Genomic DNA, 72089 nt, shown 5'->3' with positions numbered 1-72089 from the left:
TTACAGCTTCTTGGTGTAAATGCATCCCATCTGAGAACTAAGACTATCTTTCTTTAACTCAAGTCTCTTTTTGTGTTTTAGGAGCATTTAAAAGTTTTCCTCAAATTTTTCACAATTCTGGTTAAGTTTTTCCTGGCATCTTGGGGTTTTTTTTGTTGCTACTAACAGATTTTCTTTCCAGTTATGTCTTCAAACTGATGGTTTTTGTATATGGGAAAGCTATGGATTTCCTCCTAATTTTAAAGCAATCTCAAGCTTACACAGAAGCTGCAAGTACAATACAAAGAACTTTTGTTTTCTTGAGCCATTTGAAGGTAAAGTTACTGACATGGTGCTGTGTCACTTCCCAAATACTTTAGTGTGTAATTCCTACAAACAAGGACACTCTTCTATAACCACAATCCAGCCATCAAACCCAGGAAACTAACACTGATACCAGCAAGATCATCCACTCTTTAGACATCTAATCATTAGCCTTACTATGTTTACTTATTTGATTAATCCCCACAGAGATTTACATAACAAATCTTCCACATTCCCATTGTCCCCTAAGTGGGCCCCCTCCTTCCTCCATGCAGGCTCTGGCATTCCACATCAGCAGCCCCTTTATGCCAAAGCCCACCTCACCCTAATCAGCCTGCTCTGACAAATTGCACCAGCCTGCCCCCCTGTAGAGGCCCCTGTCTCCCCACTTGAGCTGTGATAACACCTACTAGGCCAGCCCCTAGTGTGAACACCCTGCTCACCCAACTTGGGCATCCACTCCCTGCACTGGGCTGCCATCCTCACCTCATATGCATCCTGACACCCCAAACCACACAGCCCAGTGCAGGGTGTCCGAGTTAATGTGGGGTGACGAAGGTGTCCACACAGAGGGAGGCCTGGCATGAGCACCTTCCCCATCCCACACAGGCAAGGCTTTGATGCCTCGCTGTGGTTCACTGTGGCTCCCCTGCTGGAGTCAACGCTGACATTGTGCCTTGTTTCTCTAACTAAGGTTCTATTGCTTTCTAAGAGAATTGGGATCAACATGTTTAGAACCAACAATATTTTCAATTCCATGCCTCTCTCCTCTTTTCCCACAATGGAGGGATAATGAGGATGACTCTTTTAGGAAATGGTGATATCAGAAATGTAGTTTTCTGGGCAGTGGTGTGAGAATACTGCTTTGGCTCCCTGGCATCCGTTCCCAATTCACGTGGTATCAGTAATTCACCGAGGAGAATAACTTAGGGGAGAACCAACCATCTTCCATTCCCAGAACACGGGATTTGGACAGAGCAGACTCCAGCCAATCAAAGGCTGGGACCTGGGCTTACACAGATCAGAGCCTCTGACCAACTCTACAGATGCCTAAAGCAGCATGACAGATTGTGCTCTGCTGGGACAGCCTCTGTATATCTCCCATCCCACAGGCTCTTCTTACAGGACTGCAACAGTCCTCCCACTCACAGGTGGAGTTTGAGACCTTTCCTTTTTAATTTGGGCTGGGCTGGGTTTTGATTGCCCAAAGCAGTGAAATATGGTAAAATGTATGCATTATGACTTCAAAGTCTAGGAAATAAAAGGAACACAGCTTCTGCCTGGCTTGCTTTTTAGGAGGTGCTCACTCTGGGGAAGCCAATCATCACGTTGCGAGAAAGACCCGGCAATCCCATGCACAGAGACTACTTGAGAGGCCCTCATGGAGAGCAAGGGATGTGCCGAGAGGACAGCCAGCACCACCACTGTGCATGTGTGAGAGAGCCGTCAGGTGATTCTGGCCTCCAGGCTTCAAGCCTCCCCTGACACCAAGGGAAGCAGAGGGTACCTATCCACTACATCCTGACCAAACCACTCAGCTCTTTAGTAACTGGAACAAGCCCTCTTCAGCAAGGCTACACCTTCTGTCCATCCCTATAACCATGGTCCTTACCACCCTTGTCTGATCACTGATGGTTTTGTCTCCCCCACCACAAGCAAGGAATCTCATGTCAACACCCACTAGTCACACAGAAAAGGACCTCCATAAATGATCATCCTCAATAATTATGTCCCAAGAGAGCCAAGGAAATGAAGATATTGTTGGATCTACCATCACAAGACTCACGTTGCTGGGGCTCAGGGACTGGCTACTGGCTGATCAACATCCCCAACCATCCCACGTGTAGCCGGCAGTTCCTGCTTTCTGTGAGTACGGTCAGCACTGAGACAAGAGCTACAAGTGCTGGTGTGGTGAATGATAAGCTCTAGCTCCACTCAGGCCCGAGGACTTGATCAGACAGCAGTGTGAGGCGTTCAGAGGGAGCCTTATATGACAAGGCCACAACACTGAGGAGACACTTGGAGTTAGATGACAAGGAGGAAGTTCCAGCACTATGACCTGGGAACCTTCCTGGGGAGATGTAGCTGCTGTTGCTCCTGGTGGCCTTTCTTCTATTCCCCAAGGGAGAGGCAGGTCATGACTATCCCCACCAATAGAGGTCCAGCATCATCCCACACTGGCTCAGCCCTGTTCAGATGCTGCACTCAAACACATCCTGGTGCTGGTCCATCCCAGGAACTTTCTGAACTCCAGGTCCAACCTCCCTCAAAGACCAGCAAATCTGCTGCATAATGAAAACTCAGCAGGAATGGCAGGGCGGAATGCTGTTCTCCATGAGGGCCAGTGGGTGCTGTTCCTCCCCAGGCCCTACCCTTGTCATCTAGAAAGTGAGTTCTTTTACAAAGGCATCTGGAAGGAAGCTGGAAGCTGAGAATGAGAAATAATTAATTCCCCAGGAAAGGGCAGCTTGGAGAAAGGGGCTGACTTCTGAAATCAAAGTAGGGCCCACAAGCTTTCTAACTCAATGTCCTAAAACACGTTCTCTATTTCCACTCCCTTCTCCCAGCTTTGTCATTCCCATAATGCCCAGCAAAGAAACTGAGGGTCCGGTGATCCCAGCATTGGTGGCATCCCAGTTCACTCTCAAGTACTCTCTGGTAATTTTTCAGTCAATGGGCCCATAGCTTTGGCAGGCTCCATCTTACCTGCTGCTCAGAAGCCTTCCAGCACCCCCACAACCTCCCCTGATCCAGAGGTTAACTGAGAGCCATTCCTTTAGGCAGCCAAGACATTTACTGGGCACCTGCGATGTGTCAGGCTCAAGCAGATACCGAAAAAACACAACCCGGCATCTTGAGCTCATGTTCCAAACATTACAGACCAGCAGCCCAGTGAGGTCTGGAAAAAAAGAGGGGGTAGAGGACCCAGAGAACATCAAGGAATGGATTTTCCAGGATCCATCAAGCCTTCATCGCTTGTTCCAAACACCATTCCTGTCTGCCAACATGTGTGTCTGGAGTAGGAATTAAGGAACGTGGACTGATCCTCTCTTTGTCAAAGAGAGAATCTGAGTTTGGAAGGTGACTAGGCAAGCCAGAGTTGCAGCCCCAGAAACCAGCAGGACCGCTTCTTTTTTTTTCAGGAAGATTAGCCCTGAGCTAACATCTACCACAAATCTTCCTCTTTGCTGAGAAAGACTGGCCCTGAGCTAATGTCTGTGCCCATCCTCCTCTATTTCATGTGGGACATCTACCACAGCATGACTTGACAAGCAGTGCCATGTCTGCACCCAGGATCCGAACCTGTGAACCTCAGGCCACAGAAGTGGAACATGCACACTTAACCGCTGCGCCACCACACTGGCCCCAGGACCGCTTCTTGGTTGCTGCTGGATACTACAGACCCCACTAGCTGCCACCCCAACTCTTTCCCACCCTGGTCTCCTATGTCCCCATTTCCCTGTTCCACCGTGTTACTCCATAGGCACAGCAAGCAGGGTAGAATTGTTCTTTCAGGGAAAACCATCGGGGGCCATGAGGCCAAGCCTTGTTCTTGTTCCTGTGTGGCATTTCTTCTGATCCAGACTCCAGAGAAAAGAAAAAGCTGTGGGGGTTTCCTTGTGTGTGAGGACTTTCTGCTGACAGCAGCTCCCTACTGGGGAAGGTGAGGAGCAGCGTGTGGCCCCACCATTTTGGCGACACCTCACAGAGAAGACTCTTCTCAGGGGCTGCAGAGCTGGGCCACCTAGTAACACAGAAGAGCCCTTCAGAGGACAGGGAAGCTTTGGGGAGAGAGGGACAGGTCAGTGCAAGGGGTCTGTGGAAGGAGGCTGATCAAAGGTGGCATCAGGAAGAAGCTGCGGCTGTGCTCCGAAGCCCAGAGTGCACAGGGGAGAAATTCACAGTTTTGCTTACAGACAGGCAAGCTCTGCACGTGGCCAAGCGCCCAGAGTCTGCTCCAGGAACCACCACCCAGCTCGGAATGCCAAGAAGCAGAAGACCTGTAGATGCTTATCCCCAGGCCCCCACCCCTGTAATTCCTCCTCTCTAGTCTCTTGTATATAAGAATGGATTCAGTAAAGCAACCTCATTTTTAAAACATCCACCTTAGAGAAGGCTGGACTGGAAAGAAGTGGTCTGCTGAATGTTTGCCATTGATGCAGGTGCTTCGACTATGGGAAAATGTATTTTGGACAGAAAAGTAATACATATTCATCATAGAAAGACAGTTAAAGGTAGAACATATCAATGGGAACATTAAAATTCCTGAGAATTCCACCACTCAGAGATCAGCATCATTAATGCTTAAGCAGGCTGCCTTCCACTCTCTTTATGTGTCTTCATAAGATGCTGTTGCTAATTATTAGGATGATCGGCATCCATTTTCCCTTCATCTGGCCACAGTGACGAGAATTTGTCAAGGGAGACCCCCTCCCCAGAAACAGACACTATGATTTGGGTGGAACAGTCCCAACCTCAGGTCCAGGAGTGCTAAATGACTCAAGAATAGACTAATCGGGCCATTCAGTTCTGATAGACTCAATGATGGCTTGTTGTGGTTCAATAACTATCAAGTCCAGGACTTTTGTTCAAAATTGGGGGATAAGAGAAGCCTTCTTGGTCACAGAATCTTTAAAGAGGGGATTCTAAATATTCCAAAAGACAAGGCTGGACTGGTGGTCAGAGAGGAAATGGGGTTACCACTTGGGGTGTATGGGTGTGTCCAGCTCTACATGCCCCTAAGGCAGTTCCAGCCTCTATCTCCCACCACCAAGCAGACCCCACCACAGCCCTTACCAGCTTGTACTTTAACCACAGATTCTCAGTCTACTCCAGCCGATGCCATCTTCTCAAGGGCAAGGAGCCATCTCACTCATCTCCCAGGAACTACTTTGCTAAATAATTATTCATGACTTCATCAGGATGGAAAAAGAGCCATGAGCTGAGAAATGGAGAAACATTCTAGATTCAGTCACCGAGGGGCTTCTGGGGTCAGGCTCCTCTGTTGGCTGTAGCACAGGCTTCACTTTTTCTTCTTTCTTCTTGCTTTCACCTTGTGACTCAGCACTAGGATGGCAAGTGGTTGGTGACAGTGCCTCTCTCACATACCTCATGCCAAAAACCTTCAAAATCCACCTTGCAGATGACACAAAACAACCAGAAGAGCACAGGTCTAGGAGGTCTGTGAGGTCCTGAGCCACCACGCCTGCCTTCCAGTCAGGGACCTTGTGTCTGGAAAGAAGAAACACCAGCAGCTCAGACTCCGGCAGAACTTCAGTGAAGCTGCAGCCACTCCTGCTCTTGTTGGCCTTTCTTCCGCCTCCTGAGGCTGGGACCAGTGAGTGACCATCCCCATTCCAGAGGCACCAGCCCATCACAAAAACGGTCTGTATTCCTGACACTTTTGCCTAGAAAAGTTAGGGATTTTCCTCAGTTTGAACCCAAGAACTTTCTAGACCCCAGATCCCATCCCAAATCTAGACGAATAAGTAAGATTCTGCACAGACACTCAACAATGATGGCAAGAAGGAAGGGTCTTCACTAAAAGATTTAATGTGTGAGCCTCTCTCTTATCACCTGGCAAGTGAGTTGTTCCCAGAAAGGCATTTGGCAGAGGACTTGAACCTACAAGGACAATGAATTAAAATCAATCACTCCCACCGAAGAAAGGGCTGCTCAGAAAAACCGGCGGCACTAGTAGGACCTGTCCCTGGATCCAGCTTAACAACCAGTCTCATTTCTCAGTGACCTCATACCCTCAACCCTGCCCAGGAGAGGAGCCCAGGGTGCAGTGAATCTCAGAAGGGGATGGATGACTGCACCCAGAGCTCCCCTGTGGCCTTGACTCTGCCAGAGGCCTGGGGACGCCACCTTCTGCCCTACCTCCCCGTGTCTTCCCAGGTCTTTGGCTACTCCACACAGTGCCCTCCCCACATGATGATGGCCTTCAATCCCACCAACATGATCCCCAACAAACCTCAACCTAAAGCTAAGTGAAGGTCATTCATTCACACAGGCTAAAATTGTTTAAGGCGATCCTAGGAGAGGTTAGATGCTAGGATATGAGGATTTTAGAAAATCCAACTCCAAAAGCTCACAGACAGATTATTAGATAAAGGGCAGGACATGATTGGGACATTAGCAGAGGCACAGATGGGTCAGGAGACTCCCTGAGACAGAAGATCAGGGGAGCCCTGTCCACGATCCCCTGGGGCTCCAGCATCATGAAGACAGATCTTATCTCCTCCATGCATGGTCTGTAGCAGGTTGAGGACAACAAGCACTGTCTTCCCTTTTCTCACAGGGAGTTCTGAGGCTTGACATTCAGAAAAGGTTATTCTGCTGCTAGGATAACCTGAGAGGACCCTCCCCTGGTGTGTGCAGGGCATTGTAGACCCCACCCTCAATCACAACCTTTCTGAGCTTTCCATCCTGACCCCAACCACTCCCAGAAAGCCCATTTTCCAGTCTTCTTTAGAAGACATCCTCAGAAGACATGAGGGCAGGCCCCACTCCCACCCCACGTGGTGTTGGTTCAGTTTCGCTTAAGGATAAAATGAACAGGTGCGGCAGTAACCTCATGCGAAAGGATGTTATTCTGATGACTGGTCACTGCTGGGGAAGGTGAGGGGCCGCAGACAACTGACACCTCCTGAGACCCCTACAGGGATCCCTTTCCTCTTCCCACGGTCCGCAGCCCATGGGAGCTCCCCTGGCTCCTGGTAACTCAAAGCCAAGACAGCAAATAAGAGGAGCCATCTGAGAGCAGGATTGGCCATGGAAAGTCAGAAAGAGGACAGTCAAGCTTTGGGGTCAGAGGGTCAGAGGTGAGAGCAAGTGGTCCAGTTGAGAAGAAAGACCACACTGGCCAAAGAAAGCAGCTGGGGAGGATGAAAGCACGCATTAGGGTCAAAAGGCAAACTCAACATATTTACACAATATTGCCTAAGGGCAAGAGAAAGCTTCTAGGTGACACACCTTAATGTCATTGAGAACCATAGAACCACACAGGACAGTCACTCAGTGCCTAGTCTTCCTGTTGTTTAGATTTCCCCTAGCTGCATGCCTGCCCTGCCCCATGTTACCTGCCATCATGGCTATGGGATGGATCTCCTGTGACTCCACGCCTCCCACATCTCTACTCTACTTTCTTTGCAGCTCAATCAGTGTCACCCTTGGGGCCTACATCATTCTGGAGCAGGAGAACACCCAGCAGGTCATCACTGTGAGTGAAGCCATCTGCCACCTAGTCTTTAATCCTAAGAACATCTCCAATGACATCATGTTACTAAAGGTAAGGAAACCTCCCAGCTGCTCTTGCTGTCCTGGGTCAAGATTGTTTCCCCTCCCAGTGTGACCTGTCACTTTCCTCCTCCCTGTCCTGGCCACCTGACTAAGACCAAGTGGCTCAGGGGAGAGGGAGGTCAGTGTGGCCCCATCCTGGTGTCCAGACCAAGGAGGCTAGTGGCTGAGCTGGACTTTCTTGCCTCTTCCCATCAGCTGGAGAGAAAGGCCAAGCAGACTGCAGCTGTGAGGACCCTCAGCCTGCCCTGGGCTCAAGGCCCAATTGAGGCCTGGACAGCTGTGCAGGGTGGCCAGCTGGAGTAAAAAGTCCAATGGGCACTTTAGTAACCAATCTTCAGGAGGTGGAGCTGACCATGCAGAAGGGCAGGAGTGTGAATCCTTCTTCCGCAGCTATAGCAGTAGGGTCACCCAGATTTGTGTGGGGGACCCAAAGAAGATGGAGAATAGCTTCAAGGTGAGGTTTCCAGCACGTACTTAGACAGGCTCTGGCAGAGAGGAAATGGGGAGCTCTGAGGGGTGGGAGTGGCCATATCTTCATGCCTCAGCTGGGGAGCTTGGGCAGCCTGCATCCCCAAATCCAGTCTTTAGTTTTCAACCCTAGCATATCAGGCATGCAGCCTGAGGAAGGATCAGTCCTCCCACAGCAGGGTTCTCATCAAAGTTTCCCTGAGGATTAGAGAGAAAGCCTTGGCCTGGATGGAGCTTCAAGAAACAGTCAGAGCCAGGCTGGAGTCCTGGGATGAGGGAGGTGACAAGGCTTGCCCTGGCTCTGATCTCCCACAAGGAGGAAATTGGTGGTCACTGAGCCCATTCCATCTTCCTTCACCTCTAGGTTTGAAAAGCCTGGAAGGAGAAGGCACACACCACTTCAGACCTCGTCAGCCTTTCAGAGAAGATGCTGCTGCTTCTCTTCTTCTTGGCCAATCTTCAACCCTCCAGGGCTGCAAGAGCCAAGTGCCCCTGCGGATCCTCAGAAGCCTGGCGTTCCAACAGGGATACTTCCACAGTGTCCCAGTGAGGCTGTCATTATGATCCTCCCTGGCCTCAGCTCAGTCCTAGATATTTGCTGATCCCCAGATCTGTCCCTGGATATATAGTGCAGAGAAATCACAGAAAAGAAAACTACTCCCAAGGAGAGGGCATGTGTCCTCTGCCTTCTTTCTTGTCACTTGGAAAGTGACTAATATTATGGTGGCACATGATTCTAGTGGAGGGGAAAGCTAAAAATAGGAGATATAACATTCCATTCTACAAAGCTATGAGTGGTTACGTATCTCAGGAACCATCGTCTAGACCAAGATGAAACAGGTATCTTACATTCAGTCTCCCAGACATCACCTTCTCCCTGTCCCCACTCTTGAGCATCTCAGCTTTACCAGAAGAGATACTCAGAACCTAAGTGAGCCATCAGAGTGTTACCTCACCACTGCTCACACGGTCCTCTTGGAGACTGGCTCCCACCGACGCCTCTCCTGCCTATCTCTCCCTCTCACTCTGATTTCCCAGCCTTTGTACTTTGTCCTCTATGTCCTCACACTCAATGCCTTAGAAAGGTAACTCTGTGCTGGGATTCAGATTTCATTGGAACCGATCCTCACCAGCTTCTGACTAAAGCAGATTTGAGGACTGTTCCTGTACCCAGCAAGCATTTGTGAGGTGTGTACTATGTGCCTGACCCAGGATGGGGGCGAAAGAAGCCAGAATATTCAGCTACATGAGCTCAAAATGTTCAAGTCTCAGACTAGATCTATTCTGGAAGTAAGCAGGACACAGGGGTCTGAGACTCTCAAGACAAAGAAGCAACCAGGCAGGTCAGAGAGAGTAATTTCCAGGTCTTCTAGGACAGTCGTCTTAACATGTATAAGAAGTGTGTTTGCTCCAGAACAAGGGCTGAGCTCCTCATCTCTGGAGGAGGAAACTGAGAACTAAGCCAGGAAACAAGTCATGCTGCAAGTCAGCCAGCTTCCCTGTGAAGCCTGCAGCCCTATTTCATTGTGTTGGTGCCTGAGAACACTTCAACCACCCCAGCCTCTGAACCATGCGTTTAGGCCACCAGGCAGCGCCTTCACCCTGTTTTCCATGAACACAGAGATCCAGGGCTATTTTCTCTTTCAGGGGACATGAGATGGGGCAGAGAGGCCAGAACACAGTCCCAGCCCCACATAGCATCTATGCTTTCCTAGAATGACAGAGAAGGGTGTAGTAGACGCCAGGGTTCTTAGTATGAGACAACCAGGTTCTGACAACAGCTCACTGTAATGGAAAGTGAGGAGCACAAATGATTCCTAGTCTTCCTGGGAACCCCAGGTACTGTCTGAGAGTCTGTAATTGAGGAAGGTCCCTGAGAGCATAAAGCCAATGAGTAAACAGAGAAGCAATCATATCTGCTCAGAACAGGACAAAGAGAGTGGGGGACACAGGGATGGAACATGTGGACAGAGCCTGGGGTGACAGACTGGCTGCTGAAGAACCAGGCTGGGTCACTGCCACAGAGGACAGAAGGACGACACTGTCTTCTTTTACCTCCTCCCTATCTGACTCAGCTGCAGGTGTGCCTTAGGCTGGAACCTCAACCTGCCTTTCAGAGAGTGACCTGTAGCCCCTGTGGCTGACCCAATCCACCTTTTCTTCACAGAAAAATAAGTGTTACCCTGGGGGCTCACAATATCAGAAAAATGGAAAACAACCAAGAGGTCATTCCTGTCCTCAAAGTCTTCCCTCACAAAGATTATAATGATAATCCAAAGGTCAATGACATCGTGCTACTGAAGGTACCATCTTGCTGAATTTCAGGTGAAATTGCACAGGTCACAAGGGAGAAGACAGTGCATTCAGGGTCCCAGTTCCCTCCTCTCTACCAACTTGTCTGCTCTACTGGGCCACTGTAATAGAAGGGGTCTTAGGAGACTCCAGGCAGGGGTACAGGCAACTTCACCCCTGGGTCTGAGCCCATCTGGAGGGCGGGACATGACCTGCCATGTCTCACCTTTCTGAGCAGCTGCAAAACAAGGCTGAGCTCAACTCGGCTGCGAAGACCATCGCTCTGCTGCAGAGCAAGGACTGGGTGAGGCTGAGGCAGGTGTGCAGTGTGGCAGGCTGGGGATGACTGGCAAGTGTTAAAAAGGTAAACACACTCTAGAAGGTGGATATAGAAGTACAGAATCAACAGACGTGCAAGGACTTCTTCAAAAACTACAACTCCACCCAGCTGTGGATTAGAACCCTCAGGACAAGAAAGTAGCTACAAGCATATAGAGACAAGAATCTTCCCACCTTTGCCCCCGGCACACAGTGATGCTGGGCTAGCATCGCCAGGCCTTCTCACAAGCAATGGCCAATGGTGGACCTAGGTCAACTCATGGGTATTTGTATGCTGTTCTCAGCCTGTGGAGCCCAGGCATCTTTCTCCTGCCAATCTCTCGGCCTTTATCCATGGACAACAAGTGGAGGTTCTTGGACTGGGTTGACCTGGAGAGAGGACACAGCCAGGACACAGGCTCACGGTGCAAGCAGATCACAGAGGATCCAACAATCTGCCTGACACTCAGAACCAAGGTAAATGGTAATCAATCAGCTACTACACATCTGAACAGCTGGGCCCTGGGAGGGGAGCAGGAGAACACCAGGGAGAAAATGATGCTGAGAAAGGGGAGCCAGAGGGCTCTGACTGAGACTTTTCCCTTCTCTGTACACAGGGGGACTCCAGGGGCGCTCTCATATGTAACAATGTGGCCCAGGGCGTTATCTCCTTTGGAAAAGAGAATGGAAAACCTCCCTGTGTCTTCTCCTGGATCCCAAGCATTCTCCTGTTGATAAAAACCACAAGACTTCAGGCAGAAGGGCCCAGACTCAGGTGTCCCAAGGATTGATCCATCCATCTTGTCTGGGGCAGAGGCCAGAACTGCCCTGGTCAGAGCAGCCTGGAGGGGACAAAGCTAGGGACTTAATAAACTTCCATCTCTAGAGTGGAAAACATTGATGCCTCTTTTATTCAAAAAATGTCCTATAGCCTATAGCTTATTGAGTAAATTTTTTTTGCCTTCCTTTCCATTACTTCTTCATCTGTCGGCACACTGGTGAGAGTCTTGGCATAATCTGTTTGCAAATGCTTATAATTTTTCAGCCCAGGGACATCAGAGCCACGGTTCACTGGACCCTGGACATAGAATACTTAGTGGATAGTAATTATTAGAACAATAGGTACCCATTTCCCAATTACCTGGCAACAGTGACCAGCAATTCTTGAGGGGAACCCCCTACCAAGAAAACGCACTATGATTTGGGTAACAGTCCCCACCTCAGGTTCCAGGAGTGCTAAAAGACCCAAGCATAACACAATCAGACCACTCAATTCCAACCGACCCTCTGATGGTTTGTTTTGGTCCAATGAATATCAAGTCCAGGACTATTGTGCAAAATTGTGGGATAAGTGAAGCTCTCTTAGTCACAGAATATTTACATTTAAAGAGGGCATTCTAAATATTCCAAAATACAAGGCTGGTTGGTGGTCAGGGAGGCAGTGCGGTTATCATTAGGGGTATTTTGGTGTGTCCAGTTCTATATGCCCCTGAGGCATGTCCAGCCTCTATCACGTACCACCAAGTAGACCCCACCACAGCCCTTACCAACCTGTATTCTAACCACAAATTCTCAGTCTACTCTAGGAGACCACCATATTCTCATGGGCAAGATCCATCTTGCTCATCTCCCTGGACTTAGCTTGCTAAATAATTATTCATGACTTCATCAGGATGGAAAAAAGAGCCAAGAGCTGAGAAATGGAGACATTGTAAATTCACTCACGGAGGGGCTTCTGGGGTCCAGCTCCTCTGCTCACTGCAGCACAGGCTTCCCTTCATTCTTCTTTCTTCTTACTTTCACCTTGTAACTCATCACTGGGAGTGAAAGTGTGGAGACAATGCTACTGTCAACTACCCCAAGCCAGAGACCTTTGACAAGCTACTTTGCAGATGACTCAGGAAAACCAGAAGCACAGATCTAGGAGGTCTGTGATGTCCTTAGCCACACCCCTGCCTTTCCCTCAGGGGCTGTGTGTTCTGGAAGGAAAAAACACTAGCAGTTCTGACATGGGCAGACCTTCCGGGAAGACGTATCCACTTTCACTCTGATTGACCTTTCTTCTGCTCCCCGAGCCTGGGACAGGTAAATGAATATCCCCATTGCTGACGCTCCAGCCCACCTCACAAAACTCTCTGTGCTCCTGACCCTTCTGCCTAACACAGTCAGGGATTTTCCTCAGTTAAAGCCCAAGAAATTTCCAGAGCCCAACTCCCATCCCAAACGTAGACTAACAAGTCCGATGCTACATAAACACTCCACAAGGATAGCAGGAAGGAGGGTGTTCACCACAATATTTAGTGTGTGTACCTCTCTCTTATCACCTCGAAAGTGTGTTGCTCATAGAAGGCATTTGGCACAGGACATCAAACTGCAAAAGACAAGTAATTAAAATCCCTCACTCCAACTCAGGAAAGGGCAGACCAGACAAACCTGCTGCATTAGTGGGACTGTCCTTGGACATAGCTCAAGGATCAGTTTCATTTCTTGGTGCCCTCACCCACTACCCCTGCTCAAGAGAGGACGCCAGGGAGCAGCTGATCTCAGAAGGAGCTAGAACACTGCACGAAGGGCTCCCTGTTGTCTTGGCTCTGGCAGAGGCCCAGGGACGCCATTTTCAGCCCCATCTACCCCTGCTTCCCCAATCCCTAGACTGCTCCACACAGTGCCATCCCCTAGGACGATGGCCTTCAATCCCACCACCACAATCCCCACCAAACCACAGGCTAAAGCTAAGTGAAGGCCATTCATTCACGTTGCTAAAAATGATCACTGAGATCCTAAGATGGGGTAGATTGTAGGACAGGAGGATTTTAAAAAATCCAATGTCATAAGCTCACAGACAGATTGTTGGATATGAGCATCAGTCAGGATGTTAGCCAAGGCCCAGAGGGGTCAAGAGACTCACTGAGACAGAAGGTGTTAGGGGACCCCTGTCCACGATCCCCTGGGCTCCACCATCATGAACACAGCTCTTATCTCCTCCATGCATGGTCTGATGTAGGACAGGGACAACAAGCACTGTCCTCCCTTTTCTCACAGGGGGTTCTGAGGCTTGACATTCAGAAACAGATTATTCTGCTGCAAGGAGAACCTGGGAGGACAATCCCCCAATGTCTGCAGGGCACTGTAGACCCCACCCTCAATCACCACCTTCAGAAGCCTTCCCTCCTGACCATAGCCGCTCCCAAAAAGCCCATCTTCCAGTCTTTTCTTTCAGGAATCATCACAGGACATGAGGCCAGGCCCTATTCACACCCAAACATGGCGTTGGTTCAATTTCTAGATGAGGGGACTCCCAACAGGTGTGGCTGTGTCCTCATGGGAAAGGAAATTGTTTAGACAGTTGCTCACTGCTGGGGAAAGTGAGGTGCTACAGACAACTGACACCTCTTGAGACCCCTACAGGGACCCCTGTCCTCTACCCACGGGCTGCTACCCAGGGGAGCTCCCCTGGCTCTTGGTAACTCAAGGCCATGAGAGCTCATGAGAGGAACCATCTGAGAGCATGACTAGGCCATGGAAAGTGAGAAATAGGACAGGGAAGATTTGGGGTCAGAGGGTCAGAGGTGAGAGCAAGAGGTCTAGTTGAGAAGAGAGACAACACTGCCCATATAAAGCAGCTGGAGAGGATGAAAGCATGCATTAGGGTCGAAAGGCAAACAGAGTACTTTCACAATATTGCCTGAGGGCAAGAGAAAGCTTCCATAAGCCATACGTTCACAGTCATCGAGAAGCACAGGGCACAGAGCCACTCAGCACCCCTCCCTCATCTTGTCTTGATTTCCCCTAGCTGCAGTCTTGCCCTGCCCCCGGCTGTCATCCCCCCCCCCCCCAGCATGGCTCCAGGGCTGGATCTCCTGTGACTCCATGCCTCCCACATCCCCACTCTAATTTCTGCGCAGTTCAATCAAGGTGACCCTGGGGGCCCACAACATGGAGAAGCAGGAGACAATCCAGCAGGATATCCCTGTAAAAGAAGTCATCAGTGACCCAGACTATAATCCTAAGAACTTCCCCAATGATATCATGTTGCTAAAAGTAAGGGAACCTCCCTGCTGCTCTTGCTGTCCTGGGTCCAGAAAGTTTCCCTTCCCAGGGCAACATGTATCTTCTCTCCTTCCCATCCTTGCCGCCTGACTAGTCCTAGTGGCTCAGGGGAGTGGGAAGTCAGTGCGGACCCACGTGGTGTCTGACCCAGAAGGCAGGTAGCTGAGCTGGACATTCTTACCTCTTCCCAACAGCTGGAGAGAAAGGCCAAGCAGACTGCAATTGTGCGGCCCCTCAGCCTGCCCACGGTGCCCAGGTGAGAACTGGAGAGGTGTGCAGTGTGGCCCATTGGGGAAAAAATCAATGGGCACTTTAACCACCACCCTGCATGAGGTGGATCTGACCGTGAAGAAGGATCAGGAGTGTGAATCCCTCTTCCCCAGCTATTATGGCGGAGCCACCCAGATTTGTGTAGGGGACCCACAGAAGATGAAGAACAGCGTCAAGGTAAGCTCCAGCATCCACCTAGACAGATCCAGGGAGAGAGGAAATGGGGAGCTCTGGGGGATGGGTGTGGCCATATCTTCATGCCTTAGCCTGAGAGCTTGGGTTGCCTGTGTCCTCCAATCCAGTCTTTAGATTTTTCCCCCTGGAAGATCAGTCATAAGAAAGGATCAGTCATTCCATAACAGGGTTCTCAACAAAATTTCTTTGAGGACTGGAGAGATCGTCTTGGCCTGGGTGCAGCTCCAAAGAACAGTCAGAGCCAGGCTGGAGCCCTGGGATGAGGGAGGAGACAAGGTTGCCCTGGCCCTGATCTCCCAGGCAGCCCGAGAATAGAGACTATCAACTCCTGGGGCTGTGAGAAGGGCAGGACCGTGAGGAGGCCAGCTCAGTCCTTCCTGTCTCTGCCCAAAGGGGCACTCAGGGGGTCCCTTCATCTGTGAAAACATGGCCCAGGGCATTTGCTCCTATGGACAACAGAGCGAGACCCCTCCAGCAGTCTTCATGAAGGTCTCAGACTACCTGCCCTGGATAAAGAGAACAGTGAAACACTTCTAAGCAGCAGGTGTGAAGTTGACCTTCCTCTGTGTCTGACCATCTTTTCTGGGGCAGAGGCAGGACTCCCATGGGGCAGGCAGTGGGATTGCAGGGCCGTAATAAATGGATCTGTAGTGTGAGCATGACTGAAGTCTTACTGACAACTAAACCATTTTCAATATGCAACAACATGCTCCAGGTAGCCCTCTGCTGTGAGTTGTGAGCTGCCCTTCCTCTTTCCTCCTCCAGTCCTCCTTCCCCATAAACCCCATTCTGTGTATTTCCTCCGTCACAACTCTGTAATGCTTAGACCTGTGTAAGGGCTGACTCTGAAGCCTGCCTATTATAATAGGACATCTTCTTCTACATAATATGTTCCTCCCTGGGCCTCAAAAAATTTTTACCTTCTCTAAGCCAACCACCATCACGAACCCACCAATAGTTAGGCAGAGAGAAGAGCAGGGCAGTGGAAGAGGACTAACTCCAGGGACCCAGGAAACCAGGGGGCCAGGCCGTGGGCACTGAGTTTCCTGTTTACAAGGCCTGTCTCACCAGTGGGGACATCTTCTCCCACTGCCAGGACCATCTGCAGCTTCAGAGGCTCAATGCCCCTACCATGGCCCCAGCCCTCATGCACATCCCATTTCTTGCCCTGCCCTTGGTCCAGCACTGAGCTCAGTCAGCCTTCCTCCCTGGCTGACCATCCCACTCCAGGCCCTGTTTTCCATGTGACTGCCCTCGACACCAGCTCCTTTCCCTTCCAGCCCACCCTGTTTTGAGCCAGCCTCTCTCCTCTCTCTAACAGAGTTCCCATGGTCCCATGTGAATTCTCCTCTATGGCTTCTCTCCATGATACCTGAGCTGCCAGCCCACCTGATGCCTATCAGAGAAGCCAGTACCCACTTTCCACCTGAGAAGACAGAGTTCAGGTCCTCTTTCCAGCCCAGCATCCCAGGGCCTCAGCCACCATGTCCTGTAGAGTCACTTGGCAGCCCCAGCTCCTTTCAATCTGGCCTGACGCCCCTTGCTGGCAACCTGGGTTATGGCACCTTTGCGAGCCTAAGGGCTCCAGGGCTGCTGGGCTAGAAACTACCCACTTGGACATCCATCAGTAGATCATATGGTGATCTCTCACTTTGTGCCAGTCCCATAAGAGGCTCTGTTCTTGACATTTGAAACTTACAATGAGGGGAAATTTCCTGTAAACTCTCCTGCTTCCTCTCTTTCCCCCAGACAAGTCAGTTTGGCAGATGGATCAGAATTTGGGATACACAGGAAATCTTGTCTTGAAAATATTCAATTCTCTGTACTTTATTGTATTGCACATTACAGTTTCACATGGCTGATCTTGTTTGTTTCCATATGGGCTATATGAAATTGGGAGAGAATTGGGACACACAGGTCCTGAGTTTCCAATCAGTGCTCAGTGGAGTCCATGAGCAGAGGGGAGGAAGTGAGGGAGGAGGCAACTGGGACAGGCTTATTTTTACTTACATGTAGAAGGCATAAGTCCCATGCCACAAACCCAAAAAATGCCACATTTCAAGTGCGAGCCCTTTCATTGTGATAAAAATAATAAGAATAACAAGAAGCTGTCACATCTTGAGGTGTATGGGGAAGCCATTCAGGTTCAACCGTGATTCAGCCTAAACCTTGTTTTTCATAGAGCAGCCTGACTTCTGACCCACCAAACACGCATTGTACATCTGCTTCAAACATTTTCCCAAAGCAAAGAATGAACTCTTTAAAGACAGGGATGAATGTCTCCCTTTCTCTGACATCAATACCAACACTTCCTTCAAGATAAGCTCTTCTTCCCAGAGGACCAAGGTCAAGTTGACTGGCTATGTATGTGCTAAACTGCAGCACAACATATGCTTGTGGCTTTGGGAAAAAAAATTGTATTCTCGTCATGCTTCCTGTATGTTCTCGGTTGTGAAATGGTCTTAGCGATGCTGTAAACCACACTTCTCAGGAGAGCTTTGTTCCCTGGTGGAGACAGCACTTCTGGGCTAGTCCTCAGGATTGGCTCAATAAATATCACTCTATTTTTCCTATCTATGAATGGGTTATTGATTATTTCCATTGACTATTGTGACCCAGATGACCTTATTTTAGGATGGTTGATCCTTCAAACAGCACGACTTGTGAATTGGATGTGACAGAACACGACCAATTCGTAGATGTGAAAAGCAAAATCCAGCACATTGAAAAATAAGATGAAAAGCAAATGAAAGCTTATTTTTCATTCAAGACTGTCTCAACGTCCATCTGCCAAGCCTCCCCTGGGGCTCAGAGCACCCACAGAAGGACAGGGGAGGGAAGAGCTGAACGCACGTGCGGAGACAAGCAAGTGAATAGTAGAAGGTGCACGAGCCAGGGGACAACTTCAGGTCACAGCAGTAAGAAGGGACAGTCTTAGGAGAAGCCGTCACACAAAAGAAATAGAGGCCCCAGAAAGTCAGCCATGAGGAGTTCCACAGAGCCCCAGGGTATAAGCCAGAGCCATCGAGAGAGTAGCCAGGGATATCTGCCACCAGGGGTGTGTGACCTCAAAGGACAGTGCCTGGTGAGTCAGTTCCCCCTCACACCTGACAGGAGCACTTCCTGTAGAATGACATACGCTTTGAAGGAAAACAATGACCTTATACTGACTGTAGCATCAGGAAGACTGGGCTGCTCTTGATGGTACCTGTTTCCTTAAAATGGTTTCAAAGTCAGTTTACATCTATTTCTGTCTCTTGAGCTAGTGACTTTTATTGCTAGGACTTATTCCTAAACAAGGTCTAAAGTGTGTGTCTGTGTATTATTCATAAAGGTGTTCACACACAATTATTTAATAATTTACCCCAAACTGGAATCAGTATTAATGTCAAAAAGAAGGAAATGCTAAAAAATGGCACATGCACGTTATGGATTCTGCAGCCCTTAACATCTACGTTAACCACTGCTTTAGAAAACTAGGCTAAGAACATTAATATGACAGTTAAAAAAATACAATCAGCATTAAGAAAAAAGTAAAAGCTCACTAACTAATCAATGCAGATTAAAATATTAATAATTTTTTGCTTATCTAATTGTGAAGGATTTACTAAATTAATGATGGTAACGTTCAGTATGGACATTGAGAATGGCATTTTCACACCTTGCACACAGAAGTCCTTAAAAAAAAAGGAAAAAAAGAGTATTTCTCCTAGCCATCACCCACACTGAGAAAAGTGGACAAGGTAAGTGTTTCAGAGATTTGTTACGAAAGTCAAGTCTTCGAAAAATGCTAATGTTCCGCACCAAATTGGCGACTAGTTGTTCAAAAGTTTCATACCTTTTAACACTGGGGAAACTTTAAAATTTGAGATAGAATTTCATTTTGGCACTTGGAGAATGTTCTCCAGGCATATTTTAAGTCAAAAGCAGATAGAGAGTAATATATACTACAATCAAATTTTTGCTAATATACATATTTTCCTTTCAAGCTTTTTTCTTCCTACATATCCATTTTCCTAATTTACCTATAATTTTTCTGCATTATTTAAATGACTTAAAAGGCTATTTATTGAATATAAATGAGATGCTAAATTGATATTCACTAAAATCGTTTTAACAAAATGAGGGAAATTTTTATGTTGAATAATTTAAATTACGGAAATAAAAAAAATTATGCTGTGATCACAGCTATGTACAAAAATACGTAGAAAGAAACCTAGATGGAAAAATTTCTGCTAATAGTGATCAATTCAGTGCTGAGATTAAGGCTAAAATTTTTCCTCTTCTTTCCATTTTCTGATTTATTCAATACTTTAAATGGCATAATTATTAGAATAATTTTATTTTAAAAATATTCCAAATCAAGCAAAGGGAGGCTTCAGGAAGGTGGGCCTTGTGTTAGTTAAGATAACCCTAACTATTCTAACTGATAGACTGTAGCATTTCAGTCACTAACATAATAGAAATCTAATTCTTGCTCACACTCAGTCCAAAATGAGATTCCTGGTGAGTAGTGCCCCTTTGACTCTCACATGTCCCAGTTTGGAGAATAATTGCCTGGACAACCCACAAATAAGTGACCAAGCTCGTCCCCTAAAGATGGCATCCGTGTTCTCCGTGTTCACCTGTGTCAAAGTCTGGAAAGGGAGGAGTCCACATGGTCAGGCACAGGATGGTATTTGTGGCCATGTCTGGAAGGTGCCCACAGCATTTCCACTCACATCCCGTTTGTGGCAACAGTCACACAGCCACACCCAAGCTCAAGTGAGACTCCAAATGTGGTTCACCAGTGCCCCCTGGAAGAAAAGGAAATTGTTTCTTTAAACTGTTAGCTCCTCTCGACCACGATGCTTAATAGTGTTTGCTGTTTATAGTGATCATGAGCCCTAAATTTTATTTCTGCCTGTAAAACTAATACATTTCTATTATAGGAAAAGATTGGGTAGTATAACAGTGAAAATAAGATTGTTGTTCCAGTTCCTGTCTTTCACTTTTACAGAATTAGTATCAAATGGTATACACCTCAGCAAAATAAAAATAAATGAATAAATAAATAAATAAGAAATGGCAGCAGCCAGGGTCTCAGCACGTTGGCCAGGGGTCAGAGGGTGAAGAAAAGCAGGCTTCCCCTTTGCTCTTTCATCTCCTTCAACTTATTCCTGGCGTCCTCACCACATCCCACCTCACACCTCACCTGTGTTTCATTCACCCTTGTCCATGACTTACTAAGAGGAAATGAAGAAGGAATCCAGGAAACATATTCATTTAGAGAAACTGAAATTCCAAATGACTGAGCTGTAGTCCGGCAGACACAGGAAATAGAGGACATAGGCAGCCAGTAGCTTTCATGAGTTGTTGGGAAATTATTGAATTTGGTGGCTTTTGGGTTCTAGAACACAAGTTCTAAGAACTCTTCCTGTCACCCTGGGTTCCTGTTTGTGCTCCCAGCACTGACTCAGCAGTTGTGAGGGGGAAGATGGTGTTGGCTGGTATGACTCTCTCTTCTCCAGACCACTGGCAGTTGGTGGGCAATCATCCTGGGCAGCTGGGTGATGAAACCTATCATGCCAGCAGGAGAATGAGACTGTGAATTTGGAACCCACCCTCACCCTTCCTTCCTCTCTCAGGGGTTAAAAATATGGCAGAAGAAAGCACCAGAAGCAGCTCACTCGACCACCTTCTGAGGAATATGTAGCTGCTCCTGCTCCCGGTGGCCTTTCTCCCACCCCCACAGGGCTTGGGCAGGTCTGTGACCATCCCCGACCTTAGAGATCCAACCCTTCTCACAAACCCTGGAGCCAGCCTGCCTTGGCACTTCCTAACTAGGATCGCTAGGCCAGTGATTTGAATTCACAGTTCCTCAGCTTCCTCATCATAAGATAGAAATCATTTCATGCCTACCTCATAGAGTTCCCAGAAGATTTAAATTAGTTATTGTACATAAAACTCGTGGAATTGCCTCTGGCACCTAGAACGTGTTAAATAAATGTGCTCTCTAATCATTTTGCCACCCCTATGTCAGATCCTGGAGGGTAAGGATACAGCAATAACAATCACATCAGCTGACATCTAGAATCTCAAAAGCAGTCCCCTGCTAGTTGTGAGCTGGCGGTGAGCTGGACTCAGAGGGATCTGGGAAGCACGCTGAGGAAGAAAGCTGCAGGGACTTCAGGAAATGGACACTCCAGCAGGATCCCATCCAAGAGCAGAGTGTCTTTCCTCAACAGGGAAGGCTGAAGCTGGCCACGCCTGGACCAAGGATTCTTCTCTTCCTTTCAGAGAGGTGGGACAAGCTGAGGTCTGCGACAGGGAGTCAGCACTGTTTCCTGTTGAACCCTGGATTGCTCTCCCAATGTGTGGAGCAGACCGCTGAAATCAGCAACTCCTCTTCCTCTGCATCTTCTCTCCTCCATCCCATCTTTTAGCCTTTCTGGAGCATGAAACTGGTACCAACACAGCAGGTTCTAAGAGAACAGAGATAAGTACCAAAAGCTTCCTTTCAGGGGAGATCATCAGAGGCCAAGAGGCCAGGCTCCATTCCCATCCCTACAGGCCATTTCTTCTGACCTAGAGTCCGGTGGGTTCGGGTACCTGCAGGGTGTTCTTGGTGTGAGAAGACTTTTTTCTAACCGCAGCTCTATGCTGGGGAACATGAGGAAATAAGGAGTGTCCTGGGCAACCAGTCAGACAGGCCCAGAAGAGTTCATAAGAGGGACCTTAAAGCAGGGGTAACAAAGAGACCAGGTAGGTCTGGGGGCAGAGAACAGGCCAGTGTAAATGAGGAGAAAAGAAGGATGTGCTCAAGAGAGAGACGGGGGAAACAGAAGGCCTGATTGGGGCCCAAAATATGAATTCAAGCTCTCTCTCAATATATTCTGGGGGAAGTAAAACTCAAGGTCCCTGTGTCCCCCACCATCCCCAGCTCAGGGCTTTGAGGAGCAGAGGGCACAGACAGCTCAGCCCCAGAGCTCTCCTGTCCCCTCAATTCCCTCAGCTACAGTCTCACCACCCTGGGCTGTCCTCCTGCCCTGCAGAGCTGGGGTACAGAGCTCCTGTGGCTCACACCTACCTCTTGGCCACCTTTCCTTCACAGCCCTATAAATGTCATCCTGGGGGCCCACTACATGGGGAGGCTGGAAAGCACCCAGCAGCGCATATCTGTGCTCAGAGCATCTGCCATCCTGAATATGAGCAGCAGAACAACCTGAATGACATCGTGTTACCACGGGCACCATCTACCTGACACTCTGGTTCCCCAGCCCAGCTGTCTTTCTCCCAGCATGGAGGCTCCATCCTGTCTTGGGACCATGAAGGAGGAAGCAGGAGCAGGGTTGCAGATAATGGTGGGGGCAAGAGGTGAATACTGCCCAGGAGTCCCTGAGGGCCTGCACTCTTCCTGCCAGCTGGAGAATAGAGCCAGACTGAACCGAGTCTGAGGCCGGTGCTCTGCCTTTGACTCAGACCAGGCCAAGTCCTGGGACCAAATGCATTGTGGTGGGCTGGGGCCTGGTTGACCTGTATGGTAGAACAGACATAGTCCAGGAAATGCAGCTAAGAGGGCAGAGGTATCTGAAGTGCAGCAATCACTTCAATTTCTACACCCACTCAATGCAGATTTGTATGGGGAACTTGAGGAAGAGGAAGTCCACCTTCCTGGTAAGGCCCTGGGCATCAGCCAACAAGTTCCAACACAGACAGGCCTAGGTGGTACTGACCAGTCCAAACAGACTACATCCCCACAGGCTCAATCTGGGGCTGAGACCTAAGTGACATGTGGATTTTCCCTATCAATAGGATTTCTGGGGGATTAGAGGAGCACCAGACACACAACCTGCACATGTGCAGCCTTGTCCTGTGGAAGTGGAAGGTGTCCTGACTTGGGTTGAGCTACAGACAGTAACCATAGTCAGGACTGAAGCCCAGCGATGGAAAGATCCAGAAGCTTGACTCCTCCACCCAGCAGCCTCCCATCTCACACACACCCCACATTGAAGGAGCCCACCTGTCCCTATCTTCTCTGAGGGCTGAGCCTTAGGGCAAAAGGAGTGGGGAGGCCTGATTTCATGTCCCTTCCTCCCATCACCCACAGGGGGACACTAGAGGCCCCCTGGTGTGTCATCATGAGGCCCAGGGCATCGTATCCTATGTAAATAATATGGGAACTTCTTCATTAGTCTTCACCAGAGTTTCCAGCTTCTTTTCCTGGATAAGAAGAACAATGAGATGCCTCAAACAGTGGGGTCAGACTGAGACCCACACCCACCTGTGACCCACTCTTCTTCTCTGGGGCAGAGGCCAGCTCCAGGGGGGTTGCCAGAGCCTTAATAAATGGCCACGTCTAGAGTGGAAATATCTGACTTCTCACTTGTTCAGTCAACATTATTCAGTAGACAACAAATGTATGTCAGGACTGAGTGTGAGCAAATCCAGGAAACTGGAATCTCTTCCTCAGGATAAGTAAATGCCCCTCAATGTCCTGGGGATCAGGATGAACTTCTTCCCTCCTCCATGCCATCCATTCTCTCATCTCCCCTCCCCCCATGATCCTGGGGAGGGATGGAAGGACATCTCTCTCCCCAGGGTAAGGCTCTCTCCTCCCCACCCTACCAGAGACCCCCCAGTAGATATTAAAGTACAATCCACCTTCTGTATCCCCCATGAATTCAACCAATGGGGATCGACAAGCCAACGATGGTTGAATCCTACAGAACATGCATAGACTTTTTTTGGTCATTATTCCCTAAACAATAAGTACGGTATTAACAACTATAGCATTTACATTGTATTAAGTATTATTAGTAATCTAGAGTCAATTTAAAATGTATGGAAGGGAGGACACGCAAAGGTTATATGCAAATACTTTGTCATTTTATACAAGGAATTTAACGGTTGCAGATTTTGATATCTGTGAGGTTCCTGGAACCCATCCCAATTGGATACTGAGGGACGACTGCATACCCTAAGACCGTGTGCCATGGTGTGTGGGACAGGCAGGACAAAGGGCAGAATTGAAATTTCATACAATGCCTAATTTAATGGTAAAGGCGTCATCTCAAATCACTGGGAAACAATAAACTTTAATAAATGGAATTAGAATAACTAGGTTGTTTTTCAGGGAGAAAGAGAAAATTAGATCCACTCTTTACACCATAATCTAAAATAACCCTCAAATGGGCCTGACATCTAAATTCAAAAAAATTAAACCATACAAGTACTAGAAGAAAAAAACCAAGATTTGCTTGCTTAAAGATAGCTAACAAACACCTGTGTTTACAGCAGCACTATTCACAGCGGCCAAGAGATGGAAGCAACCCACGTGTCCATCACATCCTAACCCTTCACCACACCATCCCCACAGTACTGCACACCAGTGTTCTCATTTTCAACGTGAGGAGGGTCCGCTTATTATTTTGATCCAATGAAGTTATACAAAACTCCAAACAATATGTTGTCTAAAATAACATGAATTTTACCCTAAAGATTAGCCCATGTGCAAAGAAAAGATGACTGAAGTCACTTAACTTAAAATCGTGCTTTAAATTTCTTTGTCAGGTAACCATAGAGAATGAGCTGGCAGATTTTTCTACCTGCATCAGAATGTAAATTACTCTTGCTGTCTATACAGAAACTGGTCAATAATAATGTACACCTGAAGTTACACAATGTTATAAACCATTATGACCTCATCAAAATAATTGGGAGAAAAAGAAAAAAAGCTAATTACTCTTTGCAGTGTGACATTTACCATCTGAACTTTTGCACTCTCCATGATCTTAAAGGAATAATCACTGAGGACATATTTTATCAAATCCAAGTGACTATACACAGAAACACTCTGGTAAACGTGACCATTATTTCGTGGGTCTTTCTATCAGAAAGTCAGTAGCCTAATATTCAGTGTAAGCCATTTATCAACAAAACTTTAATCAGGAATAAATCTTTGACAATACTCAGTCAATCTCTATATTTGCTACCATCTACCCACAGGAATTCTTTACTAGCATGTTTGGGAGGATAACAATCTCATTATTAAATGTTTGCACTGGCAAATGGAAAGAATACTTGATGGGGAGGAGAGAGCCGTGGAAGTGTCCCCCATTCAGCCCTTCCTCTCTGTGACATTTACTTAAAGCCCCAGAGCACCACCCAGTCTCAGGACTCAGGCCCCAGGAAACACCCAGGGCAGACATGTCCCACTCCCATGTCTTTCTCTGCCTGTCAGCACTTCCCAGGCAGCTCTCTGCCTCCAACTGCTCTGCTGAAAAGATTTCCACCCTTCACGGTGCTCACCTCCAGAAGACAGTTCCTTCCTGACCATCCCAGAAGCCAGAGCCACCTCCTCCCACGGCTCTGCACTCTTCTCTATTAAGGAAACCTTGGCAGCAGAGCTCTATCAAGAAAGTGTTTTGGGGCTGGCCCCGCGGCTGAGTGGTTAAATTATCATGGCCTGCTTCCGTGGCCTGGGATTCACCAATCGGGATCCTGGGTGCAGACCTACACATCACTTGTCAAGCCATGCTGTGGCAGCGTCACACATAGAGGAACTTGAAGGATTTACAACTGGGATATACAACTATGTACTGAGACTTTGGAGAGGAAAAAAAAGGAAAAAAGAGGATGCCTGGCAACAGATGTTAGCTTAGGGCCAATCTTCCTCATCAAAAAGCATTAAAAAAAAAAAGTTTTTGCACACTGAACTCTAGTGCAAAAGGGCACAATTCCTCCCACTTTCTCTCTCCAGGTTGGGACTCTGTGCGTTAAAGACCTTACTGACTTGACTGGGAACTTGTAAAACCATGACAAGCTCATGTTCAGAAACATCACTGGGAACTGAGGTAGACTGCCAGTCTGCAGACCTGGGTCTTCTGCTCCAGGGCAGAGCATCAGAGTCAGGAGAAACTAGACACTGGCCATTCATCATAATTAGAGCAGAATCTCAGAGGTGAGGGGTGGTGACCTTGATAACGGTGTCTAAGTTTGTCTGCGAAAAGGTGGGTGCCCCGGAGGAAGCAGTCTGAACCCTGAGTGGGAGAACAGAAGGCAGCACAGGCCAGTCCCAATAGTTCACGGGAAACGCCTCTGTTACAGAAATGTGAAAGAACTATCAGAACTACAAGGAATCTGCTAAATAAATTATGAATGATCAAGATTTTGTGTGGCACGAACCCTACAACAATGAGAACTCCATACACTGATATCCTACAACAATTTCCTTTTCAAGTTTCCATTGAATTTTCAGAAGGATAACGTTCCAAGGCTACATTATGATCTACTGCATTGATGTTCAGCAAATTACTAAACCATTTCAGCAACTCAGATATTTTACAGTGTTGATTTTGAACATGCTATTACATCTTTGACAATTAGAATGGGTTTCAGCAGTAGGCAGCCTCTAACAGGGCCTGGATGATGCCCACCTCCTGGTATTCACACTGGAGAGTGAAGGCCTTTGCTGGCATGACAGCCGTCACTGAGACCCCAAATTTCCAGGGCAAGGAGAGACCAGAATGACTAAGGAGAGCCAAGATGAATTGCGCTCATTTCACCTTTTCTACCACAATCTGATGTCACCCATCATACCCAAAACATCACAGAGAAGGAAACCTCCCAGCAGCAAATCCCTGTGCAGAGAGCCATCCACATCCTGATGGAGACAAAAGACAGGCACTGGATAGAACCACATGAGCCTCATGCCTGCCTTTCTGGTTCAGTATTTGATGGGGCCCCACACTCTCCCTCTCCTCTAGCCTGACTCATCTTCCGGGTCCCAGGCCGCTCAAGGGACTGGTACAGCTTCTGCAGGAAGGGCTCAGTAAACAGCTCTTCTCTGGCTTTAAGTCTCAAGAGGAGAAAGAGACAATTTGCTGTCTTTTGCCTCTTCCAGCCATCTGAAACACGAGGTGGAACGCCTTCTGCCTTGAGGTTCTTCATCTTGCACGACAGATAGGACTAGGTGATACAGGGAAGATGTGCAGGGAGGCAGGTTGGAGATATCTGGAAGTTGGCAGCTCTCAGACATACTCCAGGGATTGGAAATGGAGGTACAGCAGGATCACAGACCAGCATTACTACAGCAGCTCTGACCCATTGTATATGGGAAATCCAAAGGAGAAGGCTATTCAAGAGTAAGGTGACAGATGTGTGCCCAACAGTGACCCAGAGGCAAAAAGACCTGGGGGCATCTGGGAAAGAATATACCTACAGTCTATAGAACCAGATTACCGGGGTCCACAGGGTCCAGTCTATGGACCTTGTTCCTGACACTCGAGGAGGACACTGGAGAGCTGGGGTAGAGCTAGAGACAGCAGTCAGGACTGAGAGGGATGCCCTGGATGCTGATATACACTCTCCCCTTAATCACACACACACATTCACACACACCAGGGCCCTGACCTTCTGATATGGGCAATTCTGGGCTCCAAAGAGAATCTTCCTCTGAAGAGAATGTCCCTGAAAGGCCCAGGTGATTGGTGTGAGGAAGCCCACACAAACAAGGACAGTGAGCTGGGTTTAGGGACACCTGAGGGCCTGGGAGACCACTTGTCCTACCACGACCACCTTCCTTAGGGAATCACCACACATTCTTGGCCCAGGTTCCCACACTGGCCTGTTGCATACCCTGTGGGTGACAACAGGTCTCCTCTTTGTGGTGACAAAATTCCTGGCAGAGTAGATGCTCAGCTGGGCTCTGTGCTGGGTCCTGGAGGACAAGGTGGCTGCATCTGCCCCAACCTCAGGAGCCACCCACTGCCTAGTCACCCAGTAGCAATGGGACACTTCAGCCCATCCCTTCTGGTCACAGCTGGCAGTTCGGTTCTGCTCCTGCCATCCATGAATACATACATGGTTAGTGAGGATCAGTCAACTGCCAGGCCTGGTGCAGTGCCCTGGAAATACAATGGTGAGAATGACAAATGCCTAACAATTCGGCATCAGAGTGACCTTGGTTGGCATTCCATGGATCTCTGTGTTTTGTCCTCAGAGTCCTCAGTGACCCAGATCTGGGTAAAACTCAACAAGAATGTAAGAGCATTCAGTTCCAATAAACACCACAACTTCCATTGTTCATCATACAGCACTCTGCTTGTATCACTTCAAATACAGACGATAATAGCTAAAGGAATCTTGTACATCATTTTGTCCCATCGTTTCAAATCCTGGAGCACCCTAGGAGACAAGAGGGAAGGAATCAAGGCCCCAACCCCACCATGTTAAAGCAGAGTTGTTTGCGTGTTTTAAATATTTGGCACTGGTGAAATTATTCCATGTGAGAAAAATATCCCAATATTACAAAAGGAAAATATGGACACACAGTGATGTAGGTTGTCTTGTTCTTTTGAGATAAAAGGCCAAGAAAGAGAGATGACCAGCATAGCCATTCAGCAAGAACTCCACAGGAACAGGGTGCCTGGTGTCTCCACTGCCAGGCCTGGGCTCCTCCATAGGGTGCATTTTGCTCCTTACACTCTCTTCTCTCCAAAACCTCTGGGCACGAGGCCATCAAGGCTGCTCTGACACCTACGGGAGAGGATGCGCCACATGGGACCATGTGATCCATCTCATCTCCTGTCTGTAAACACTAATCAACCCCACTGGGGCCTCCAGACGTCTGTATTTCTCAATTAAGTGGTAGAATCAAAGTTATCTGAGTATCTTCTGGAATCCCTCTATTAGTGTGACTCACCAATTTACTCAACCATCCAGTTGGGGGAACCTCAAGGAGAAAATCATACCGAGGCCCAACTTACAGTCCTTACTTTAGGACAGCTATCATACATACCATCTTTTCAGCCCAACTGTACTCTCTTATAAGCTAAACACCTCCAGTCTCTCATCCATTCTCCCAAGGAAGTTGGAAGCCCATTCAACTCCCAGGATCCTGGTTTGTGGAAATTCTCCTCAGAGGCCAAATCTGGAAGATCCAATGGCCAGATTCTCTTGGTTTCTCTCCACTGTGCTGAGCTAACACCCCAGGGAATGAAGGAAACTGGCCAGTTTGGACAAAACTCTATCTTCCACTCTAGTGAGCTGGCTCCACTGAGGCTTTGGTCTAGGAATGTGTTTTTAGAAGGGAAATTATCCAGTATTTCCAACGCACCCACCATTCCCCTCAAGACGCCGAGTGTTAGAATAAGGGAAGAAAACAACAACCAGGTTGGGGCAGTCTCCCATAATTTGGAATGTTTCTTCTTTCCATGAAAACAAAAGCAGAGGCTCTCAACCAGGGACGGAGAATGATGAGGTGCAGAAACTTTGCCTACATGACAGTCTTCAATGGTGCCCCATGACCCAGGCCTACTAGAACCAGAGCGATGGGGACAAGGAGAATTTATGGCAAAGTCTGATTTCATCACTTTATAGCTCTACTTGCCTGTTCTAATACCGTGCAACTGTAAACTGTGACCCCTTGAAAACATCACGATACTTGGAGCAACGTTGGCTTTATCAGGTTGACCTAGGAACACACACTGAACTCAAGCACATTTGTCATCAGCTGTCCTCTAAGGGCTCCCCTTATGGCATCTCTTTACTTTCCTACTACTCTCTTTAACACCCCATCTCCACTTCCTAACCATTCTCCATGTTGTACCCACACACCCAAGATTCTGCCGTTGGCTGAAAGTACAAAGAAGTTGAAGGATGACTGATCTCTTGGCTAGCGTGTTTCAGGTGAGACAAGAGCTCAACCCTTTGGAATGAATATGAAAACAGACCTCAGGCCCTCAAACGGTGAAAGATTAAAAGGGAAAGGATTGGGTCATGTGATCCACACATGAAAGGCAATGTGGGGTGATATTCAGGCCCTTGTTTACCCAGCATTCGATCAACAGTAGGGAGCATCACGTCTGACTCAGGCCAGTGTCCCCCAAAGGCCTATTCATTCCTTCTGAGAGCCCAGTATTTTCTCCTGGTGAATGTGGTCAAGTTGACTTTGACTCAGCAACTGCCTAAGAACGTGGTTCTTACAACTCCTTTACTACTTGTAGAGAGCCCCAGCCAGGCTATCTTTGTGACCCATCCTTGTCTCAATCCTATGCAGGAATTTGCTGGCCCCAGCTCTATTGTTGACAATAATTCACTGTAATCACAGAAATGAAATTCTCTGAAGGGCAATGGTGGGCCTCTACCTTTTGTGGCCCGCTCACTTGTAAACAAGGACTCTGATAAAGTAGTAGGATGGCACATGATTCTGGTGGAGGGAAAGCTGAAAATGGAGGATATAATTTTCCATTCTAGAAAGCTAAGAGTGGTTATCTATCCCAGGAGCTTTCATCTGTAAGAAGAAGAGAAGAACTAGCTAATAGTTTCATAGGTGTCAACTTCACATTGTCCCTCTACTGCTGAGCCACTCAGCTCTACCAGGGCAGGTACCCGGAACCCAACTGAGGTATCAAAGTATTGCCTCACCACTGCTCCAAAGGTGCAGGTGGATATTGACTCTCACCCGGGCCCCTCCTATCCATTTCCCCATCTCACTCTGATTTTCCAGCCTTTGTACTCTGCCATCATTATCCTGAGAGCTCAATGCCTTAAGAGTATATTCATGCAGTAGTTCAGAAGTCCATGTGGACATCTCCCACAAACACACAAGCCAGAGCAAATTTATGTGTTATTCACTCATGTATGAAACATTTATGAGTGTTTCATGTGTGTCTGACTCAGGATGGAAGAGATAGGAACCATAGTATTCTGCCCAATGAGGTCAAAATATTCATATCTTAGGGACCAACCTCATCTTAGAAGGGAGCAGGACACAGGGGTCCGAGATGCTCAGGGACAAAGAAGGAACCCTAAAGACAGAACCTTTCCCCATAAGATGTGTCTGAAGCATGTTTGATAAAGACCGGAGCTGAACTCCTTATCACAACAGGAAGAAACTGAGAACAAAGGAAGGAGTTGGGCCATGCCACAAGGCCGCCCTGCTGCCCACAGAAGCCAGGAACCCCATCTCAGTGTTTACCAGTCCTTTCAAAGGGCTCCCTTCCCCTCCATGTCCACTATCACAGACCATCCCAGACTCTAAACATCCTGTCTTCTGGCTGCCAGACCTGTCCTCTGGTTTCTCGAATTCTCCCTCAGAGCCTAAGGCCAGGGCCTCCGACACCCAGACTCAAGTGGAGTTTTCTCACACCTCATGCCAAGCTAACTTCTCAGGTAGTGAAAGAGACCAAACAAGTGGAAGAATATCCCATCCTCCACCCTACTGAGCAGCTCCACTGAGGATCAGGACTAGGGATGTGGTTTCTGGAGGCAATGCCGCTTATATTCACACTTCTCAGGACAGTGAGTTTTATAGAAAGGACAGAGGAGCAGAGCCCAGGTGGAGGAAGTCACTCTTCACTGGGGCTGTTCTTTCCTTGGAAACAAGAATAGAAGCCCTCACTAGGCTTCACACACCTCTCAGTTGTCCCTGACAACATCAACACCCCATTCAAGTGAAGAAATTTTTTCTCATCTCTCTATCTTCCAAAATACCCAAAATTGTGGATAACCAGGCCTCTCTGTCCCACCTGAGCACATTCAAGAGAAGTTAGGAGGAAACTCAGTTTCGTCCTGATGGTCAGGGGCAGAAGGATGAATTCAGGCAGGCTTTTTGCCATTGCTTACCCCTCCCCAGCTCTTCCTCTGTCCTTCCACTTTTCTTCAAATCTCTGCTTGCCTAGAGTTGGCCTACTGCCTAATAAGGTCCAACTGAAAAATAAGGGGTAAGGCTTAAGATGAGACCATGGTCAAGGCTCTTAAATTTACATAAGAATCTCTTGTAAATTTATGGAGACACAAAACAGAATGGTGATTCCTCGGGACTAGGAGGAGAGGCAAAGGGAAGTAGCTGTTTCACAGGTTCAGAGTTTTAATTTGGAAAGATGAAAAAGCTCTGGAAATGGATAGTGGTGATGGCTGCACAAAAATGTGAATGTACTTAATGCCACTGTGTTGTACACTTAGAAATGATTAATAGGGGCTGGCCCAGTGGAGTAGCCATTAAGGTCACACATTCTGCTTTGGTGGCATGGGGTTTGTAGGTTCTAATGCTGGGCATGGACCTACATACATCTCATCAAGCCAGGCAGTGGCAGCATCCTACATACAAAATAGAGGAAGATTCATAAAGATATCAGCTTAGGGCCAATCTTCCTCACACAAAAAAAATTTGATAGCTAAATTTTATGTTATGTGCATTTTACCATAATTTCAAAAGCAGTAGTAAAACCAAATCTCTTGTAATACAAAAGGAATAAAGCTCAAATGGTAGAAAACACTTTTTGTAGAAAGTGGGCAGCGATCTCCTCTGCACATGTATGACGCCATTGGAGCTACTATTTCTTTTTGAGCACTCAGGTTTCTAGGTCAAGCAGATGAGGCATCATGTATGGTTGATGTCACAGAGTCAGAAGCATCTCCATCCCAGCATTTCTCCCCTGATAACACAACATAGAAGCAGCAGCTGTGGGAAGAATGAGCCAGAAGTGCTGTCTGAAGAGAAGGCTGGGCTGGAAATGAGACCATGAAATCTAGGATAGAAGGGAAGGAGGAATGCAGGAAATCTTCCCCAATCTTCTATGATACTTTATTCTACCTGGAGTTTACTGAGCTTCTTCTGGATATACATTAATGATTATGGTTTGCTTGGGTTTTATTTCCACAAAAATTGAGAAATTTTCATCCATTATTGCCTCAAATATTTTTTTTCTGCTCCTTTATCCCTTTCCTCTCCTTCTGGGATTCCCATTACAAGTCTATTGCACGTCGTGTCCAACACATCTGAGACACGCTGTGCACTTTCCTTCTTTCTTTCCTCTTTCTGTTCACTGAAAAATTCTAGAGCAATTACAAATTTATTAACAATAACCTCACAAGACCTGTCAAGTTTCTCCCCAGACATGATGGCTAAGCACAGGCACAGGTGCCTTCTGCCCTCGGTCAGAGCAGCAGAGTCATGACCAGCTAGGTGTGGGTCAGATGAGACAGAGGGGCAAAGAGGGGCAGAAGGAGAGGAGAAAGAGGCAACTGCCTGCTGATATGATCTGGATCCAGGGGTCACCCTGAGCGAATGGGGGTCTGAGTCATTTGTGGAGTAGACAGTTAGCCTAAGGTATTGTCCCAATAGCTCAGAGGAAAATTATCTGTCAGAAAAATGTGATAGCACAGCCAAACATACAAGAAACCAGCTACAGAAATTGTGAAAACTCTCATGAGTCTCTGTGACAAGATGTACTCAAATGATAAACAACTGCTTGGGGCCAAAATTACCTTCTATCATCTTTGATCTTCTATGCTTCCAAAACTTCATAAATATTATTTAATAGGTACTTAATAACCCAACATATTGACAGACATAAACTTGTGGTTTCCAAATCAAGGGTGGGGAGGAGGCCTAAGTCATCCAAGTTGGGAGAACAGCGATATTCCCTGGAAGCAAAGTCACATCTGGGACAGAGAACAAAAATGAGAAGATACTAGACATGTTACACCATCTGGGTGATGACCAATCCAACAGATGCAAAAGCAGCATAAGCATTATGCCCAGTTTGAGATAAGACTTCAGAAGTCTTCTCACATCTATATTAAATTATATAAGAATAAAGAAAAATAATTTAAACCGTCAGGCTGAATGCTTGTATGCTAAGTAGCATCATAGCTTGAAAAGTCTCCCACCCAAAAGCTGACAGCCCTCAAGCACCTGTACACAGAGAACTCTGGGAGCAACCATGCCAGGTTCCTCACCAGGGACAGGGAGCCTCAGGAGGCAGAACCTTTGCCTGCATCATGGTCTTCACTGGGGCATCAGGTTACTTGGGCCAGACAGGGCAGTAGTGACCAAGGAACTCAGAATAATAGGCAAAGCTTTATTTCTCCTGTTTCTGTCTCTATCTGCATGCTCCCAACTACCTTAACACTGAGGTCTTTTAAATCTTTGAAATATCAAGAAGTTGAGAACAACATTAGCTTTATCAGGGCAACCTGGGACCACTCAGTGAACTCAAGTGCATTTCTCAGTCAAACCCCTCCTCACAGACTCTCCTATTCCGTCATTACCCTTTCTTCCTAGAACTCTCTTCAATGCCCCATCTGCACTTCATCTCCAATCTCTGTTCCTCACCCTCATCCCAAACAGTTTGCAGTTGCCTGAAACTACCAAGAAGTTGATGGATGACTAGGCTCCTGTCTAGTGTGTTTTAGGAGAGACCAATGCATGGTACGTTGGCATTTATACAAAAAAAAAAATTCTTGAGCTATCAGAAAAATAAAGTTCTACAAAGAGTAAGATTGGATACACCCATGCTATTTTAGGTAGCAGATAGTTGCATGGTCAGAAATTCAAGGCCTGGTGGGATCATATTCATGTTCCTGGAGGGTCTCACTTAGGGAAAAGGGACATCACTTCTGGCTAATCCGAAATCCCTATCTCCATTCATGGAGTCCAAGATTTTCTCGTGGAGAAAATGGTCTCCCAGGAATGTGGCTCTTGCAAAACCCTCACCACACAGCCCATTCTATGTGAGGGAAAGAGGGATATGATGAAAGCTCTTATCTTGAAAAGCAATAGAACTGGGAGGAAATTGGTGGTCACTGAGCCAGCCCCTTCTTCCTTCACTTCTAGGATTAAAAGCCTGGAAGGAGAAGGCACACACCACTTCAGACCTCATCAGTCTTTCAGAGAAGATGCTGCTGCTTCTGTTCTTCTTGGCCAATCTCCTACCCTTCAGGGCTGCAGGAGGTAAGTGCCCCTGTAGAGAATCAGAGACCTGGCTTGATTCCAAGAGTGACACTTCTGCAGTGTCCCAGTGAGGCTGTCACTGTGATCCTTCCTTGCCTCAGTCCATTTCAGAACTTTGTTGATCCCTAGATCTGTCACTGCATATAAAGTGAGGAGAAATTTAGAAAATAAAACTACTCACAAAGAGACCTGGTGAGTCCTGTCCCTTCCATGGGTCACAGTCCTGTCACCTGGAAAATGACAATATTAGAATAGCCTATGCTTCTGGTGGTGGGGAAAGCTGAAAATGGGGGATATAATGCCTCATTCTAAAGCTAAATATAGTTAATCATCCCAGGAGCTATCCTGTTGACGAGGAATAGAAGAGCTGGCTAATAGTCAGTTACCTAGGTGTCACTGTCACCTTGTCCCCATTCTACTTAGCCACTCGGCTCTACCAGATGCCCTCCTGCTCATTTCCCCATCTCACTCTGATTTCCCATCCTTTGTACTCTGCCTTCTTTGTCTGGAGGGCTCAATGCCTTAGAAAGATAAATCTGTGCTGGGATTCAGATTGCATTAGGACTACTCGTCCCCGGCTGCTGACCAAAGAGAATTTGAGGACTGTTCATTCATGTACCCAATAAGCATTTCTGGGGTATGTACTATGTGGCTGACCTAGGATGGGGGAGAAAGAAACCAGAGTATTCAGCTCCATAAGCACAAAATTTTCAGGTCTCAGACCAGACCCATCCTGGAAGTAAGCAGGACACAGGCGTCTGAGAAGCTCGAGACAGAGGCAACCAGGCAGGTCAGAGAGAGTAATTTCCAGGTCTTCTAGGACAGTCCCCTTAACACGTATATGAACTGTATTTGTTCCAGAACAAGGGCTGAGCTCCTCATCTCTACAGGAGGAAACTGAAACCTAAGCTAGGAAACAAGTCATGCTGCAAGCCCGCCAGCTGCCCTCTGAAGCCTGCAGCCCTCTCTCATTGTGTTGGTCCCTGAGGACACTACAACCACCCCAGGCTCTGAACATCCCATAAGTTTAGGCTACCAGGAAGTGCCCAGCCACTCTTTGCCAGGAACACAGACTTCTTTCAGGGGAGATCAGATTGTGCAGAGAGGGCAGACCACAGTGCTGGCCCTACATGGTGTCTGTACTTTCCTACAATGGCATAGAAGGCATGAGCACATGCGGAGGGTTCCTGATACAGGACAACTTCGTGCTGACAGTAGCTCAATGTAATGGAAGGTGAGGAGCACAAATGAGTCCTTGTCTTCCTGGAAACCCCTAGTACGGTCCCAGGGCCCATAACTCAGGAAAGTCTCTGAGGATACAGAGTTGATGACTAATCATAGGAGCAATCTGATCTGCTCAGAACAGGAAACAGTGTGTGGGGGATACAGGAGTGGAGTGTGTGAACAGAAGCCTGGCTTGACAGAAAGGTTGCTGAAGAACCAGGCTGAGTGACTGCTGTACAGCACACAGACAGGCAACACCGTCCACTTTTGTTTTCTCCCTATCTGACTCAGCTGCTGGTGTGCCTTAAGCTGGAATTTCAACCTGCCTTTCAGACACTGAGCTGTAGCTCCTGTGGCTTACCTAATCTACCTTTTCTTTACAGAAAAATAAGTGTCATCCTGGTGGCTCACAATATCAGACAAGTGGAAAACAGCCCGAGGTCATTCCTGTGCTCAAAGCCTTCCCTCACAAGAGTTATAATTACAATTCAAAGGTCAAGGACATCATGCTTGCTGACTTTCAGGTGCACTCACACAGGTCACGAGGGAGCAGACAGCTCATTCAGGGTCTCAGTCCCTTCCTCTTCTCCAACGTGTCTGTTCTATTGGGTCAATGTAAAAGAAGGGGCTTGGGAAACTCCAGGCAGGGGGTACAAGCAACCTCATCCCTGGCTCTGAGCCAAGTGGGGGGGGACCTGAACTGCCATCTTGCACCTTTCTGACCAGTTGCTAAACAAGCCTAAACTCAACTGGGCTGTGAAGACCATCGCCCTGCTGCAGAGCCAGGACTTGGTGAGGCCAGGGCAGGTCTGCCGTGTGGCAGGCTGGGGGACAACTGGCAAGTGGCAAAATGGCAAACACACTTCGGGAGGTGGATCTAGAAATGCAGAATGGGCAGAAGTGCAAGGACCTCTTCAAAAACTACAACAACTCCACCCAGCTGTGTGGGGGAAGCCTCAGGATAAGAAGGCCGCTGCAAGCATATGGACATAGCCGTCTTCCCACCTTGCCTCAGGTACACAGTGATGCTGGGGTGACATAACCAGACCTTCTCCCACTCAACAGCCAATGGTTGACCTGGGTCTGCTCATGTGTGGAAGCATGCTCTTCCTAGCAAGTGGGGTCCTGGCATCTCCTTCCAGGCAATCTCTTGGCCTGTGTCCCTGGGACAACAAAAGGAGGACCTGGGACTTGGTTGAGCTGGAGAGAAGACACAGGTAGGACACAGGATCATGGTGCAAGTAGATCACAGAGGATCCACTAACCCCCCTGACACTCAGAGTCAAGGTGAATGGTGACCACTCAGCCACTATCCCTCTGAACAACTGGGCCCTGAGAGGGAGGGCAATAGAGCACCAGGGAGAAAATGAAGCTGAGAAGAGGCAAGTCAGAGGGGTCTGAATGAGACTGCCCCCTTCTCTCTCCACAGGGGAACACCGGGGGCCCCCTTGTGTGTAACAACGTGGCCCAGGGCATTGTTTCCTTTGGAAAAAAGAACAGGAAACTTCCACCTGTCTTCACCAGGATCTGGAGTTCTCTGCCCTGGATAAAAAGCACAATATTTCAGACTGCAGGGACAAGACCGAGGTGCCCCTAGGCTTGATCCATCAATCTTCTCTGGGACAGAGGCCAGAACTGCACTGGTCAGAGCAGGGTGGATGGGACGCTGACAGGGACTAAACAAACGTCCATCTCTAGAATGGAAATCATTGATTCCTCTATTTTTCACTAAAATGGCCAATAGCCTATAGCTTATTGAGTAAATTTTTCTTCTATTTTTCAATAACCTCTAAATCTTCTATCTAAGAATGGACTCAAAAAATAACCTCATCTTTATAACATCCACCTTAGAGAAGGCTGGACTGGAAAGAAGAAGTGGTCTGCTGAATGTTTGCCCTTGATGACTGTGCTTTGACTATGCGAAAATGTGTGTTGGGTAGATAAGTAATACATGTTCATCATACAAAGATAGTTAAAAGCAGAACATATCAATAAGAACATTAAAATTACTGAGAATTCCACCACCCAGAGACCATCATCATTAATGCTTAAGCATGTTGACTTCTCCCCTTTTTCTGTCTTCGTAAGATGGTTTTGCTTTAATAGAATTGGGATTGGGCTGTTTAGAACTCATAATGCCTTCCTTTCCATTACTCCTTAACCTGTGGTCACACTGATGAGAGTGTTGGGCTAATCTGTCTCCAAATGTTTGTAATTGTTAAGACCAGGGACATCAGAGCCGTAGTTCACTGGACACAAGGCAGAGAATACCTGGTGGGTGGGTAGTAATTATTAGGACAGTCGGCATCCATTTCCCCATCATGTGGCAACAGTGACCTGCATTCCTAGGAGAATCTCCTCCCCAAGAAACAGCCACTAGGATTCAGGTGGAACAGTCCCCACCTCAGGTCCAGGCATGCCAAATGACCCAAGCATAAACCAATCAGGATGCTCAATTCCAGTGAACCCAATAATTGTTTGTTTTGTTGTAACAAATATCAAGTTAAGACTTTGTTCAAAATGATGGGATAAGACAAGTTTTCTTTGTTGCAGAATATTTACATTTAAGGAGCTGTTTCCAAATATTCCAAAAATATAAGGCTGGACTGATGGTCAGATAGGAAGTGGGGTTACCATTTGGGGTGTTTGGTTATGTTGAGCTCTACACACCCCTAAGGCAGGTCCAGCCTCTGTCTCCCACCAACAAGGAGATCCCCACCACAGACCTTACCAACCTGTACACTAACCACAGATTTGCATCTACTCCAGCTGACCACCGTCTTCTTAAGGGCAGGAGCCACATCACTCACCTCCCTGGACCTAGCTTGCTAAATAATTATTTACTACTTCATCAGTATGGAAAAAGAGCCAATGGCTGAGAAATGAAGATATTTATTGATTCAGTCACTGAGGGGCTTCTGGGGTCCAGCTCCTCTGCTGGCTTCACCTCCTTGTTCTTTCTTCTTACTTTCGCCTTGTGACTCAACACTGGGAGTGGAATTGTGGTGACAGCGCTACTGTCATCTACCCCAAGCCAGAAAACTTCGACAAACCACTGTACTCCATGACAAAGAAAAACAAGTGGTGGGCAGGTCTAGGAGTTCTGTGAGGTCCTGAGTCACACCCCCACCTTCCCCTCAGGGTCTGTGTGTCTGGAAGGAAGAAACACTAGCAGTTCTGACCTGGGCAGACCTTGAGAGAAGATGCAGCCACTCCTGTTCTTGTTGGCCTTTCTTCTGCCCCCCAAGCCTAGGACAGGTGAGTGACCATCCCCATTCCAGAGGCTTCAACCCATCTCCTAAAACGCTGTGTACTCCTGACCCTTCTGCCTAGCACAGTTAGGGTTTTCCTCAATTTCAGCCCAAGAAGTTTCTAGACCCCAGCTCCCATCCCAAACCTAAAGTGGACTAAAAAGCCCAATGCTGCATAGACACTCAACAAGCATGAGGAAGGGAGGGTGTTCACTAAAAGATTTAGTGTGTGAGCCTCCCTCTTATCACCTGGAAAGTGGGTTGATCGTAGAAGCCATTTGGCAGAGGATGTGAAGCTACAGACGATAAGTAATTAAAATCCCTCACTCCAGCTCAGGAAATGGTACATCAGCCGAACCAGCTGCAGTGGTGGGACCTGTCCCTGGACCCAGCTAAAGAATCAGTTTCATTTTTTGGTACCCTCACCACCTCCCTCTGCCCAGGAGAGGCGCCCAGAGTGCAGCTGATCTCAGAAGGGGCTGAATGATTTGCATGCAGAGCACCATGTTTCTTTGCTTCTGCCAGAGGCCCAGGCACCCCATTTTCAGCCCCACTTCCCTCTTCCTTTCCAGGCCTTCCACTACTCCACACAGTTCCCCTCCCTCATGACAATGGTCTCCAATACCACCAGCATGATCCCCACCAAACTTCAGCCTAAAGCTCACTGAAGGCCATTCATTCATACAGCCAAAAACTGTTTACTGAGATCCTAGGAAGAGTTAGGCCCTAGGACATGAAGATTTTAGAAAATCCAATGCCCTAATCTCACAGACACATTATTAGATACGGGCACCAGCTGAGACGTTAGTAGAGGCTCAGAGGGGTCGGGAGACTCACTGAGGCAGACCGAAGGCATCAGGGGAGCCCTGTACATGATCCTCTGGGCTCCACCATCGTGAAGACAGCTATTAACTCCTCCATGCATGGTCTGAAGTAGGACGGGGGCAATAAGAACTGTCACCCCTTTTCTCACAGTGGGTTCTGAGGCTTGACATTCAGAAAAGGTTATTCTGCTGCAAAGAGAACCTAGGAGGACTCTTCTCCCGTGTCTGCAGGATTCTGTAGTTCCCACTCTCAATCACTACGTTCCAGAGCCTTCCCTCCTGACCACAGCTGCTCTCAGAAAGCCCATCTTCCAGTCTTTTCTTTCAGAGGACGTCATCGGAGGACATGAGGCCAAGCCTCAACCCCGCCCCTACATGGCATTGGTTCAGTTTCTGCTTAAGGACAAAATGAACAGGTGCAGTGGTGTACTTAAGCCAAAGGATTCTTTCTGACAGATGCTCACTGCTGGGGAAGGTGAGGCGCCTCAGACAACTGACACCTCCTGAGACCCATACAGGGACCCCATTCTTCCTCCTTTCTCTTCCAGCCCACCGTCCCCCTAAATTCCATGGTGAATAGTTTCTCAGTTACACCTCTGTGGTGCTTAGCCCTGTGCAAGGGCCTAGTCTGAAGGCTGCTCATTATAAAAGGACAATCTTCTTCCCCAAAATATGTTCCTCCCTGGGCTTTAGAAAATTACCTTCTCTAACCCAACCACCATCACCAACACCCAAACAATTTGGCAGAGAGAGGAGCAGTTCAGTGGAAGGAGAGTAACTCCAGGAGCCCAGGAGGCCAGGGGTCCAGGCTATGGGCACTGAGTTTCCTGTTTACAGGGCCTCTCTCTCCATTGGGGGCAGTTTCTCCCGTAGCAAGGACCACGTGAAGCTTCAGAGGCTGAGATGCTCTTACAATGGCCCCCAGCTTCACTCCAGTCCCATTTCCTTCCCTACCCTGGGTCAGCAGTGAGCTCAGTCAACCTTCCTCGCTGGCTACCCACCTTTCGCCAGTCCCCATTTTCCATGTGACTGCCCTGGCCAACAGCTCCTTTCCCTTCCAGCCCACCCTATTTTAAGCCAGCCTCTCTCTCGTCTCCCTAACAGATTTCCAAAAGCCCCATGTGAATTCTCTTCTATAGCTTGTCCCCATCATGCCTGGTCTGCCAGCCCACCTGCTGCCTGTCAGAGGAGCCAGTACCCACTTCCCACCTGAGCGGAGACAGTTCAGGTCCTCCATCCAGCCCAGCATCCCCCAGGGCCGCAGCCACCGTGTCCTGTGGAGTCACTTGGCAACACCAGCTCCTTTCAGCCTGGCCTGACGCCCCTGCTGGCAACCTGGGTTATGGCAGGTTTGTGACCTGAGGGTTCCAGGGTAGCGGGGCTAGAAAGTATCACTTTGCCATCCATCAATACATCATTGTTCGTCTCTCTCTTTGTGCCAGGCACATAACAGGCTCTATCCCTGACATTGTGAAACTTACATGGAGGGGAAATTTCCTCTAAATTCCCTCACTCCTTCCTTTTCCCCCAGGCAGGTCAGTTTGTCAGATTCATTGATTTTCGGAACCCTCGAGAAATTTTGCCTTGAAAACAATTAAATTCTCTGTATTTTATCTCTGTTGCACATCACACTTTCACATGAGTGATCTTGTTTGATTCCAGAAGGTCAGTGTAAAATTGCAAGAGACTCGGAGACTCATAGGTCCTGAGGTTCCCAATCTGTGCTCAGTGGATTCCGTGACAGGAGGGGAGGGAGGAAGGGAAGAGGACCCTGGGGCAGCCTTATTTTTATTTATTGACATGTGGAAGGCATGAGCCTCAGTCCAAAAACCTACAAAATGCCACATTTCAAGTGCAAGATCCTTCACTGTGATGAAAATAATAAGAATAACAAGAAGCTTTCACATCTTGAGGTTTATTGGGAAGACATTCTGGTTTAACTGTGATTCAACCTAAAACTTGTTTTTCCCAGAGCAGCCTGACTTATGACCCACCAAACACGCATTGTACATCTGCTTCAAACATTTCCCCAAAGGAAAGAATGTACTCTTTAAAGACAGGGATGAATGTCTCCCTTTCTCTGGTGCCAGTACCAGCACTTCTTTTAAATAAGATCTTCTTTGCAGAGGACCAAGGTCAAGTTGACCTGCTGAGTATGTGTTAAACTGCAGCAAAACATATCCTTGCTTCTTTGGGAAAATAAATCGTATTCTTGTCATGCTTCTTGCATGTTCTTGGTTGTGAAATGGTCTATAGCCATGAGGTGACCATGCTTCTCAGGAGAGCTTTCTTCCCTGGTGGAGACAGCACTTCCGGGATAGTCCTCAGCATTGGCTCAAAAAAATCACTGTTTCTTTCTCATCTAAAGATTGGTTATTGACTATTTGCATTGATGATTGTGACCCAGACGACCTTATTTTAGGATGATGTATCCTTCAAACAGCACCACCAGTGAATTGGATGTGACAGAACACAACAAATTCACAAGAGCTGGACAAACACTGAATCAATTGAAACAAACATCGAAAAGATAAGCAGCTACATTGAAAAGCGTAACAAATCACACAGATAATAAAAGAAAATGAAAGCTTATTTTTCATTCAAGACTGTCCCCATGTCCATCTGCCAAGCCACCCCTGGGGATCACAGCCCCAAAGAAGCACAGGGGAGGGAAGAGCTGAATGCACATGTGGAGATGAGCAAGTGAATAGTAAAAGGTGCAGGAGCCAGTGGACAACTTCAGGTCACAGCAATAAAAAGGACAAGAAGCCACAACACTATAGAAATAGAGACTCCAGATAGTCAGCCATGAGAAGCTCACTAGAGCCCCAGGGTGAAAGCCAGAGCCTGGGAGACAGTAGCCAGAGACATCTGCCACCAGGGGCATGGGTGTGTGGCCTCGAAGGACAGTGCCTGGTGGGTCAGTTGCCCCTCACACGTGACAGGGGCACTTGACACAGTGTCACACACCTTAGGAAGAAAAACGATGACCTTATAATGACTGTAGCATCAGGAAGACTGGGCGCCTGTTGATGGTACCTCTTTCCTTAAAATGGTTTCAATGTCAGTTTACATCTATTTCTCTCTTTAGATCTAGTGATTTTTACTTCTAGGACTTATTACTACACGAATCTAAAGTGTGTGTCTGTGTGTTATTCATAAAGATGTCCATACAGCATTATTTAATAATATACCCCAAATTGGAATCTGTATTAATGTCTAAAACAGGGAAATGGTAAAATATGTAACATGCACAATATGGATTCTGCAGCCCTTGACGTCTGCATTATCCACCGCTTTAGAGAACTAGGCTAAGAACATTAATAGGAGAGTGATGAAAAAGCCAATCAATCAATATTTGGAACAAAGTAAAAGCTCACAAATTGATCAATGCAAATTAATAATAATAATATTTGCTCATCTAATTGAGAAGGATTTACAAAACTAATGATACTTACATTCCACATAGACATTGGGAAAACGGCATTTTCATACCTGGCACACAAAAACCCTTTTAAAAAAAAGGAAAAACGCAGTCCTTGACCTAGCCATCAACCACACTGAGAAAAGTAGACAAGGGAAGTGTCCTTACAGATTGTTACAAAAGTCAAATGTTCAAAACATGCCGATGTCCAGCACCAACTTGGGGATTTGTTTTTTAAAAGTTTCATACCATTGAACACAGGGGAAACTTTAAAATTTTTGAGGTAGAATTACATTTTGCCACATGGAGAATGTTCTCCTGGTCTGTTTAAATCAAAAAAGTTAGAGAGCAGTATATACTACAATCAAATTTTTGCTTGTACACATATTTTCCTTGTAAGTTTTTTTCTTCCTACATATCCATTTTACTTATTTCCTATAATATTTTTATTATTTAAATAATTTCAAAGGCCATTTAAAATGAGATTCTAAAGTGATATTCACTAACAGAGTTCTAACAAAATGAGGGAAATGTTTATGTTGAATAGTGTATATTATAGGATTAAAAATTCAATATAGTGTGAGCACATCCATGTAAAAATTAACAGAAAAAACCTAGACGGAAAAACATCTGATAACAGTGGTCAATTGGGTGCTGAGATTAAGGCTGACATTTTTTTCTTCTATTTTCTAATTTATTCAATATATTAAACAGTATAATTATTAAAATAATTTTATTTTAAAAATATACGAATTTTTGAGGGCCGGCCCAGTGGCACAGCAGTTAAGTTCACACGTTCTGCTTTGGCGGCCCGGGGTTCGCCAGTTCGGATCCCGGGAGCAGACCTGGCACCACTTGGCAAGCCATGCTGTGGCAGGCGTCCCACATATAAAGTAGAGGAAGATGGGCACGGATATTAGCTCAGGGCCAGTCTTCCTCAGCAAAAAGAGGAGGATTGGCAGCAGATGTTAGCTCAGAGTTAGTCTTCCTCAGAAAAAAAATACGTATACCAATTTTGAAAAAGGTAGGCTTCAATAAGTTATTCCATGTGTTAGTTAAGATAAGCGTAACTATTCTGACTGATAAACTTTAGCATTTCACTCACTGACACAATAGAAGTCTAATTCTTGCTCAGACACGGACCAAAATGACTTTCTGGGTGAACAGTGCCCTCTCTTACTCTCAAGTGTCCCAGTTTTGACAATCATTACATGGTCAACACACGATTAAGGGACTAGACTCAGTCCCCTGAAGGTGGCATCCGTGTTCCCCATGTTCACCTGCATCAAACCCTGGAAGGGGAGGAGTCTACATGGTCAGCACAGGACTGTGTTAGGGGCCTGGTCTGGAAGGTGCCCACAGCACTTCCACTCACATCCCGTTTGCGGCAACAGTCACAAAGCTACACCCAAGCTCAAATGAGACTGCAAATGTGGTTCACCTGTGTCCCCTGGAAGAAAAGGAAATTGTTTTGCTAAACTGCTAGCTCATCTCGACCACCGGGCTTAATAGCGTTTGTTATTTATAGGGATCATCTGCCCTAAATTTCTTTCTGTCTATAAAACTAATATATTTCCATTATAGAAAAAAATTGGATAATTTACAGTTGAACATAAGAGTCACATAAAATGATTGCTCTGGTTCTTTCCTTTCGGTTTAACAGAATTAGTATCAAATTGTGTACACCGTTCTACAGTCTACTTTTTACACTTAATATTAGGTGATACAAACCACTCCACACCACTAAGCAGTCTTCTAAAACATGATGCTTTTTAACAGATAGACAGCATTTCATCTCATGAGAACATCACAATGCCTACCACCGCTCTCCTATCTTGACTATTTGGATTCTCTGAGCATTGGTGGAAGAGGATCTTAAGGAATATGTCCACCTCCACCCCTTCATGTATTTACCCAGGCCCCCAGAGCCAGCTGTTCAGTCTCAGAAGTGAGCTTTTCTGTCAGGAAACACTGAGGTTTTTGCATCTTTTTTCAAATCTTTCCCTTCCACATGCATGGTCTGCGTCCTTCTTTCCCACTAACTACTCTGAGGGGAAGATTGTATGCAGATGTCACTGAATTTCCTGTGTCACCTGTTCTTTCCTTCAAGGACAAACGCACAGGCCAATTCTTAGGATGAAAGTGTCTTGCTCCCAGCAGATACGTGTGGTGGGAAGACAATGGCACGGGCACAGCCTTCTCCCAGCACTGACACTCCAGAATACATCACAGGTTCATCAGTAGAAACTTCTCAAGGAGCAACCAAAATGTCCTTCTGAGAGTGACATTAAGGCAGCCCTGAGCATGTCTGGAATGGCTCATAGTACACTGTTCTCCTACAAAGCCAAGAGCCACAGGATTGATTTCCGACTATAGCAGCATCAGAGCGAGGGCAGGGGATGTGACCCAGCATAACCCTTCACAGAAGATTTGCATTGTTGGTGGCCTAGAGGGCCCGGGGACGAGGTGGGGAGCATAGGACTATAATGTCCCAACATCCCAGAGGAGAAAAATGTTGTAACTGGCAAAAATGTAATAAAACTATCCCTAGTGGATGTAATCAGCTATGGATGTTGTGAGATGTTTCACACTCTCGTTTGATCTAATGTTGCATTATTTTATTAAAATAGAAAATAAAAACATTGAAAAACATACTTATCTCTACCTACTCTCATACATTCGATTCTCCCTGGACAAATTCTGGGAAAAAATGGGAGGACAGTTAATTTTTAACAAAGGAGCCAAGAACATACAATGGAGAAAGGAAAGTCTCTTCCCCAAATGATGTTGGGAAAACTGGACAGCCGCATGCAAAAGAATGAAAGTAAACCATTATCTTCATCACACACAAAATTTAACTCAAAATGGATTAAAGACGTGCATGCAAACCTGAAACCATAAAACTTCTAGAAGAAACCATAGGCAGCATGGTCTTTGACATGGGTCTTTGCAGTATCTTTTTGAATATCTTGTCTCCTCAGGCAAGGGAAACAACAGAAAAAATAAATAAATGGGTCTTCACCAGACTAAAAATCTTCTGCACAGCAAAGAAAACCATCAGCAAAACAAAAAGACAACCCACCTGGGCGAAAATATTTGCAAATCATATATGTGACGATGGGGATTAATTTGAAAAGTAAATAAAGAATTCATAGAACTCAACAACAAAAATACATCTCAGTGAAAAGATGGGCAGAGGATATGAACAGACATTTTTTCAAAGATGATACACAGATGGCCAACGGGCACACGAAAAAAGATCTTCAATGTCACTAATAATTAGGGAAATTCAAATCAAAATTACAGTGAGATATCACCCCATGAGCTTCAGAATGGTTACTATTAAAAAGACAAGAAATGATAAGTGGCAGACAGGATACAGATCAAAGGGAACCCTCATACACTGCTGGTAGGAATGCCAACTGGTGCAGCCACTATGGAAAACAGAATGGAGATTCATCAAATATGAAAAATAGAAACATCGTATGATCCAGTGACTCCACTTCTGGGTATTTATCCAAAGAAATGAAAACACCTATTCAAAAAGATAATGGAATCCTATGTTCATTGTAGAATTATTCACAATAACCAAGACCTGGAAGCAACTTAAGCACCCATCAGTGGATTAACGGATAAAGCAGATGTGGTAGATGTATACAACAGAATACCACTCAGCCATGAAAAAGAGGAAAGATTGCCATTCACGAAACGTGGGTGGAACTTGAGGGTATTTTGCTAAGCAAAATAAGTGAGACACAGAAAAACAAATACCATATGATTTCATTCATATGTGGAAGATAAATAAAACAAACAGAGATACAAAGAACAGATTGGTGATTACCAGAAGAGAAGCAGAAGAGACTGCGATGAAAAAGGGTAAAGGGGCACATATGTAGAGTGACAGAAGGAAACTAGACTATTGGTGGTGAATACAATGCAGTCTGTACAGAAGCTGAAATAAAATGATGTACACCTGAAATTTAGGGATTGTTATAAACCAGTTGTGACCTAAATAAAATAAAAATAACTGAATAAGTAAATACGATGTGGCAGCACCCAGGGTCTCAGCAGGGTGGCCCGGGGCCAGAGGCAGAAGAATATCAGGCTTCCTCTTTGCTCTTTCATCTCCTTCAACTTATTCCTGGCGTCCTCAACACATCCCACCTCACACCACACCTGTGTTTCTTTCACCCTTGTCCGTGACTTACTAAGAGGAAATGAATACGGCATCCAGGAAACATATTCATTTAGAAAAACAGAAATTCCAAACGACTGAGCTCTAACCTCAGAGACACAGGAAATAGAGGACATAGGCAACCACCAGCTTTCAGGAATTGTTGGGAAATTATTGAAATGATGGGTTTAAGGTTCTGGGACACAAGCTTCCAGCACCACTCCTGTTGCCTTGAGTGACCATTTTTGTTACCAGCACTGACTCAGTGGTGGTAGGGAGAATGATGGTGTTGGCTGGGATGACTCTTATCGCCAGATCACTGGCAGTTGGGGGACAAGCCTCCTGGGCATATTGGGTGACGAAACCTATCACACTAGCATGAGAATGTGACTGTGAATTCTGACCCCCAACTCCCAGCCTTCTTTCCCGTCTCAGGGGCTAAAAGTCTGGCAGGAGGAAGCACCAGCAGCAAAATCGCTGGGCTGCATTCCTAGGAAGAGGCAGCCACTCCTGCTCTTGGTGGCTTTCCTCATTCCCCCCAGAATTGGGGCAGGTGAGTGACCGTCCTCAACCTCAGAAACTCGACCTCTCTCATAAACCCTGGAACTAGACTGCATGGGCACTTCCTACCTCAGGATCACTAGGCAAGTTTTTTTAATTCACAGTCCCTCAAGTTCCTCACCATAAAATAGGAATCATTTCAATGCTACATCATACAGTTCCTATAAGAGTGAAATTAGTTACTGTACATAAAACTCTTGGAATGGCCCCTGGCATCTAGAACGTTCTAAATAAATGTGCCATCTAAATTCATTCTGCCACCCATGTGTCAGAGCCGAGGAGAAGAGGAGACAGCAACCACAGTCCCATCAGCTCACATCTAGAATCCTCAGAGCAGTCCTATGCTGGTCATGAGCTGATCATGAGCTGGATTCAAAGGGATCTGGGAAGCTCTCTGAAGAAGGAAGTACCAGGCACTTGAGGAAGAGGCCACTCCAGAAGGTTCCCAACCAATAGCAGAGCATCTCTCCTCAACAGGGGAGGCTGAAGCTGGCCACACCTGGAGCGAGGATTCTTCTCCTCCATGGGGAGAAGCAGGAGGAGCTGAGTTCTGGGATGGGGAGTCAGCAGTGTTTCCTGAAGAACCCTGGAGTGCCCTCCCACTGTGTGTAGCAGACCCCTGCAATCCTCAACTCCTCTTTCCTCTTCGTTATCTCTCCTGCCTCCCATCTTCTAGCCTTTTTGGAACACCAAGCTGGTACCCACACTGCAGATTCTGAGAACACAGAGATAAGTACTGAATGCTTCCTTTCAGAGGAGATCATTGGTTACTAGAAGGCCAGGCACATTCCCATGCCTACATGGCATATCTTCAGACCCAGACTCCTGTGGGTCCCGGCACTTGAGGGGTGTTCCTGGTGTAAGAAGACTTCGTGCTGACGGCAGTTCTCTGTTGGCGAATATGAGGAACTAAGGAGCTTCCCAGGCGACCACTCACACAGGCCATGAAGAGTTCATAAGAGGGGCCATCTGTAAGCAGGGTCCTAGCAATGAAGGTGTGAGAAAGAGACCAGGTAGGTCTGTGGGACAGGGAACAGGCCAGCGTAAATGAGGAGAAAAGAAGGACATGATCAAAAAGAAGGAGAGGAGGAAACGGAAGGCACACATTGGGGCTGAAAATATGAATTTAAGCTATCTATCAAATTATTCTGGGGAAGTAAAACTCAGGGTTCCTCTGTCCCCCATCATCCCTAGCTCAGGGCTTTGAGGAGCAGAAGGCACAGACAGCTCAGCCACAGAGCCCCTCTTCCCCCTCAATTCCCTCAGCTACAGTCTCACCACCCTGGGCTGTCCTCCTGCCCTGCAGAGCTGGTGGACCGAGCTCCTGTGCCTCACACTTACCTCTAGGCCTCCTTTCCTTTGCAGCCCTATAAATGTCATCCTGGGCGCCCACGACATCAGGAGGCTGGAGAGCACCCAGCAGCGCACATCTGTGCTCAGAGCCACCTGCTATGCTGACTATGATCAGCAGAACAACCTGAATGACCTTCTGGCTCCCCAGCCCAGCTGCCTTTCTCCCAGCGTAGAGGCTCCACCCTGTCTTGGGACCATGGAGGAGAAAGGATGTGCAGAGTCCAGGTAGTGGTGCAGGCAGTGGATGAGTTCTGCCCAGGCATCCTTGAGGGCCTGCACTCTTCCTGCCAGCTGGAGAATAGACCAGACTGAACTGAGTCATGAGGCTAGTGCTCTGTCTTGGACCCAGAACAGGCTGAGTCCTGAGGTCAAGGGCACTGTGGTGGGCTAGGGCCTATTTGGGCTGTACGATAGAACAGACATACTCCGGGATGTGAGGCTGAGAGTGCAGATGGATCAGGAGTGCAGGGACCACTTCAATTTCTACACCCACCGAACGCAGATTCATGTGGGGAACCTGAGGAAGAGGACATCCACCTTCCTGGTAAGACCCTGGGCATCTGCCAATACGGCCCCAAACAGACAGACCTGGGCGGAACTGACCAGTTGAGGCAGACTACATCCCACCAGCCTCAGTCGGGGCCCAAACCTGAGTGACGTGGGGACTTCTTCTGAAGAATTTAATCTCTGGTGGAGTTGGGGAGAAGAAGACACACAACGTACACATGTGCAGCTTTGTCCTGGGGAAGAGCAAGTTATCCTGTCTTGGGCTGAGATAGCTTGAGTAACCACAGTCAGGACTGAAGCCTAGGGATGGAAAGATCCAGAAGCTTGACTTGTACACCTCCGCCACCCTCCCATCTCACACACACGCCACAGTGAAGAAGCCCACCTGTCCATATCTTCTCTGAGGGCTGAGCCTTAGGGCAGCAGAAGTGGGGAGGCCTGACTTCATGTCCCTTGCTCCATCACACACAGGGAGACACTGGAGGCCTCTTGGTGCGTCACCAGGAAGCCCACCCAGGACATCGTATGCTATGGAAATAATATGAGGATTCCTCCAGCAGTCTTTACCAGGGTTTCCAGCTTCCTGCCCTGGATAAGGAGAACAATGAGACGCCACAAACAGCGAGGTCAGACTGAGAAGCCCTGTGACTCACCCTTCTTCTCTGGGCCAGCTCGAGGGGGGTTCCTAGAGCTTTAATAAATGACCACATCTAGAGTGGAATTACCCTGTTTCTCGTTTGTTCAGTCAACATCATTCAGTACACAACAAATGTATACCAGGACTGAGTCTGAGCAAATCCAGGAAAATGGGGTCTCTTCCTCATGAAAAATGAATCCTCCCCAATTTCTTGAAGATCAAGATGAACTTCTTTCCTCCTTCAAGCCATCCATTCCCTCATCTCCCCTCCCCCCATGGCCTTGGGAAGGGATAGAAGGACATCTTTCTCCCAGGGCCAGGCTCTCTCCTTTCCACCCTACCAGAGACCCCCTAATAGATATCAAAGTACAATCCACCTTCCGTATCCCCCACGGACTCAACCCATGGGAATCGAAAAGCCTACAATCGTTGTGATGTATTCCCTAAACAATAACTGATGTATTATCAGCTATAGTGTTTGATTGTATTAGGTATTGTAAGTAATCTAGAGATAATTTAAAACGTACAGAATGGAGGACACCCATAGGTTATACGCAAATACTTTGTCATTTTGTACAAGGAATTGGACATCTGCAGACTTTGATACCCACCGGGTTCCTGGAACAAATTCCCCTTGCATATTGAGGGACAGCTGTATGCTCTAAAACTCTGTGCCATTGGTGTGTGTGGGACAGGCAGAACAAAGGACAGAATTGAAATGCCATACAAGGCCTAATTTAATAGATGGTACAGGAGGCATCCCAAATCACTGGGACACAACAAACTTAATAGATGGCGTCAGAACAACTAGGTAGTTATTTGGGGGAAAAGAGAAAATTAGATCCACTCCTCACAGCAGAATCTACAGTAAATCTCAAATGGATCCACGATCTAAATGGAAAAGACACATACAAGTACTACAAGAAATAAAAAAGATTTGCTTGCTTAAAAATGGCTAACAAACACCCATGTTCACAGCAGCACTGTTCACAGTGGCCAAGAGATGGAAGCAGCCCACGTGTCCGTCACAGCCAGAGTCCTTCTTCTCACCAGTTCGCCACACCAACCCTCATGGTACTGTGGACCAATGTTCTCATTTCCGTGTGAAGGGGGTCTGCTTCTTGTGTTGATGCACTGAAGTTATACAAAACTCCACACAAAATGTTGACTAAAATAACATAAATTTTACAGTAAAGATTAGGTCATATTCAAAGAAGTGATTCCTGAAGTCACATAATGTAATCATGGTATAAATACCTTCCAGAGGTAACCATGCAGAATGAGGTGGCAGATTTTTCTACCTCCAGCAAAATGTAAATTACTCTTGCAGTCTATACAGAAACTGATCGCTAATAATGTACAACTGAAATTACACAACATTATAAACCATATCACCTCAAAAAAATAATTGGGAAAAAAGGTTTTGCTCACTGCAGTGAGACATTTAGCATCTGAACTTATGTAATTTCCATGATCTTAAACGGAATAATCACTGAGGACATATTTTGTCAAATCCAAGTGACCATAAGCAGAAACACTCTGGTAAATATAACCAATATTTTATGGGCCCTGCTTATCAAAAAGTCAGTAGTCCAATATTCAATGTTGGCCATTTATCAACAAAATTTAATCAAGAATATGTCTTTGACAATACTCAGTCAGTCTCTATATTTGCTACCATCTATCCACAGAAATTCTCCTTTACGAGCATGCTTTGGAGGATAACAGTCTCATTATTAAATGTTTGCATTGGTAAATGAAGAGAATACTTGATGGCGGGGAGGGGAGAAGAGAGAGCAGTGGAAGAGTCCCCCATCCAGCCCTTCTCCTCTGCGACATCTACTCAGAGCCCAGCGCACCGCCCAGTCTCAGGACTCAGTCCCGAGGAGACGCCCAGGGCAGACATGTCTCAGTTCCATGTTTTCTTGCCTGTCAGCACTTCCCAGGCAGCTCTCTGCCTCCAACTGCTCTGCTGAAAATTTTTCCACCCCTCACGGTGCTCACCTTCAGGAGACAATTCCTTCCTGACCATTCCAGAAGCCAGAGCCCACCACCTTCCACAGCTCTTGACTCCTCTTTATTAAGGACATCTCAGCAGCAGAACTTTGGAATTAGTGTTCTGCACACTGAACTCTCGTGCAAAGGATACTATTCCTCCTACTCTCTTTCTCCAGGTGCAGACTCTGTGCATTTAAGTCACTAGTGACCTGACTGGAAACTCATGAAACCATGATAAGCTCATGCTTAGTAACCTCATTTGACTAAAGCAATCTGCAGGGGACTCATGCTGAACTCAAGCACATTTTTTGTCTACCCCCCTCTAAAGCTCCCCTTCTAATCTCTCTTTATCTTCCTCCCACTCTCTTTAACACCTAATCTCCACTTCCTCCCCTGTCTCCATGCTGCGTCCCCACACCCAGGATTCTCTCATTGTCTGAAACTACGAAGAAGTTGATGGATCTGGGGCCTGTCACCTAGCATGTTACAGATGAGACCCAAGCTTGGCATTTTTGCAAGAATATCGTAAACGGGCTCAGGATCTCTAAGAGTGAAAAACTAAAAGGAAAAGATTGTGTCTAGTTATGATATTGTAGAAAGTATGCAGCTAACCACACATGAAAGGCAATGTGGGGTGACATTCAGGCTCTTTGACCACCCAGAATTCAACCAAGGTAGGGAATATCACGTCTGACTCAGGTGAGAGTTCCCCAAAACCCTATTTATTCCTTCTGAGAGTCCAGTATTTCCTCCTGGTGAATGTGGTCAGGCTGACTCAACAACTGCCTAAGAATGTGGCTCTCACAGCACCTGCAGCACTTGCAGAGAGGCTGTCTCTGTGACCCATCCTTGTCTCAGTCCTACCGAAGAATTGGCTGAACCCCAGAGCTACTGTTGGAAACAATTTACTGAAAGGACACAAATGAAAAATCTCCAAAGGGAAATGGTGAGTCTCTCCATTTCCTGGTCTGTTCACTTGAACCAGGACTCTGATATAGTATTAGGATGGCACATGATTCTGGTGGAGGGAAAGCTGAAAATGGGGGATATAACTTTCCATTCTCCAAAGCTAAGAGTGCTTATCTTTCCCAACAGCTATTGTCTGCATCAAGAATAGAAGAGCTTACTAATAGTTTCCCAGCTGTCAACTTCACCTTGTCCCTCTACTGCTGAGCCACTCAGCTCTACCAGGACAGATACCCAGAACCTGACTGAGCCATCAGAGTGTTGCCTCTCCACTGCTCCAAAAGCCCAGATGGAGACTGGCTCCCACCCAGGCCCCTCCTGCCCATTTCCCCATCTCACTCTGATTTCCCATCCCTCATTATTCTGAGAGCTCAAGGCCTTAGGAAGTTAAATCCATGCAGGAGTTCAGAAACCCATGTGGTCATCTCCCACATACACGCAAGCCAAAGCAAACTTGTGTATTATTCACTCCTGCATCAAACAAACCTTTATGGGTATTTCTTATGTAGCCAACTCAGGATGTAAGAGAAAGGTGCCACTGTATTCTGCCCAATCTGCCCAAAATATTCATGTCTTAGAGACTAGCCTCATCTGGGAAGGGAGCAGGACACAGAGATCTCAGACACTCAACTACAAAGAAATAACGAGCATAGGCAAGAGAAAGTGTTTTCCAGGTCTTCTGGACAGTCTACCCTAAAGACAGAACCTTTCCTTGTAAGATGTATCTGAAGCATGCTTGAAACAGGGCCGAGTTGAGCTCCTCATCACAACATGCATAAATGGAGAAATAAGGAAGGAGCTGGGCCATGCCACAAGGCTGCCATGCTGCCCACAGAAGCCGGGAGCCCCAACTCAGTGGGTAGCCGTCTTGACAAAGGGCTCCATTCCCCACCATGTCCACCTCCACAGACTGTCCCAGGCTAACTAAATATCTTGTCTTCTAGCTACCCGACCTGTCCTCTGATTTGTAGAATTCTCCTCAGAAACCAAGGCCTGTGCCTCCTAGACCCAGGCTCAAGTTGAGCTTTCTCACACCTCATGCCAAGTTAACCTGTCAGGTTGTGATAAGTGGAGAATGATCCCATCCTGCACCCTTCTGAGTAGCTCCACTTAGGGTCAGGATTAGGGACGTGGTTTCTGGAGGCAATGCTGTTTATATTCCCACTATGCAGGACAATGATGTGTGTAGAAAGGGCAGAGGAGTAGAGCCCAGGTGGAGACAGTCAGTCATCATTGGGGCTGTTCTTTCTTTGGAACCAAGAACAGAAGCCCTCACTAGGCTTCAAGCACCTCTCAGTTGTCCCTGATGACATCAGTACCCCATTCAGATGAAGAAATGTCCTTCTCATCTCTCTCTTTATCTTCCAATATATCCAAAAGTGTGGAGAGCCAGACCTCTCTATCCCACCTGAACACATTCAGAAGTTCGAGGAATCTTGACTTTCTCCTGGTGGTCTGGGGCAGAAGGATGAATTCAGGCAGGTTTGTGTGCCATCGCTTCCCCACTGCCCAGCTCTTCCTCTGTCTCTTCCACTTTTCTTCCAATCTCTGCTTTCCTATAGTTGGCGTACTGCCTATTAATGTCCACTTGATAAATAAGGGGTAAGGCTTAAGATGAGAGCATGTAAATTCAAGAATTTACATAAGAATCGATCACAAATTTATGGTGATGTGAAGCAGAATGGTGGTTCCCTGGCAATAGGGGGAGAGGGCAAAGGGAACTTACTGTTTCATGGCTTCAGAGTTTCCATGTGGGAAGAGGAAAAAATTTCAGAGACGCATAGTCATGATGGTTGCAAAACAATGTGAATATACTTTATGTCCCTGACGTGTCCCCTTGAAAATGGATACAAGCTAAATTTTACGTTATGTATATTTAACCACAATTTAAAAAGTAATAGTAAAAAAAAAGAATCTCTTATAAGACAAAGGGAATAAAGTTCTGATGATAGAAGAAGCTATTTGCAGAAAGTGGGTAGAGACCTCCTCTGCATGTTCATGGCATTGTTAGAGCTACATTATCCTCTGAGCTCTCCGGGTTCTAGGTTAAGCAGAAGAGGCATCATGTCTGGCTGATGTCACAGACTCAGAAGCATCTCCATCCCAGCACATCTACCCTGCCTACATGACATAGAAGTAGCAGCTGTGGGTGAGAATAAACCACATATGTGGTCTGAAGGGAGGGCTGGGCTGGAAATGAGACCATGAGATCTAGGGTAGAAAGGAAGGAGGAACTGGGGAAATCTTGCCCAATCTTCTAAGGTACTTTATCATCCTTGGAGATCTCTGAGCTTCTTGGGTGTGTACATTAATATTTTGGGTTTCTTTGGGGTTGTGTCACCAACCTGAGAAGCTTTCAAGCATTATTTCTTCAGATATGTTTTTCTGCTCCTTTCTCTCTCTCTCCTCTCCTTCTGGGACTCCCATTATACGTATATTTAATGCAGTATCCCACACATCGCAGACACTCTGTTCATTTCCATTCTCCGTTTTCTCTTTCTGTTCACTGAAAAGTTCTAAAGCAATTACAAATTCAGTAAGGAGAGCCTCAGGACAGCAGCCAAGCTTCTCTCCAGACACAGTGGCTAAGCACAGGCACAGGTGCCTTCTGCCCTTGGTCAGAGCAGCAGAGTCACGGTCAGCTAGGTGTGGGTCAGATGAGACAGGGGGCAAAGAGGGGCAGAAGATAGCAGAAAGAGGCAACTGCCTGCCAATATGATCTGAATCCACTTCTCACCCTGAGAGAATAGGGGTCTGAGCCATTTTTAGGGTGGATGTGTAGCCCTACGTATTATGCCAACAGCTCAGAGGTAAGTTATCATCTCTCAGAAAATTGTGGTAGCACAGCCAACTGTACAAGAAACTGTCACTGACTAGTTACCCCCAGGAACTCAAGGATGGCTTTGCATATTTGAACAGTTTTTCCAAATTGTTCTTTTTCCCTTTCTTATGTTAAGGAGATGCAATCACCAGCTGCCCTGAACAAGACCAAGCCTCACCAGAGAGCTATCCTAGAACCTTTTGCTTATTTTTAATGCTGAGATGTCTCCAGGAGGAGCAAAGGCCTTATAACCACAAACTGCAGTGTATTTGGAAGCATATTTTCCATCTGAGCCTGCACAAATGAATACCCACCTCTCCCTTTTGAATATTAATTCACCATCTGAAAGAAATGCCCCTTCTTCCATTTATTCAAGGATGCCATGACTCTGGAAATGACTCCTCATGGTTTCCTATTTGCCACTAATATATGTTACTCTGTTACACAACTAATTCTCGTGGAGATACTGATTTAACTCGCCAGGGGGGAACCCTCTTCTGTTTCTGTAAGAGAACCAGTTATGGGAATTGTGAAAACTCTCATGCTTTTATGTTTAAAAATGCACTCAAATGATAAAACCTGCTTTGGGCCAAAATTACATTCTATCATCTTTGATTTTCTATGCTTCCAAAACTTCATAGAGGTTCTTTAGTAGATAATTCATAACCAAATATGTTTACACACATTTGATTAATAAATCACTACAGTATTGTTGAATATACTTGTGGCTTCCAAATTGAGGGTGGGGAGGAGGCATCAGTCATCAAGGTAGGAGAACAGTGATATCTATCCCCTGTAAGCAACAACCAAGTCTGGGACAGAGAATGAAAATGAGAAGATAGTTGACATGTTCTTCCTTCTGGGTAAATACTGATCCAACAGATGCAAAAGCAGCATAAGCATTATACCCAGTTTGCGATAAGACTTCGGAAGTCTTCAGATATCTATAGCAAATATAGAAGAACAATGATTTTAACTGTCAGGTTGATGGCTTGTATTCTTAGTAGTATCATTCCTCGAGACTTCTGAGATCCAAAAGCTGACAGCCCTCAAGCTCCTGCGCGAAGTGAATTATGAGAGCATCCATGCCAGGCTCCTCAAAACAGACAGGGATCTTCGGGGCTGAATCTCTGCCTACATCATGGTCTTCACTGGGGCACCAGGTTACCTGTGCCAAGTGGGACAAGAGTGACCAAGAAAACTCAGAATGAGTGGCAAAGCTTTGTTTTTTCTGTTTAAGTCCCTATCTGCATGTCCTCAACTACTTCAACTCTGGGGTCTTTTAAATATTTGAAATATCAAGAAGTTGAGAACAACATTAGCTTTATCAGGGCAACCTGGGAGTACACAGGGAGCTCAAGTGCATTTCTTGTCAAACCCCTCCTCACAAACTTTCCTATTCAGTCATTACCTTCTCTTCCCGGTACTCTCATCAATGCCCTATCTACACTTCATCCCTAATCTTTGCTCTTCACCCCACCCCCCAAATGCTTGCTGTTGCCTGTAACTACAGAGAAGTTGATGGATGACTAGGCTCTTGCCTACTGTGTTCTAGGAGAGACCAGTGCTTGTACTTTGGCTTTTATACCAAAAATAAAAATAAAATAAAACCCTTATGCTATCACAAAAATGGAGCTCTACAAAGAGTAGGATTGCACAGTTGCATGCTATTTTAGGAAGTAGACAGTTGCCTAAACACAAATTTAAGGCATGGTGGGATCGTATTCATGTTCTTGGAGAATCGCAATTAGGGAAAGGGACACCATTTTGGGCTAATGCCAAAGCTACTCAAAACCTTCATCTCCATTCAAAGTGTCCAGTACTTTCTCCTGGTAAATGTGCTCATGCTACCAATAGCCTAATAATGTGATTGTTGCAAAACTCTCACCACACAACCCCTTTTCTGTGATGGGAAGAGGGATTAGATTCTTGTGAATCAATAGAACTGGGAGGAAATCAATAGTCACTGAGCCAGTCCCTTCTTCCTTCACCTCTAGGATTGAAAAAATCTGGAATGAGAAGGCACACACCACTTTAAACCTGATCAGCCTTTTGGAGAACATGCTGCTGCTCTGTTCTTGTTGAACAATCTCCTGCCCTCCAAGGCTGAAGGAGTTAAGTGCCCCTGTAGATCCTCAAAAGTCTGGCTTATTCTAACACAAGACACTTCCACAGTTCCCAGTGAGGCTGTCATTATGATCCTGCCTTGCCTCAAGCCATTCCCAGAAATTTGCTGATCCCCAGACCTGTCACTGGATATGCACTGTGGAGAAATTACAGAAAAGAAAACTTCTCACAAGGAGCCTTGGTGAGTCCTCTCCCTTACAAGGGTCACATCCTTGTCACTTGATAAATGGCTCTGTATTAGGATAGCACGTGATTCTGGTGGAAGGGAAAGCTGAAAATGAGTGCTGTAACTTCCCATCCTCCAAAGCTTCGAGTGGTTATCTCTCCCAGGAGCTATTGTCCGGATCCAGAATAGAAGAGCTAGCAAATAGTCAGTTTCCTAGGTGTCACTTTCATCTTTTCTCCATTCTTCTGAGCCACTCAGCTCTCCCAGGGCAGATATCGAGAACCTAATTAAGCCATCAGAGTGTTGACCCACTGCTGCCCCCACCAGCCTAGTGGACACTGGCTGCCACGCAGGCCCCTCCAGCCCATTTCCCCATCTCCCTCTGATTTCCTGTCATTTGTATTCTGCCCTCTGTGTGCCTTAGAAAGATAAAACTGCTGGAGTTCAGAGTGCATCAAAACCACTCCCCCTCACCTTCTAACCAAAGCAGATTTGAGGACTGTTCATTCATGTACCCAGCAAGCATTTATGGGATGTGTACTATGTGCTGGGCCCAGAGGGGGAAGAAAGAACCCAGAGTATTTGGCTCCAAGAGAACAAAATATTCAGATCTAAGACCAGGCCCATCCTGGAAGTAAGTAGGTTACAGGGGTCTGAGGAGCTTGGGGACAAATTCATGAGGCTAGGTCAGACAGAATAATTTCCAGGTCTTCTAAGACTGTCCACTTAACAGGTTTATGAAGTGTGTTTCCTCCAGAACAAGGCCTGAGCTCCCTATCTCCACAGGAAGAAACAGAGACATAAGCCAGGAAACAAGCCCTGCTGCAAGCCCGCCAGCTGCACTCTGAAGCCTGCAGCCGCATCTCATTGTGTTGGGTCCCTGAGGGCACTCCAACCACCCCAGCCTCTGAACATCCCATGGGTTTAGGCCACCAGGCAGTGTCCGGCCCCTATTTGCCATGAACACACAGATCCAAGGCAATTTTTTATTTCAGGGAAGATCAGATGGGGCAGAGGCCAGAGCACACTGCCAGCCCCACATGGCGTCTCTCTCTTCCTATAATAACACAGATGGTGGGAGTAGATGTGGGGGGGCCATAATATGAGACAACTTTGCACTGACAGTAGCCCACTGCAATGGAAGGTGAGGAGCACAAATGAGTCCTTGTCTTCCTGGGATTCCATGGTAGCATCTCAAGGCCTGGAACTCAGCAGAGTCACTGAGCACACAGAGCCAATGACCAATCAGAGGAGCAACCTGATCTGCTGAGACCAGGACACAGTGAGTGTGGGACTCAGGGGTGGACTCTGTGGAGAGACATCTGGATGGAAAACAGGCTGCTGAAGAACCAGGCTGGGTCACTGATGCACAGAAAAGAAAGGCAACACTGTCCACTTTTCCCTTCTTCCCTATCTGACTCAGCTGCAGGTGTGCCTTGGGCTGGAATTTCAACCTGCCTTTCAGAGACTGACCTGTAGCTCCTGTGGCTTACCCAATCCACCTTTTCTTGAGAGAAAAATAAGTCTCATCCTGGTGGCTCACAATATCAGAAAAATGGAAAACAGCCAGCAGGTCATTCTTCTGCTAATAGCCCTCATTCATAAGGATTCCAAGAATAATTCAAAAGTCAATGACATCATGTTCCTGAAGGTATCATATTGCTGAATTTCAGATGCACTCAGTTCACGAGGGAGAAAACAGCTCTTTCAGGGTCTCAGTCCCCTGCTCTCATCCAAACTCTCTGCTCTCCTAGGCCTGTGTAATAGCAGGGGGCTTGGGAGACTCCAAGCAGGGAGTAGAGGCAACCTCACCCCTGGATCTGAGACCAGCTGGAGGGCAGGACCCGAACTGCCATCTTTCACCTTTCTGACCAGCTGCTAAACAAGCCTAAACTCAAGTCGGCTGTGAAGACTATTGTCCTGCCACAGAGGCAAGACTGGGTGAGGTGTGCAGTGTGGCAGGCTGGGGACAACTGGCAAGTGGTAAAAAGGCACACACACTCCAGGAGGTGGATCTAGAAGCGCAGAATGAGCAGAAGTGCAAGGACCTCTTCAACAACTACAATAACTCCATCCAGCTGTGTGTGGGGAACCCTAACGACAAGACGGCCACTGCAAGCATAAAGAACAAGAATCATCCCTGTTGCCCCAGGGACACAGCGACACTGGGGTGGCATGGCCAGGCCTTCTCCCACGCAACAATCTGAGTCCACTCATGGGTGGAGCCATGCTCTTCCCAGGATGTGTAGCCCAGGCGTCTCCCTCCAGCCAATCTCTTGACCTTTGTCCATGGGACAACAAGAGGAGGGCTTGCAACTGGGTTGAGCTGGAGAGAGGACACAGGCTCATGGGGCAGGTAGATCACAGAGGATCCACCAAGCCCCCTGACACTCAGAGCCATGGTGAATGGTAACCACTCAGCCACTACCCCTATGAACAGCTGGGCCCTGAGAGGGGGTCAGGAGAGCCCCAGGGAGAAAAGGATGCTGAGCAGGGTGAAGCCAGAGGGCTCTGACTGAGACTTCTCCCTTCTCTGTGCACAGAGGGACTCCGGGGGCACATTCACATGTAACAACATGGCCCAGGGCATTGTCTCCTTTGCAAAAAAGCATGGGAAGCCTCGACACAGCTTCACCAGGATCTCGAGCTTTCTGCCCTGGATAAAAAGCACAATACTTCATGCAGCAGGGCCCAAGCTCAGGTCCCCCCAGGATTGATCCGTGCATCTTTTCAAGGGCAGAGGCCATAACTGCCCTTGGCAGAGTGGAGCATAGGGGAGGCTGCCAGGGACCTAATAAACTTCCATTTCTAGTGTTAGAAATCATTGATTCCTCATTTATTCACCAAAATTCCTATAGTCTATAGCTTATTGAGTAAATATTTCTTCTATTTATCAAGAATGTCTTTTTATATAAGAATGGATTAAGAAAAGTAAAATTTTAAAAACTTCCACCTTAGAGAAGGTTAGACAATAAAGAAGTAGTCTGCTGAATGCTTGCCATTGATGAGTGTGCTCGACTATGGGAAAATGTATGTTGGGTGGAAAAGTATTAGATACTCATCAGAGAAACACAGTAGAAGCAGAAAACAGCAATAAGAACGTTAAAATTCCTGAGAATTCCACCACCCAGAGATCTTCATCAATAATGCTCAAGCAGGTTGTCTTCCTCTGTTTTCTATGTCTTCACAGATGCTGTTTCTTCAGCAGAATTGGGATTAGGCTTTTAGAACTCATAATGCCTCCCTTTCCATGACTCCTTCATCTTTCGTCACACTGATGAGAGCGTTTGAAAATATTTATAACTGTCAGGCACAGGGACATCAGAGCCATAGTTCACTGCACCCCAGACAGAGACTTCTGAGCACATAGGAATTATTAGGACAATTGGCATCCATTTCCCAATCACCTGGCAACAGTGACCCACATCTCTTGAGATGAATCCTCTTCCCAGAAAAGAGGCACTATGATTTGGGTAACAGTCCTCACCTCAGGTCCAGGGGTGCTACAAGACCCAAGCATAAACCAATCAGGCCACTCAATTCTGACAGTCCCGCTGATGGTTTATTTTGGTCCAATGAATGTCAATTCCAGGAACTTTGCTCAAAATCGTGGGATAAGAGAAGCTCTGAATATTTACATTTAGAGGGGATTCTAAATATTCCAAAATACAAGGCTGGACTGGTTGTCAGAGAGGAAGTGGGGTTACCATTTGGGATTTGGGTGTGTCCAGCTCTACATGCTGCTAAGGCAGGTCCAGCCTCTATCTCCCACCACCAAGCAGACCCTCACTACAGCCCTTAGCAACCAGTACTCTAACCACTGATGCTCAGTCTACCACAGCTGACTGCCATCTTCTCAAGGGCAGGAGCCCCCAGGCTCATCTGCCGGGAGCTAGCTTGCTAAATAATTATTCATGACTTCATCAGGATGGAAAAAGAGCCAAGAGCTGAGAAAAAAGGACATTCTTGATACCGTCACTGAGGGATTTCCAGAGTCCAGCTCCTCTGATGGCTGCAGCAAAGACTTCATTTTCTTGTTCCTTCCTTTTGATTTCACTTTGTGACTCAGGACCAGGAGTGCAAGTGTGGTGACACTGCTACTGTCATCTAACCCAAGCAAGAGAAATTCGAGAAGTCACCTTGCAGATGATGCGGGAAAAACCAGCAGCACAGGTGGAGGAGGTCTGTAAGTTCCTGGGCCACACCCCTGCCTTCCTCTCCCTGACCAAGTATTTAGAAGGAAGAACGACCAGCAGCTCTGATCTGGGCAGACTTTCAAGGAAGATGCAGCCACTCCTGCTCTTGTTGGCCTTTCTTCTGCCCCCCGAGCCTGCGACTGGTGAGTGACCATCCCCATTCCAGAGGCTCCAGCCCATTTAACAACATCCTCTGGACCCCTGACCCTTCCACCCAGCACAGTCACAGATTTTCCTCAATTTTAGACCAAGAATTTTCTAGAACCCAGCTCCCATCCCAAACTTAGACTAACAAGTGTGATGCTGCATAGACACACAACAAGGATGGCAGGAAGGAAGGGTGTTCACTAAAAGATTTAGCGTGTGAGCCTCTCTCTTATCAACTGCAAAGTGGGCTGTTCATAGAAAGGCATTGGGCAGAGGAAATGGAGCTCTAAAAGACAAGTAATTAAAATCCGTCATTCCAACTCAGGAAAGGGCAGATCAGACAAATCGGCTGCAGTAGTGGAACTGTCACTGGAACCAGCTAAGGAAATAGTTTCACTTCCTGGTGCCCTCATCCCCTCACCCCTGCCCAGGAGAGGACCCCAAGGAGCAGTGGATCTCAGAAGGGGCTGGGTGACTGCATGCAGAGCTTTTCTGTTGCCTTGGCTCTGCCAGAGGCCCGGGGACCCCATTTTCCACCAGACCTCCTCCTGCCTTCCCAAGCCATAGGCTGCTCCACACAGGGCCCTCCCTACATGATGATGGCCTTCACTCTCACAAGCACGATACGTGCGAAACCTCAGCAGAAAGCTAAGTGAAGGACATTCATTCACTTAGCAAAAAATGTTTACTGACATCCTAGGACAGCTTAGACCATAGCACATGAGGATTTCAGAAAATCCAACGCTGTAAGCTCACAGACAGATTATTAGATACGGGCACCAGTCGGGACTTTAGCAGAAGCTCAGAAGGGTCGGGAGACTCACTGAGACACAAGGCGTAGGCAGAGCCCTGTCCACGATCCCTTGGGGCTCCAGCATTTTGAAGATCGCACTTATCTCCTCCATATATGGTCTAAAGTAGGACAGGCACAACAAGCACTGCCCCCCCTTTTCTCACAGGGGGTTCAGAGGCTTGATGTTCAGAAGAGGTTATTCTGCTGCAAGGAGAACCTGGGAACACTGTCCCCCAGTGTCTGCAGGGCACTGTAGACCCCACCCTCAATCACTATTTTCCATAGCCTTCCCGGCAGACCACAACTGCTTCCACAAAATCCATCTTTCAGTTTTTTCTTTCAGGAATCATCATGGGAGGACATGAGGCGAAGCCCCATTCCCACCCCTACATGGCATGGATTCAGATTATGGATGAGGAGATGCCCAGTAGATGTGGTGGTGTCCTCGTGCAAGAGGACTTTGTTCTGACGGCTGCTCACTGCTGGGGAAGGTGAGGGTCCGCAGACAACTGACACCTCCTGTGACCCCTACAGGGACGCCTGTCCTCTGCCCAGGGGCTGCAGCCCAGGCAGCTCCCCCGACGCCTGGTAACTCAAGGCCATGAGAGGAACCATCTGAGAGCATGACTGGGCCATGGAAAGCAAGAAACAGGACAGGGAACCTTTGGGGTCAGAGGGTCAGAGGTGAGAGCAAGTGGCCCACTTGAGAAGAGAGACCACACTGGCCAAATAAAGCTGCTGTGGAGGATGAAAGCATGCATCAGGGTCAAAATGCAAACTCAGAGTCCTTTCACAATATTGCCTGAGGGCAAGAGAAAGCTTCCAGAATCCCTGCTCTCAGGGTCATTGAGAAGCACAGGGCACAGTGTCACTCAGCACTGGGCCCTTTTGTTGTCTCAGTTTCCCCTGGCTGCAGCCCTGCCCTCCCCTGGCTGTCACCTGCCCTTCATGGCTCTAGGGTTGTATCTCCTGTGACTCCATGCACCCACATCCCCACCCTGCTTTCTGTGTAGCTCAGTCAAGGTGACTCTGGGGGCCCACAACATTAAGAAGCAGGAGAGGACCCAGCAGGTCATCTCTGTGATAGAAACCATCCCCCACCCACACTATAATCCTAAGAAGTTCTCCAATGATATTATGTTACTAAAGGTAAGGGAACCTCCCTGCAGCTCTTGCTCACCTGGGTCCAGATGGCTTTCCCTCCCAATGGGACCTGTCCTTCATTCCTTCTCATCCTGACCACCTGACTAGTCCCAGTGGCTCTGGGGAGAGGGAAGTCAGTGCAGCCCAATCGCGGTGTCCAGGCCCAGGAGGCCAGTGGCTGAGCTGGACTTTCTTGCCTCTTCTCATCAGCTGGAGAGAAAGGCCATGCAGACTGCAGCTGTGAGGCCCCTCAGCCTGCCCAGGGGCCAGGCCCACGTGAGGCCCGGAGAGGTATGCCATCTAGCCGGCTGGGGGCAAGTCAACCCAAGAGGCAGATTGTCCGACACTCTGCAGGAGGTGGAGCTGACTGTGCAGCAGGATCAGGTGTGCAAATCCCAGTTAGACAATTATTACAACAGTACCACTCAGCTGTGCGTGGGGGACCCGAAGGAAAAGAAGTCTTCCTTTAAGGTGAGACTGAGCATCTGTCTAGCTCGGCTCTGGGGAGAGGGGTGTTTTGGGACTTGGAGACCCAAGCAGTAGGGACTCCTTCACCCCCTAGACTCTGATCTTTCTCCTGGGAAGAGAAGGGGGCAGCAGCCAGAGTGGGGAGTCACAGGCCTTCTGGGAGCCTCCCAGGGGCCTGAGATGCATCCAACGTGATGCTGTATCCGGAAGATGAATTTGCAACACTCTGCCCCATGCCAGGCGCAGGTGTTAGAATACTGGTCCCTGGGTGTGCAGCAATCAAACCAGGTGACTCCTCAGAGCCGGCTCCCATCTTGGTTAACTGGCTCACCCTCCATGCTGAGTGTCGTCCTCACCTGCCTGCTTCCAAGTTCTTAAATGGTAGACCGAAGCACAGTCCCACAGCGCCCTTACGGAAGAGGATCCAGGACCTGGGGGAGGAGAGGGATCCACCCCTTGACTGAAATGAAGCCGTGACAATGTCCAGGGTCAGGACTGGGCAGCTGAGGGGCCCACAGGGTCCTGCCCTGCCCTCTGATTCCCCACATGGAGGCCATGCCAGGCGACCTTCACTGAGAGGGCACTTGGGATGCAGGTGGGCAGGAGTAGGGAGCACGGATTCAATCCTCCCCACTCTTGGTCCACAGGGGGACTCTGGGGGCCCTCTTGTGTGTAAGAACGTGATCCAGGGCATTGTCTCCTATGGACGAATCAGCAGGACATCTCCACGGGCCTTCACCAAAGTCTCAAGTTTTTTACCCTGGTTAAACAAAATGATGAAAAGCCTCTAACTGTTGGAACCAGGCCATCTTCTCTGGAGCTGATCCAGAATGACACCAGTAACTAAATAAATGTCTCTGAGCTGAGCAGGAAGGGCTGGTTTCTTGTTTATTCACTGACCCTCATTCACAGGCACCTACTCTGTCCTTAGAAGGCCGGTGACACAAATCTGCCATTTTCTGCTTTCTCCTCTTCCCCCTCCCACCACCAACTCCCCAAAACCTCATGCAAAGCTGTTCCCCAGCTCCTTCTGACCCACACCTTTCTCTGGGCTTGCCCTTCTGCCAGGGCTGCAGCTGAGCACAATCAGGAGAAAACATGAATCTCTCTGATCCTGGGGCTCAGGTAACCTTCTTACCTCCTTCCCTGTGTTACATGGCAGGAGAAAGGGGGACAACACCATGGGTCCTGGATACCAAGCAGGCAAGCCTGGGGCTGCAGCTCAACAGCATAGCCCCCACACTGGGGTGGGGAGAGGTGACCTGAGCAGGACATTTCTCTCCCACAGCCAGGGAGCTGGCGCAGTGTGGGGGTGGGTCTCTGGAGAAGCTCCTTGTTCTCACCCAGCCTGAGTTTCCTCCCTGCGCTCCTGTGACCTTGGGGCCCAGCTTGCCCTCCAGTCTCCTGGCTGCCCCTTCTTCTCCATCCCCGCTTTCCACGGAGAGCTCTCAGTGTCCACCAACTCCTGTCCCCTCCACACAAGGCTGATCTGAGTTGGCCCCATCCTTATTGCCCTCCTGCCTAAGAAACACAGAACCCTGTGTGGTTCCTGCAGGGCCTCTCGCCTGAGATGCTATTCCAGTTCATGCCCTGGCAGAGAGGGGCACAAGGGACCAGACACATGCTGGCCCCAGGCAGGGCCTGTGAAGGACAAGGCAGACAGTCTGCCTCTCCAGAACCCTTGCCCCATCTCTCACCTGGCATGGCCAGCTCAACCCCTCACATCCAGCACTGTATCACTCCAAGTGCTCAGGGTGCATTGGTCACCTGGTCACTTGATGACCTGAGTCCCTTTCAGCCTGTCCCTCTGAGTCACTTCTGGCCTCCAGGCTACGACCCCTCACTGGCACCTAGGGCTGTCTCAGCCTTTTGAGTTGCCCTACCCTCTCTGCAGTAGGACTGGAAAGCACCGCTTTTCCATCAATAAACAAACACACCCTGATTGAGCTCCGAAGTGCCCCTCTCTGGGGAGGCACAGTAGACCTAATATGGACTGTCATCTGAACCCAAGTGACACTAACAATCAATGTGAGTTTCACCCAAATCATCTAACTCTCTCTCCCCCTTCACATGAACCCACATGGCCTAGGTCGCCATGGGAAATCCACAGGAATAAAGTAGTTGCGTTCTGTTTCTATTGCTGGTCACAGGCTGTGTGAGCATGAGCACATGTGACTCTAGAACAGCAGGGAGTGCAATTTGGAAATGACATCAGTCATTTAGTTTCTAGGGGTGAAGTCACCACACTTTGTCCACTGGAGCATCCTCTTCACCTAGAGGAGAGGGCAGCCCGTAGGGAGGGAGAAGGGCAGTAAGGGCAGCCTTACATTCATTTCCCTTAAAAGTAGCATGTAGCGGGGCCGGCCAGTGTGGCGCAGACATTAAGTTCGCACGTTCCGCTTCTCCTCAGCCAGGGGTTCGCAGGGTCGGATCCTGGGTGTGGACATGGCACCGCTTGGCAAAAAGCCTTGCTGTGGTAGGCATCCCACGTATAAAGTAGAGGAAGATGGGCACGGATGTTAGCTCAGGGCCAGTCTTCCTCAAAAAAAAAAAAAGTAGGGGCCAGCTCCGTGGCCGAATGGTTAAGTTCTCGTGCTCTGCTGCGGCAGCCCAGGGTTTGGATCCTGGGCGCAGACATGGCACCGCTCGTCAGGCCACATTGAGGCAGCGTCCCACATCCCACAACTAGAAGGATGTGCAGTTAAAATATACAACTGTGTACAGGGAGGGGTTTGGGGAGATAAAGCAGGAAAAAAATTAAAAAGATTGGCAACAGTTGTTAGCCCAGGTGCCAATCTTTAAAAAAAAAAAAAAAAGTAGCAGGTAGGAATGTCATTGTACAGATTCGATAGCCGTAAAAATTGTATTATGTATTTGCTTGAAGGCAACTAGAGTCAGACTCTAAACCCACATCCAATTGGACTGGCCGGAAACCTGGTCCCTGTGGTTACTGTACCTTCTGCCTGCAGAGAATCAAACCAGAATCATGGATGTTCACATGGTCTGGAAAACTGGAGAAAGGCCTCTCCTCTTAGGGCCACCATGGTTACTGCTGCATCCATAGTTTCCAGACCACCCAGATTTTTCGACTTGAGGTTTTTGGCTTGGAGCCCACACATGGAATACCGGATCATTTACTGAATGAGGATCTCCCTGTATTGGGCTCAGCTTAGGAAACACTCCCAGCAGCCATCTCTCCAAGGGCTTGCCTCTCATATGGGGCAGGACCTGGGAACTGAGCATATGTTCCAGCTCTGAGCTCCTGCTCCAAACACACACAGCACTACCCTATCACGACAAGGGGTACGTACTCTGGGATCATGTAATCCTCTCAGGCATGGCCTTTCCCACCTTGTTGTGCTCAAACCAGGCAACAACATAGTCTCTTCATGACTGCGGGCACTTTCACAAGGAGAGAGCAGTGAGGACACGCAGCTTCCGATCTGGAGCTGAAACAATATCCCTGCATCTAAGACATACTAAGAACCTGGCTCCTTGATGGAAAAAGACAAGAAGGAAAATGCCAAAAGCAAAACAAAAATAATATTTAAAAAAGTAACCCTGTCACATGCATATTTAGTTTAGATATCACATTTACTTGAGGAAATGGTTCTGTGGTTTTGACACAAGTTTGAGGACCCTGCTGCAGGTCTTCCTCCTGTGAGAGATGAGGGAGGGACACAGTCCCAGGAGGGGGCAGTGGCCAACTGAAGGGACCACAGAGTTAGAACAGAGCCTGGACTGAGCCCAGGCGCCCTGACAGCCAGAGCAGCAAAAGGCCTGTCGTGTTGTCAAACCCCCCCCACCCCCCCCACCCCGTGATGACTTCCTGGCATCCCTGAACAAGAGCTGAGCTTCTGCTCAGACTCCTCCCTGGAGAGGAAACCTCTGGGCTGCTGTGCAGCCATTCTGTGACAAGGATTCCAGCACCTCGCTTGGTGAGCTGAAGTCTGCTCAGGGGCACATTTGGATGGGGGTGGGTGAGCACCCTAATCATGCTGATTCCTTCAAATCTACTTTGTCTGTGGAAGTGTCCCCTGCCCCACCCCTGCCTTTGAGGAAACAATCCTTCTGTTCCTCAAGTACCTCTGTAATGAAAATTTAAATAGAAATAAATAAAAGATCTCTGGAATGACCTCAAGGAAATGCCTCTACTCACCCAAACCCACCTCCATCTCCCCTCCTTCCCTCCAGACCCACCAGAAGAGCTGGGTCCCAGGATGGCAGGGAGAGAACCACCAAGCTAGTTCCTGGGGGAGAGAAGCCCAAAGGAATGTGAGATCTTGCTTATTTGTTTCTGAACGTGGCTGGGGATGGCTCTGCCTTCCTGCCCACCACCATACTTCTGCTGGTTCCCCCTTGTGGACTTACAGAACTCACAGGGTTGATTTCCTGTCTTGCTATCCCACACAACACTGCTTTTGTCCAACAAACACATTTCACCATAAAAGAAGTGCAGCCACTGGTTCTTTTCATCATAGGCCTATTGCTAGACTACATTTCTCATCCACAGGTTCAGGAAGCTCAGTGCACCTCGGGGAGGGCAAAGGAATCCACATGTAAGCACAGAATATTCAAACTGGTAAAAACCAAAGATAGATGCCCTCCTGCTGGTGCAGCAGCAGTGCACTCTGCTTTCGTGGCCTGAGGTTCACCGGTTCAGATCCTGGGCATGGACCTATGCACTGCTTATGAAGCCATGCTGTGGCAGGCGTTCCACATATAAAAAGTGGAAATGGACAGGCACAGATGTTGGCTCAGAACTAATCTTCTTCAGGAAAAAAAAAGAGAAAGAGAAAAGGGTGAAAGTAGACAGAGAGGAAAGCAATATACATTACTTTAAGAGAAACAGTAATAAAAATAACAATGAGCTCTCATCAGAAATGACAGAAGTCAGAAGACACTGAGATGACATTTCTAAATATTTGTCAATGAAAATAATCCATAACCAATCTATAAATGAAAATTTGGGAGAGTTTATTCTGACCTAAAATCTGAGGACCATGGCCTGGGGCCTTTCTTCCCAAAGGAAGAAAGGGCACCAGGGAAGTGAGGTATACAGAGTGGTTATATACCCCCAAACAGGCTGTTTCACATATGATTGAAATCTCCCTCCTACAACAGTCACAAGATTGCCCTGTCGGCACAGCCCTTGATGGACACAGCAGGTAGTGGGTCTGCTATCTCGGAGTGTGGAGCAGGAGGCAAGTCTATTGTCTTGAGCTGGGTGGTCACAGGTGCGCCCAGCAATCAGTTCCTAGCCTAAGGAAAGATGCTTAATCCTTAAGGAAATGCCAATGTTGGGAGGGGGAGGGAAGTTGCACCTTTATCTCAAGGGCCTTTGTTCTTGCCATCGGGAATATCTAAAGCAGATATGCAATGCGTGCTCAACAGCCAAGGTCAGGCCCTTTTGGAAAGACAAGGTCAGGCCGAATTAGGTTTACACCAAATGGTTTCCTTATATACTCCAATATATCCTATTACTTGACATTTTTATTTGTCATAGCTGAAAGGAAAAGGCAACTGATATCTGGAATTCTGTCTCCAGTGAGTGTCTTTCTTAAAAATGAGGGCAAAGTAAAGACATTTTCAGAAAAACAAAGCTACAAGAATTTGTTGCCATCGGACCTGCACTGGAAGAAAGACTAAAAGCAGTTCCTCAGGCTGAAGGGACACGATCCCCATTGTAGGCAGGAAGGACAAAAGAGGAATAAAATTGTGAAATGTGACCCAATATAGGAGACTCTATATAAATTTCTTTCAAAGATTAACGACTATTTAAGGCAAAAATGCTTTAGGATTTCAGGGATATAGTAGCCAAAAGTATGACAAAAATTACTCAAAGAGTAGGAGGGGGGATAAATGGAAATACTTTATTACAATGTTCTTATATGAAGTGGTATAACATTAATTCAAAATAGGTTGTGATATGTGAAGGAGGCATATTGCAATCCTAGAGTAGCCACTAAAATAATACATAGACATCTAACGTAAAGCCAATAAAGAAGACAAAATGAGATATAACAAAAAAAATGCAGGAAAAGAAGGGCAAAGGAAAAAAATTAATCACACAAGTAGAAATCAAGTACCAACATGGTATTCTTCAACCTAACCTTATCAGTAGTTGCATTAAATGTAAGCAGATTAGACACTCTAACTAAAGAGCAGAGATTGTCAATCGGGATAAAAAGTGCAAGACCCATTTTCTGCTGTTTACATGAGATAGTCTTAAATATAAACATGGAGAGGATGAAAGTAACATTACAAAAGAAAAAAGATATATCCTGCAACACCAATCAAAAGAAAACAGTAGCATTATCCATGGAGTATGCTGTTAAACTTTAGAATTTTTGGCCACATATGAGACGAAATACAGTGTCTCTGTAGA

At 47.2% G+C, this 72089-nt stretch overlaps 1 protein-coding gene and 1 pseudogene across 4 annotated transcripts; both read left to right on the top strand.

Moving 5' to 3' along the window:
* Nucleotides 1–36051: 36051 nt before the first annotated feature.
* Nucleotides 36052–61671, top strand: LOC139046492 (mast cell protease 8-like; annotated as a pseudogene).
* A 1540-nt stretch (nt 61672–63211) lies between these two features.
* On the top strand, nt 63212–66492 carry LOC106848592 (granzyme B-like). Of its 4 annotated transcripts, XM_044765845.2 has the most exons (6): nt 63239–63282; nt 63759–63768; nt 64421–64581; nt 65104–65239; nt 65444–65704; nt 66349–66492. In XM_044765845.2, exons 1-6 carry the CDS (start codon nt 63239–63241, stop codon nt 66490–66492), a joined length of 756 nt encoding a protein of 251 aa, XP_044621780.2. The 4 variants fall into 4 exon arrangements, with proteins under 4 accessions (XP_014724076.3, XP_044621780.2, XP_044621781.2 ...); XM_014868590.3 differs by lacking the exon at nt 63759–63768 and having other exon boundaries at nt 63212–63293; nt 64434–64581; XM_044765846.2 differs by lacking the exon at nt 63759–63768 and having other exon boundaries at nt 63239–63293; nt 64434–64581; nt 65444–65509.
* Nucleotides 66493–72089: the final 5597 nt, after the last annotated feature.

The sequence above is a fragment of the Equus asinus genome, chromosome 2, assembly GCF_041296235.1.
Source record: "Equus asinus isolate D_3611 breed Donkey chromosome 2, EquAss-T2T_v2, whole genome shotgun sequence".
Lineage (NCBI taxonomy): Eukaryota > Metazoa > Chordata > Mammalia > Perissodactyla > Equidae > Equus > Equus asinus.
This window is presented reverse-complemented; position numbering and strand designations above follow the sequence as displayed.

Bases quoted from the DNA above. Each gene is read 5' to 3' on its own strand.
- LOC106848592 (XM_044765845.2), top strand. From the start codon at position 63,239: ATGCAGCCACTCCTGCTCTTGTTGGCCTTTCTTCTGCCCCCCGA. The intron at 65,240-65,443 runs GTAAGGGAACCT...TCTTCTCATCAG, and splicing joins ATGATATTATGTTACTAAAG to CTGGAGAGAAAGGCCATGCA. The intron at 65,705-66,348 runs GTGAGACTGAGC...CTTGGTCCACAG, and splicing joins AAAAGAAGTCTTCCTTTAAG to GGGGACTCTGGGGGCCCTCT.